The sequence below is a fragment of the Triturus cristatus genome, chromosome 2_1 (assembly GCF_964204655.1).
Source record: "Triturus cristatus chromosome 2_1, aTriCri1.1, whole genome shotgun sequence".
Taxonomy (NCBI): Eukaryota; Metazoa; Chordata; class Amphibia; order Caudata; family Salamandridae; genus Triturus; species Triturus cristatus.
This window is the reverse complement of record NC_140581.1, coordinates 1103815303-1103887391: the sequence shown is the minus strand read 5'-3', so window position 1 is coordinate 1103887391 and position 72089 is coordinate 1103815303. Positions and strand designations below refer to the sequence as shown.

At 46.3% G+C, this 72089-nt stretch overlaps 1 protein-coding gene across 1 annotated transcript; it reads right to left on the bottom strand.

Annotated features, from left to right (window-relative positions):
* Positions 1-23834: 23834 nt before the first annotated feature.
* On the bottom strand, positions 23835-63149 carry DUSP4 (dual specificity phosphatase 4). Its single transcript, XM_085636497.1, has 4 exons — positions 62638-63149; positions 33592-33728; positions 30607-30826; positions 23835-28132 (listed from the first exon to the last, which is right to left on the bottom strand). The coding sequence occupies exons 1-4, from the start codon at positions 63044-63046 to the stop codon at positions 27756-27758; spliced, it is 1143 nt and encodes a 380-aa protein (XP_085492623.1). The 5' UTR covers positions 63047-63149; the 3' UTR covers positions 23835-27755.
* Positions 63150-72089: the final 8940 nt, after the last annotated feature.

The window sequence follows — 72089 nt, the reverse complement described above, 5'->3', positions numbered from 1 at the left end:
TTTCTGATGTTTACACTGGTTTCTGGCTGTAGTCTGGCTGGGTCCCTGCTAATCAGGGCCCCAGCCTCTCTGTTCTCTCTAAACAACTTGGAGTGCATATTAGATGCACTAGTGATTGGATACTGTGGTACCTTATGAGCCCCTAGTATGTGGTACCAAGGGCATAGGTACTTCACAGGCATACCAGGGGCTGTAGCATGTATTATGCCACCCCTGGGAAGCAGACTAAATCTGACACCACAGGCCTGCTACTGCAGCCTGGGTGAGGTAGTGTTAGCACTCCTCACTGAGGTATAGGTTCCCTATATCTCACCTTACACACACATATATAAACTTATCAGTCACCCCTAAGGCAGACCCTATCAATTCTGAGGGCAGGGTGCTTGGTTTCCATGTGAGGGGGGCCTCTGCCTGAGCAGGGCCCCTCTACAGCTGGCAGAGTCTATTCTCTGTGGCTGTTTGTGGATGCGGTTAAACCATATACTCTTAAGTGCATTATAACCTAGCGGTAAATGCTAACTTTGGGATGGCTGCATCAAAACGTGTCGTGTTTGGTGTCAAACGCCTTGGAACCATACCCCCACACCAGTAATTAGTGTGGGGGTATGATCCCACCCTTCTAGAGGGATAGACATGTACCCACTGTGGAAACACGTTAGAATCCTGAAGAGCCCTGGCATCACAAAATGGATGCCACCAGCACAGACACTGTGCTGCCCTCCTGCTGCTGACTGAAATTCGCAGTGGAGGAGGCCCAACAATAGGCATCCTGTCACAGGGAGGTGTAACCACCTTCCAGACAGGATTTAGTGTATTGGGGCTGGGTGGGTGCACTCCTATAGTGCTTCGAAGTCCTGCACGGGGGGAGCAGTAGGCTCCTCTGTGCATATGCCAGCTCAAACCGGTTCAGGGGCTACCAGCCCCTACTCTGGCGCGAAACTGGACAAAGGGAAGTGGGTGTAGCCACCCACTCCCCTGACCCTCCAATAGGAGTGGCCATAGAGCTAGCCCCTCCCTTTCCTTTAGTATAAGATAGGGAACCCTTGCAATTGCAAACTAGATATCCCTGGATGACGCTCTGAAGAAGAATCCTGGCCCTTCGACGTTCCACTACCTTTGGGAGACTGAAGAATCTCCCTTGTAGTCAAGGAGTGACTCCCCTGCTTGGCAGGCACCAAAACTTTGCATCAACGGTCACAAACTTTCCCGCTCCTGCCGGAGTCCGAAGTCCCTGCAACCCCGGAAGTAGATTTCCTGACTTCGACGGCCATTGTGAGTCCCCAGCAAACCTGAGGCGAACAAGTGACAAGGAACAGCAATACCCTGGTACCGTGCACTATTGTCGAGTGCAACCCCTCCACGACATTCTACGAACTTGTGCATTGGACCACATGTGGTCCAAGCCTCCAGCAGGATTTCCCTTGAAAATCAGAGGCCTACCCCGTCCCGAGTGACCGTGGGCTCCTGTGAAGCAAATCCTCACGGGGAGTCTTCGCGATCCCTTGCTGGCTGGCTTGTGGGTCCCCTGGAGACTTTATCAAACCAAAGGGCTCCCCTGGTTGCTCCAGGCCTGCCCTGACTTACCATTGCTGGGTTAGTCCCTCAGTCCTTGCTGGTCTGCACCGCTGACTTTCTTCACTTTTCACGAGACTTGCTGGCTCCAATCCAGTTGCCGACACCTCAGTAAGCTGCAGACTTCGTGGGACACTCCGAATCCAGCTCCTGGTCATCGTCGACGCCTCCTGGACCTTGTGGCTGAAGAGTCAAAGCACCCTTGATCACCCAACATCTGTGGGCATCCAGCTTCCTGGCCCCGGGTCACTGGCAAGTGACTTTGAACACTGTCTCCTCTGCTTTCAGGTCTTCTTTCTTCTGAATCTAGCCTTGGATTCCACCGGACACTTCTCCAGTCTTCACAAGCAGCAAGTCTTCTTTGGCTCCCATTGAAAACGACGCCGCGACCAGACACCAAAAGACACCTATGCACCCGGCTTCCCTGGGCGAGGTAACTAGAGTACTCCAGTGCTCCTGTGTGTGTTGGCTCTAGAACTACTTAACCTGTAAGTGACTTGCTTGTAGACTCTCCCGAAGTATCCTAAAACTTAAAAAATCCAACCGCGACTTGCTCCATTGAAGTCTATTGGGATCCGCGGCTGCGTTCTCACACTGCATGCGTCTCCCGTGTGTCCTTTACTTACCTGCCTTGGGTGGATTAGTGAGGCCCCAGCGCTTCTGAAGACCTTAGGCCTTCCCCCCTCTCAAGTCGTTCTTCTTATACCTCTTCTTTAGTATATGGTCTGGTACGCCCCTAGGGCCCCAGCCATATAGGTGCTTAATTTGTTGTGAAACATTGATTTGTGCATATGTCCTTGACTTCTAATCTCATAAAAAGAGATTAGTAGAGTGTGTCTAGTAATAAATACATTTACATTTTATATATATACACACACCTGTGTGGTGTCCTTTCATTTAGTGATTCAAGAAATTATAAGGTATAACAAGCTGCTTTACATTCCTCTGAGACTTAGCCTGAAGGCTGCTCTCCACAGCTACCACTAGGATAGCTTTCTTTAAAAGGTAGACTTAAACCTATCTACCAGAAGAGTCGCATTGTACTGGTGCAAGGTGGCCACTTTAACTAGTGACCAGCATATACCAGGCCAGCTTCTCACATTGGTGGGCAGCGTGAGGGATTCTCTATTTGAATTACTAACTGAAAACCACTAAAGGTACTCAAGGTACATATAAAGTTGAGCTTAGTATCAACAAGTTCTACTGAACTTAGAGCTGTTTGTGAAGGGATAGCACACCCTTGCTACAGTCAAGCTAGGATCAGTAGGCCACAAACTAGTGTAGGTAGTACAATACTGCACAACACTAGAATGTCCTCAAGGGATGGAGCCAGTGGCTCCACCCTGCCTCAGTATAAGGACATGACTTTCTTTGACTTGAAAGCCATGAGTGTTGCAAGACACCTGAGGCTAGGACAGAGTCCCTCCACACTACACCTGATAGACCTGCTGACAGCAGATGATCTTGGACTAGCTCTAGCGGATTTGGATCAGGGGTGGGTCAGCCATAGTCTCTGGGTCAGATGATGAAAATCAAGATGAACTGGACTCTGTGATTGAAGGGCCAGATCCACAGGGATCTGAAAAGGACATAGGAATTCTCCCTAAGAGAGCTGACAGAGTGGAATGGAGGCGTAGGTCCCCTTCAAGGGAATCTGACCACTCATATCACTCTGGCAGAGAAGCTGTCCAGCAGAGGAACTCATACTTTAATAGAAGAGAGACCTCCTCTGACAGGATGTACAAACTGCTGCACTATGAGGAAGCCAGAGTAGCCCTCAAGGCCAAGCAGTTGGCATTAGACAAAGAAGCCTTTGAGCTCCAGAGAGCTTCTAGAAGAGAGGGGTTAGAACCCCCTGGTGGCAGCAACAGTGTCCCTAAAGGTAGAGAATATATTCCAGACCATAGGAACCTGTCCAAGGTTGTTCCTCCCTACCAGAGTGGGGATGATATCCACAAATGGATGACTGCTATGGAAAGGGCATGTAGAGTACAACAGGTCCTCCAGAAGCAGTGGGCAGCAATCTTGTGGCTCTCCTTTTCAGATAAAGGCAGAGACAAGCTCCTCACTGTTAGAGAAGAGGATGCTGATGACTATGAAGTCCTGAAGAGTGCATTAATAGATGGGTTTGGCTGAACCACTGAACAGTACAGGTTGAAGTTCGGAGACACCCAGAAAGCACAGACTCAGGACTGGACTGACTTTGTAGATTGTGCAACCAAGGCTCTGGAGGGTTGGCTGGTTGGTAGTAGAGTTACTGATTTTAAGGGATTGTATAATCTTATGATGAGAGAACAGATTCTTAATAATTGCCAAAACCAGTTGTTGCACCAGTACCTGGTGGACTCTGATCTGACCTCTCCCCAAGAATTGGGAAAGAAGGCAGACAAATGGGGCAGAACCAGGGTGAGGCAGAAAACCCAGAACCAAGGGGGTGATACTAAGAAGCAAGATCCTAAAGGCTCTGAGAAAGGTGGAGATAAGTCAAAAGACCAGAAGTCTTCACAAGGGCCCCAAAAATCTGCATCTGGTGGGGATTCACAGTCTAAAAAAGGGAATGGCCAAAATAAGCCCTGGTGCAAATTCTGTAAACAGAAGGGGCACTGGACTTCTGACTGTAACAAGTCCAAAGACCAAGCCACCACCACTCCTGCCCCTAAGGCAACTGTTCCCCCCTAGTACAGCTACTGGTGGAGGTGGTATATTAAGGGTGTAGTAGGGCTGGCCCTGGGTTCTGAAGTGGACTCTGGCCTAGTCAGAGTACCCACTCAGGCATTGCTGATTTGTGATGGAGACATTGATATGTCATTCCTAGTGAGCCCCAGTAATCTGGGCAAATACAAACAGCAGCCTGCAATAAATGGCAAACAGGCTTTGGCATTGAGGGAAACAGGTGCTAGTGTCACCATGGTGGCAGAGGATCCTGTGGACCCTGGGCAGATCATCCTGGGTGAAATGTACCAGGTTACCAATGCAAGCAATGTCAGAACCAACCATAGTCTGGCAGTTCTGAATTGCTCCTGGGGAGGGGTAACTGGCCTCAAGAAGGTAGTAGTCAGTACAGACCTCCCTGTCGAATGTCTATTGGGCAATGATCAAGAGACTTCAGCCTGGTCTGAAGTAGAGTTATGGACTCATGCTGAGATGTTGGGCATACCTGCAGAGATATTTGCTGTGACCAGGTCACAGGCCAAAATGCATAAAGCTGAAGCAGCTCTGGATCCTGAAACTATGGACCAGATGCTACCAAAGAGGAGGAGCAGTAGGGTTAAGGCAGTGCCTTCCCCTCTGTCTCAGATCACAGATTCCCCTCCTGAGGGAGGAGAAGCATATCCTGAAGAAGGAACTGCCCCAGAGGGACTTGAGCCTGATCAGGTTGAGTTCTTGGGGGCAGGGGGACATTCTAGGGAAGATCTGAGCAAAGAGCAACAGTGCTGCCCCTCTCTCGAACCCCTCAGACAGCAGGCTGCTGCTGAGGCTGCTGGGAGTGCTAGTGGGTCCCATAAAGTTAATTGGGATGAGGGACTCCTATATTCTGAGGCTAGAGATCCAACCCCTGGAGCCACCAGGAGGTTGGTAATACCTCAGACGTTTAGGGGGTTCCTCTTGACCATAGCACATGACATCCCTTTAGCAGGACACTTGGGCCAAAACAAGACCTGTGACAGGCTGGTTCCACATTTTCATTGGCCACACATGTCAGAGGACACCAAGGAGTTTTGTCGCTCCTGTGTCACTTGCCAAGCCAGTGGCAAGTCAGGTGGCACAACAAAGGTCCCCTGATACCACTACCTGTGGTGGGGGTGCCCTTTGAAAGGGTAGGGATTGACATTGTTGGTCCCCTTGACCCTCCAACAGCATCTGGGCACAGGTTTATCCTGGTGGTAGTGGATCATGCCACAGCCCCTGTGGTGGCAAGAGCCCTCATTGGAGTTTTCTCCAGAGTGGGTTTCCCAAAGGAGGTTATATCTGACAGAGGTACCAACTTCATGTCAGGATATCTTAAAGCAACGTGGAAGGAGTGTGGTATAAATTCACTACTCCCCATCACCCACAATGCAATGGGTTAGTTGAAAGGTTCAACAAAACCCTAAAGGGAATGATTAAAGGCCTCCTAGAAAAGCTATTTTTTTTTCTTTACATTTATTTATTAACTGATGAAACATGATGACATACACAGTTGTGCGCCTACAACCCTGAGGCCGGCTACATTAGCACTGAAGGTCGCGTCTCCCCTCAGCTTATCCCACATCCCGGAGGCTGGGCATCACTGTATACTGAGGTAGCAGTGCGTTTTATTTAACAGATGTTATATTAGAGTATGCCATTTCTCGTATTCACCTCCCCACTGGGGACACATAGTTGTCTTCTTAAATTAACACATTAACCCAACACCCTCCCCTCCCCCCGCCCATAACCATTGAGGCGTCCAGTCAGTGCCCATCATGAGGTTTATGCCCATACACAATGCCGTGTAGTGTCTTCTCCTCTGAGAGGGTGCTCCACTACTTAATACCCATTTCAGACTAGCGTTATTGGTGATTGACCTTCATGTCCCCCCTTACCATCCGTCCCCGACTGATCTAGTAGCACCGTTACACCTCTGCCCAGGAGGCCCCTTGATCTCTAAAGGGTCTTTCCCTAGGCTGCTCAAGCCACCGCCGTGCCAGGGTCCCTCTCGCCACCCGTCCCGGTCCCCTTCTCCTCGGCCCCTCCGCCCCTTCTGAGATAATCTGTATATAAACCCCAGAAGTTCTTTGGCCTACTTCGCGGCGGAAGCAGCTCACTAAATACCTCTGATTGCGTGCAGCAATAAAGCACGTCGCAAGCCCATTGCGCCACTGTTGGCAGGGGTCCCCGCATCCAGCACATTGCGACCCTGTGCTTTGCCATCAATAATCCCATGTCCACCATTTTGCGTACTGCCCTGGGCAATTTTTTAGAATAGCCCAGCAGAGCCACTGCCGGGTCCGGCGTGAGATCTAATTCCACCATTGCTCCTATCTTCTGAAAAATAGCGTCCCAAAATTTATAAACCCTCGGGCACTCCCATGCCAAATGAATAAAATCCGCAGTTGGGTGGCTGCATCTCTCACAAGTCGATTCCTCCCTTAGTCCATACCTATGCAATCTGTCTGGCGTATAATAGACTCTATTTATATATTTAAAGTGTAGCAATCTGTGCTTGCCATGTAATGATATTCGACGCGTACCAGCGCAGCAGTACGCCCTCATGGCATCGTCTATCACAATGTCTAGGTCCCTTTGCCAGGCCAGTCTGGCCTTAGTGTATTGCTGTGTTCTCTGCGACATTGCTATGCTGTAGAGTTTGGATATCAGCCTACGGGGACATTTATGTTTGATATGATATGTTAATTCCGGCACCTCCGGGGGTTCTGTCATGTCGTCTCCCAGATGATGCCGCCACGCCCCCCCTCACCCTGTGGAATTGGAAGCGCTGCAGCTGCGTAGGGGCCTCCGCCCTGGTAGCAACCTCGTCCCAAGTTAGTGCAGTGCTATCTATGAACAAATCTCCCATCGTGTGAATTCCCATCTCCTGCAGGGCCCGCACCACTCCGCGATCCCTGCAAGGAGGCAGCCAGACCGCCCATTCTAGTGGCATTGCCGGAGAATATAATAGTGCCCCAGCTGTGTGTTGCAATATATTATTCCATGCATGCCTGGCTGAGTTGAGTGAATCCAAAAATCCCGTTCTATGGTCAGCTGACTCAAAGATGACCGCCGGCAGCGGGAGAGGCTCAGCAAACAATCTCTCAAGTTTAAGATATGGGACTGATTCCTCACCATGGATCCAACTGTGCGCCTGAGCCCCCTGTGCCGTCCTGTAGTATAGCTCCAAATCGGGCGCCCCAAGTCCTCCCATATGGTAAGGCAGTGTTAGCACTCGCCAGCTAACTCGGGCCTGTTTGCCCACCCATGCTAGTCTCAACAAGGATTTATTAAGCCTTGCGAAAAAGATGCGCGGCAGCACAATAGGAATATTAGTAAACAAAAATAAAAATCTAGGCAGTACTACTATTTTCATGATTGATATCCTACCCACCAGCGAGAGAGGTAGCCCAATCCAGACCTCCATATCGTCTTCCAGCTTGTCAATGGCCCTGCCATAGTTTCCCTAAGTATTATTTCCGGATCTGTATGCAGCCTTATTCCCAGGTACCCGACCGAATCGTCCGACCACTGAAGTGGGTACTCCATTTCAAACGGAGTTGTGGATGGGGTCAATGGAAAGGCGATGGACTTAGTCCAATTGACCTGCAGTCCAGAGAGTGCCCCAAAATGCACCACTTCCCGCAGCACCGGTGCCAAAATATTCTCAGGGTCTCTGACATACAGCAGGGTGTCATCTGCGTAGGTGGATACCACTATCTTGTAGGTGGGGAAGTTCACCTGTGAAATTCCCGTAGAGCGCACGCCAAAGGTTCCGCAATCGGAGCATACAATATGGGCGATAGGGGGCAACCCTGACGCGTTCCCCTGGAAATATGGATAGCGTCCGTGACTAGGTCACCCAGCCGTACCTTCGCAGTGGGTGCCTTATATAGTAGCCCGATCATTTGTAAGAAGACTGGACCCAAACCCAATTTAGTCAATACCTATCGCATGAAGGGCCATTCAACCGAGTCGAATGCCTTCTCCATGTCAAGGAAGACCGCGAGTGCTTTCGAATCCTGCCTGACATGCTTCATAGTGCCAAACACCGTCCGTAAATTGTAGGTAAGGTTTCTACCGGGCACAAACCCCGCCTGCTCCGGAGCCACCAGCTCCGGTGCCAGCAAGGCAAGGCGCGTGGCCAAGACCGTCGCAAATATCTTAGTGTCTACGTTTAGCAAGGATAACGGTCCATAGGAGCTGCACTCCTCCAGAGTCTTGCCCGGCGTGGGGATAGCCACCAAGATAGCCTCACGCATAGACTGTGGCATTTGGCCCGTAACACACAGATCATCGAACAGCTGCGATATATGTGGGAGCAATAGATCCAAGGTTTTGTAGAAAGCGACCGTTAGGCCATCCGCCCCCGGCGCACTATTCGCCCTCATGCCCGCCAGAGCTTCCAGGATTTCATCCTTCTCAATGGGAAGGGCCAGGAATTCCCTATGTGAATTAGAAAGGAAGGGTAACTGTATATGATCCAGGTAATCCCGTATGTCCTCATCCATATCAGTCTGTCGTGAAGCGTAAAGTGCTGCGTAATACGACTGAAAGCAAGCTGCAATATCTGCTTCCTCAGTAAGTAGATCCCCTCTGTCCGATCTAATCTTGGTAATGTTGGCTTTACCCCTCCGGACCTTTAGTATATTAGCCAGCACTGAGCCCGGCCTGTCACCCTCTCCATACACCCGAGCCGTAGCATACTTCCCCAAGTGCTTCACCTCAGTATCTTCCGCCTCATGATATTCTTCTAACAATGCCTTCAGCTCTTCTGCAGTGCCTTCCGCCACACCCAGCTGAGGCTCTGCCTCCAACTCCCCCAATCTGCGCTCCAATGTCGACAATCTCCGTCGAATGGCGCGCAACACCCCAGAATGCTTAGTAATGGCCACCCCTCTGATATATATCTTAAACGCCTCCCAGACCGTTTGGAAACTATCCACTGAGCCAATATTGGCGTCGAAAAACGTTATTGCTTCCGCCATTTCCTCCTTAAATAGAGGATCCAATAAAGAGTATGGGGGAAATCGCGAGGGCATGGTCTTCTTAGGTGTGGAGAGAATCAGCAATACAGGGGAGTGATCGGATACGGTTCGCGGCAACACCTGGCACGATCGCACCTGCGACATAAGAGACGTCGATGCAAACCAGTAGTCAATACGTGTGTGCAGGTTATAGTAGGCCGAATAGTGCGTGTAGCCTCCCACCATAGGGTTAAGCATTCTCCATACAGCCGAAAGAGCCATACTGATCATTGCCCTGTGCAGAATTGTAACTACCGCCGCCGGAACTCTGGCCGGTCCCCCCGATCTCTCTAGGCTCGGGTTCATTACTATATTGAAATCTCCTCCCCACAAGATTTGAGGTGCTCCGCTATCCCTCACTGTCTTGGCCAGCGTATTCTAAAACTCCGGGCAGTCATAGTTTGGTCCGTAAACATTGACCAGTAGCAAATTGTGGCCCCTACCCAGACATCGGGATAGTACATACCTACCCCCGCTATCCGCTGCCACCAGCTGCGCAGTGTACCCCGAGTTAGGATTGATCCAGGTAAGAACTCCTCTGGCATGTGTTGTAAATCCAGCCGCATGCGCATTGCCCAGCAACCCTCTAGTGAGCAGCATGGGACTCTGGCTTGGGAGGTGCGTCTCCTGAAGGAAGGCCACATCAATGACATGTCTATTAAGGTACTGCAACACCTTACGCAACTTCCTGTGGTCATTCAGGCCTCTAACATTCCAGGTCACCACCCTTATGGAGTCTAGCGACCCTCGAGGAGCAGTTGTGCTAGTCATTACTATCCTGTCCGTTATGCATTACTCCTTCCTCTAAGTGTTGTATATGATCTCCGTAGTGTAACATGAGCAGCCCCATGCGCTGCAGGACTAACCTCTGAACAAATAACTGAAACCCATCCCTCTCCCCCCTCCCACAGCAGACCACCCTCAACTCGGCCATGCCGCATCCCATTTAGAGATTACCCACACCTCCCACTGCCCTCCCCCCAACAAGTTAACCCCTCAAAGTTGTGATATGCACTCGCAAGCGGGGGTCGCTCCGTACTGAATCTATAGAAAAATGTCACCTTGCACCCAGCCACGACCTCCGGACGCAGATCTTAAATCTTTGCCCCACCGCTAAGGAAGAATTGAACCATTATATGCATCCATGCGCGACACACACCCCTAAGGAGTGGGCATTGCTATCTTGTACACCACACTTTGTGTGTGGCGAGGCTTCCACCTGCGCCCAAGCCTATGTGACCGCCTCCGTGCTTTTGCCCGCCACCGCCATGTCAGTTTGCTAGCATCTTACAGTCTGTATGTCTATTTTGCAATAAATGTCTAGTGGGCAGCCGCTACATGCATTTTGTCTACGTAGTTTCCCCCCTTTGTCCTACTCCCATCCCTCCAACCCCCAGACCCATGGAAACTTCAGCCCACACTTGCCACCGGACAACACTCAGTCCTGGTGCTCCAGCACACCCTCCGCCGCTTCCTCCTGCGATTGTCTCGCTGGGCTCCGCCTCCGCTCTTTACTCCAGTCTTTCAATGCCTTCTGCAGTGCTTTAGGATCCAAGAAAATGTGGGTTCTCCCCGGTCTGTTCACACGCAGCTTGGCCGGGTACAGCATCGCATAATCCAAGCCCAGCTCCCGCAGCTGCTTTATAATCGGGATGAACTGCCGTCTGGCCTCCTGCACCCATGCTGTAAAATCCGGGTACAGCGAGATAGTCGACCCCTCATACGTCAGTGTCTTTTTCTCCCTTGCAACATGGAGGGCCGCATCTGTGTCTCGGTAGTTCAGTAGCTTCGCTATGATTGGCCATGGCGGCGCGCCTGGGGGGGGGGGGGCCTGGGTCCCAGAGATCTGTGCACCCTCTCAACCACGAACATGCTCGAAAACACCTCCGGGCCAAGCAGCTCAGTCAGTAGAGTCTCCACAAAACACTCCATCCTTCCAGTCGGCGTCGTCTCCGGCAAGCCCGTAATTCGCAAATTACAGTGTTGCGCACGTGCCTCAAGGTCTTCTGTTTCATCCTGCATTACCTGCATGATACGCCCCATTTTCTTGTGTTCAGTATCCAGCGAGGTCTGCGCCTCCTCTACTTCCGCTAGCCGCTGTTCCGACTGGTCCAGTCTCTCTGCATATTTGTCAATTCGCTCCCCCATGCGGTCCATTCTGTAGGAGAGGGCATCAATCTTTGCGCCCAAGGAGGTGATGCCAGTCTGCAGTCCCTTTTCCATGGAGAGCAACAGGCTCCGGATATCCTGTCCTTCATCCGGGGGTGAGATTGCTCTACTCTGCCCCCTCAACAGGAGCATGGGGTTTAGATCGCTTCTGCTCGAAAGTGAGTTTCGACTGGGTCCTGTCCGACTTGCCCATCGCGTAGTCTGCTGCCTCTGGGCGTCGCCACCTCTGCCACAGCTTCACACCAAGGCTCCAATTAGTGCAATTTTACCAGTGTGTGTGCTGCCCAAGCACGAACCACCGCCCACTTCAGTCATGGGACAGCGCACGATGCACGCTGGCAGCACCTACAAGTGGTCTCTTCCTTTGCCGCCGTGCCGGCCACCGCACACAATCCCCGGCTAGGCGATCTGTACTCTAGTGGGGCTCCAAGTCCCGAAGGTTTCCCCGCTCCTCACACCGCTACAGCTCAACGCAGGATGCCCTTCGCCTCCAGGCGGCTCTCAGACACTATTGCAGTGTGGCCTCTGCCCAGGGACCTACCGCCTCTCAGCCGCCACACAGGGCCTCTTCATGTTACTCTCCTCCCCCGAGAAGGGTCATCTTATTGGAGCGTGGGCTACGTCGTAAGAACTCATGTCTGCCTTGCGCCCACTGTGGCCCTGTGTCAAGCGTTTATGAGCCGCAGCTGCCGCCGCACCGCCACCTCAGGGACCGACCTCAGGATGCGCTCCGCTGCTCGCACACCCAGGCCCCAGCTCCGTTATGCAGTCGGCACTCTTACCGCCCTCTAGTCGCGGCGCCGGCAGGCCGCAAAGATGACGCCGCCTCTCTCCTTCTGTAATCGCTGCAGCTGCAATGGCTGGTCTGCCGATCCGCGCTGCCCACCTTCTGCCGACAGCACTAGGGCCTCCGTGCCGTACCGCAGCAGGGCAGTACTTGGCGACCTGGGCCAACAACCTTCCGATCGCCAGCCGCTCCAGCAGCGTCAAGCTCACTTTCACCGCTCCCTCGGGTCATCCGCGCTTTCACATCACTCACCGCAGCGGCCCTCTAAAGCACCCGTCTTTTGGCGCCTCCATGCCCTGCAGCGTCTTGTGCAACTCCGGCTGCCCCTCGCCCGTCTGGCGAATGAGGCCGAGTCGTCCTTAGTAGTCAACCTTCCCAGGCAGCAATAACGGCAGGCGCGCGAGCGCCGGAGTATTAAAGATCCGCCCCTTCCACCAATCAGCGGATCGCAGCTGCGGCCGCTCCGACACTGCAGCCCTGCCTCCTTCGCTCTGCTCTCATCTGGGCCGCAGCGGCAGGGTCGGCACGAAGGTCCTGGCTCTCCTCGATTGTTCCGCCGCACGCACGGTGACGTCTCTGCGCCGCCGCGCCCAGGGATTAGTGGCCTCCAGAACCTCACGCTTCAGCAACTCTATCTGGGCATCAGCAGTGCCCCCAGCACCCAGACTTGTCTCATCCGGACGTCCACCTGGTCCGCCACAAGTGTCGCTTCACCCGCTTCAAGTGCTAGCGGTGTAGGGCAGGATTATTGTAGGATATTCCTTTCTGCGTGCCGGAGCTCGAGGTTCAAGCCGCCATCTCCGTCTAGAGCCAAGCTCCGCCCCCGCCTCCCAGAAAAGTTTAGGCGAAAATTGGACTTTTTACTTCCCTGCCTTCTGTTTGCATACAGAGAGGTTCCACAGAAGGGGGTTGGTTACAGCCCTTTTGAGCTTCTGTTTGGGCATCCTGTAAGAGGTCCATTATGTTTGGTGAAGGAGGGCTGGGAGTTACCTTTCAAACCTCCCAAACAGGATGTGATGGACTATGTACTTGGTCTCCGCTCCAGGATGGCCGAATACATTAAGGCAACTAAAACCCTGGAGGCCAGCCAAGCACTACAAAAAACTTGGCATGACCAAAAGGCTGTGCTGACTGTGTACCAGCCAGGACAGAAAGTGTGGGTGTAGGAGCCTGTGGCCCCAGCAGCTCTCCAAGACAAGTGGAGTGGCCCCGATACAATTGTTGAGAAAAAAGGGAGAACTCACCTATCTGGTGGATCTTGGAACTCCCAGGAGCCCCCCTAGGGTGCTCCATGGCAACAGATTGAAACCATATGTTGACAGGGCGGACATGGGCTTGCTCATGGCAACTGATGAGGAACAGGAGGAGGAGAGTGACCCTCTCCCTGACCTGCTCCCACAGAACCCTGATGATGGGTCAGTAGATGGTGTTGCTTTGGCAAGCAGCCTCACTGATCATCAGCAAACTGAATGCAGACAAGTCTTGAAACAGTTTAGACATTTGCTTAGCCTGACCCCTAGTCAGACTTCCTGGTGCACCCATGAGGTGGATACTGGAGACAGTCCGCCTGTCAAGAGTAAAATCTACAGGCAACCTGACCATGTCAGGGATTGTATCAGGACTAAAGTCCCGAAAATGTTGGAACTAGGTGTAATTGAGCCTTCAGATAGCCCTTGGGCTAGTCCAGTAGTCCTTGTGCCTAAACCTCATACCCAGGGTGGTAAGAAAGAAATGAGGTTTTGTGTAGACTACAGAGGCCTCAATGCAGTCACCAGGACGGATGTCTATCCAATTCCCAGGGCAGATGAACTGATTGATACTTTGGCCTCAGCCAAGTATTTGAGTACATTTGACCTAACAGCTGGCTACTGGCAGATCAGGTTAGCTGGGGATGCCAAGGCCAAAACTGCATTTTCAACCCCTGGTGGGCACTACCACTTTGTGGTGATGCCCTTTGGTTTGAAAAATGCACCTGCCACCTTTCAGAGGTTGGTGAACAAGGTTCCGACAGGTATGGAAACTTATTGCTCAGCTTAGCTAGATGATATTGCTGTCTTTAGTTCCACCTGGCAGGATCACCTGGTCCACCTCAGAAATGTTGGAGGCAATGCAAAAAGCAGGTCTCACTATCAAGGCCACTAAGTGCCAGATAGGGCAGAGTCAGGTCGTGTACCTGGGCCACCTTGTAGGTGGAGGCCAGGTTCAACCTTTACAGAGCAAAATCCAAACCATCATGGAATGGGTTACTCCAACCACCCAGACACAGGTGAGAGCCTTTTTGGGTCTGACTAGGTACTATAGGAGGTTTGTTAAGGGATATGGATCTATAGTGACCCCCTTAAAGGATCTTACCTCAAAGAAAATGCCAAAAAAGGTTCAGTGGACAGCTAGCTGTCAAAAGGCATTTGAAGACCTAAAGCAGGCCATGTGCACTGCCCCCATCTTACAGAGACTACACCAAAAAGTTCATTGTCCAAACAGATGCTTCTGAGCTGGGTGTGGGAGCTGTACTATCAACTGAATGATGAAGTTGAAGACCAGCCAGTAGCTTTTATAAGCAGAAGGCTGACCCCTAGAGAGAAATGTTGGTCAGCTATAGAGAGGGATGCCTTTGCTGTGGTGTGGGCCCTGAAGAAGCTGAGGCCATACTTGTTTGGCACTCACTTCGTAGTTCAGACTGACCACAAGCCCCTCCTATGGCTTAAACAGATGAAAGGTGAAAAACCAAAACTTTTAAGGTGGTCCATTCCCCTACAGGGGATGGACTATACAGTGGAACATAGACCTGGGACCAAACATGCCAATGCAGACAGACTCTCAAGGTATTTCCACTTAGAACACAAAGACTCAACTGGTCAAGGTTAGTTTAGTGTCCCTGCATTTGGGAGGGGGGGGGGGTTGTGTAGGAGAGTAGGATCTGCAATTATGTTGCCCCCACTTTTTTTCTGATGTTTACACTGGTTTCTGGCTATAGTCTGGCTGGGTCCCTGCTAATCAGGGCCCCAGCCGCTCTGTTCTCTCTAAACAACTTGGAGTGCATATTAGATGCACTAGTGATTGGATACTGTGGTACCTTATGAGCCCCTAGTATATGGTACCAAGGGCATAGGTACTTCACAGGCATACCAGGGGCTGTAGCATGTATTATGCCACCCCTGGGAAGCAGACTAAATCTGACACCACAGGCCTGCTACTGCAGCCTGGGTGAGGTAGTGTTAGCACTCCTTACTGAGGTATAGATTCCCTATATCTCACCTTACACACACATATAAACCTATCAGTCACCCCTAATGCAGGCCCCATCAATCCTGAGGGCAGGGTGCTTGGTTTCCATGTGAGGGGGTGCCACTGCCTGAGCAGGGCCCCTCTACAGCTGGCAGAGTCTATCCTCTGTGGCTGTTTGTGGATGCGGTTAAACCATATACTCTTAAGTGCATTATAACCTAGCGGTAAATGCTAACTTTGGGATGGCTGCATCAAAACAGGTCGTGTTTGGTGTCAAACGCTTTTGAATCATACCCCCACACCAGTAACTGGTGTGGGAGTATGATCCCACCCTTCTAGAGGGATAGACATGTACCCACTGTGGAAACACGGTAGAATCCTGAAGAGCCCTGGCATCACAAAATGGATGCCACCAGCACAGACACTGGGCTGCCCTCCTGCTGCTGACTGAAATTCGCAGTGGAGGAGGCCCAACAATAGGCATCCTGTCACAGGGAGGTGTAACCACCTTCCAGACAGGATTTAGTGTATTGGGGCTGGGTGGGTGCACTCCTATAGTGCTTTGAAGTCCTGCACTGGGGGAGCAGTAGGCTCCTCTGGGCATAAAACAGCTCAAACCGGTTCACGGGCTACCAGCCCCTGCTCTGACGCGAAACTGGACAAAGGGAAGTGTGTGTAGCCACCCACTCCCCTGACCCTCTCATAGGAGTGGTCATAGAGCTAGTCCCTCCCTTTCCTTTTGTATAAGATAGGGAACCCTTGCAATTGCAAACTAGATATCCCTGGACGACGCTCGGAAGAAGAATCCTGGCCCTTCGACGTTCCACTACCTTTGGAAGACTGAAGAATCTCCCTTGGAGTCAAGGAGTGACTCCCCTGCTTGGCAGGCACCAAAACTTTGCATCAACAGTCGCAAACTTTCCCGCTCCTGCTGGAGTCCAAAGTCCCTGCAGCGGATTTCCTGACTTCGACGGCCATTGTGAGTCCCCAGCAAACCTGAGGCGAGTGGACCCCACGAGTGACGAGGAACAGCAATACCCGGGTACCGTGCACTATTGTCGAGTGCAACCCCTCCACGACATTCTACGAGCTTGTGCATTGGACCACGTGTGGTCCAAGCCTCCAGCCGGATTTCCCTTGAAAATCAGAGGCCTACCCCGTTCCGAGTGACCGTGGGCTCCTGTGAAGCAAATCCTCATGAGGCGTCCTCGTGATCCCTTGCCGGCTGGCTTGTGGTTCCCCTGAAGTCTTTATCGAACCAAAGAGCTCCCCTGGTTGCTCCAGGCCTGCCCTGACTTACCCTTGCTGGGTGAGTCCCTCAGACCTTGCTGGTCTGCACCGCTGACTTCACGAGACTGGCTGTTGCCAAGGCTTGTTGGCTCCAATCCAGTTGCCAACACCTCAGTAAGCTGCAGACTTCGTGGGACACTCCGAATCCAGCTCCTGGTTGTCGTCGTCGACGCCTCCTGGACCTCGTGGCTGAAGAGTCTAAACACCCTTGATCACCCGACATCTGTGGGCATCCAGCTTCCTGGCCCCGGGTCACTGGCAAGTGACTTTGAACACCGTCTCCTCTGCTTTCAGGTCTTCTTTCTTCTGGATCCAGCCTTGGATTCCACCGGACACTTCTCCCATCTTCACAAGCAGCAAGTCTTCTTTGGCTCCCATTGAAAACGACGCCGCGAACCGACACCAAAAGACACCTATGCACCCGGCTTCCCTGGGCGAGGTAACTAGAGTACTCCAGTGCTCCTGTGTGTGTTGGCTCTAGAACTACTTAACCTGTAAGTGACTTGATCCAACCGCGACTTGCTCCATTGAAGTCTATTGGGATCCGCAGCTGTGTTCTCACATTGCATGCGTCTCCCGTGGGTCCTTTACTTACCTGCCTTGGACGCATTAGTGAGGCCCCAGCACTTCTGAAGACCTTAGGCCTTCCCCCCCTCTCAAGTCGTTCTTCTTATACCTCTTTTTAGTATATGGTCTGGTACGCCCCTAGGGCCCCAGCCATATAAGTGCTTAATTTGTTGTGAAATGTTGATTTGTGCACGTCCTTGACTTCTAATCTCATAAAAAGATTAGTAGAGTGTGTCTAGTAATAGATACATATATATTTTATATATATATACACCTGTGTGGTGTCCTTTCATTTAGTGATTCAAGAAATTATAAGGTAAAACAAGCTGCTTTACATTCCTCTGAGACAGCCTGAAGGCTGCTCTCCACAGCTACCACTAGGATAGCTTTCTTTAAAAGGTTGTCTTAAACCTATCTACAATAAGAGTCGAATTGTACTGGTGCAAGGTGGCCACTTTAACTAGTGACCAGCATATACCAGGCCAACTTCACACCCTGCCCTTATTTTTAATTGGCTTGTAGGTTTGTCCTTTGTAAATGCTGTCTTATTGATTATGAGGCTTGTTAGTCCCGCCTTAGTATGGCCATGTCGTCATTTGTAACCTCCCATCGCTACTGGCCTCTGTACGTGGTTGTTACATGGTACGAACACATGAAAAAAAGTAGTGACCCGATATTTACCGAATCTCGTGTGCACTGCACAGAACCACAACATATATAAAGAAGACGATCGCAACACCTTTAAGCCAATTAAGAAACTCTCCCTCCTCCAACGACAAAACACTGAATTGTGCCACATTACCTAGAATTAATTATTCCACGCTGCTCAATGTGGTAACAATCCCTCTAGAATTACTGAGCTCTAGGGTGACCCCTTTCTTGAACTGAAGTAATCCTTTCTTACTTTTGCACTATTTAAAGCACTAGTGGGTGTGGGAGTGCAAGTGCAACCTTTGCCCTGAGGGCTCTCTGAGAGCCAACGCTTCCTTACCTGATGCAGGCGGAGGTGCGACACTAGGTGAGGAGGAAGGTGCAGGAAGCAATTTTTGTTGTTTGTGAACCTTAGACATAAGGCAGATACTCTCTCCCCCCCAAAACCCTGCCACCCAGCATCCTTCAACGGCTAACTAGAGGCAAAGGCAGGGCTTTAAGTGGGATGAAATAACTAGGGGGGGCACTCAAAGGGGCGTGGCCAAAGTAATTACAGGCATGGCCTAAAACACCAGCTAAAAATCTGTGCTTAGCCTGACTTATTTTGCTATTTATGTCATTGCACCCAGATATATGATACCAGTAACATCATACCTACAGTAAGTTAGGACTATTGGCTTTGTCAATGCCTGTTAGTTGCTTAAGATAAATAAGCAGCAAGTATGGCTTGTACAGAATATTGAAAAAGCTTCCACTTAAAGCCCTGGTCACACCACGACAATGTTGCTGCTCCGGAGTTTCAAAAAGATGGGAAATCCGGAGAGAAAATGTCTCTTTAAAGGATTTACCTTCCCCCTGCAATGCTTACCTGGCATGACGTCATGCCCATGCCATAACTTCTCCACTAGTGAGAAGTGAACAGTGTGAGCACACACACATTGATGTGCCTGCTGTCACTGCAGTCCGCCTGTGCCAGGGCACAAATCAGAACCCGACAGAGAGCAGTTTCGAGGCCTCCTTTAAAAAACTGTCGGTGCTCAGACCCGGCCCACTTTAAGCCCAGGGCGAAGGTATCCCCAATACAGAAAAGTACAGGCATTCACTGACGACTGACTCCAGCATGATTGGAATCCTGCGGGTACGCCGATGCGGAGATCCTGCTTTGGAGAGAACTTACTCCCCTGCACGCGCCTGCGCTGCCGCAGAGCTGACCAGGGCAATCGAGACACTCCGCGCCAGGGACGTCCGTGCTCTGCATTTCATCAAAAAACACAGGTGCAAGCCTATTCGTATTTTGTATGGAAATCCGAGGGTGAAGGGGTTGGCGTTGGACTCGGGAGCTGCGAGTCTGGCCATCCCGTATCTCTGGTGTGGGGGTGTTCTTCTGGGAAGTGGCGAGCTGCATTGCTGGGTAAAGGAAGTGTGGCATAGTGTTAGCTGTCATCTGCGGAGTTCTAACTTTTCCCAAGGAACATGCGTGGGGATCTTTCCCGTGTTTTCTATGCTTTCTGGGACTTGTAGTCTTGTTTTATGTCATCATAAAATCAGGACTACAAAATCCAGAATGCAAAGTTAGAAACCTGGGCTAGATGAGCTTGTCACACACAGACCGGGGAAATGTGAGAGCTCAGCATCACAATTAGGCCTGGGCGTAGTTCGCGAAGTAGCACTTCGCAAAGCTACGCAAAGTGAAGTTCGTACTACGCGTAGCACTTTGCGAACTGCGTAGTCCCTTCTTCGCACTGTGCCAGATGTCGTTTTCAATGATTGCACAGTGCGGACAAGCAACCGGCACTGTGCAATCATTGAAAATGGCATCTTGCACAGTGAGAGCTGTAGTTTTCTGCTGCTCGAGTAGATTTTTACTCGAGCTTCAGCTTTCTCAACGCGAACTGGTAGTTTCTCATCGCGAGCGGTCGCGAGCATACGCGACCACTCGCAATGAGAAACCTGACCTCCTCGCGTTGGGAATCTCGCCGGGAGGTTTATTTTCCATGCTCGCGATCGCCAACTTGAAGTTGCTGATCGCGAACAAGGAAAAAGTCTCGCCGGGATGTCATTTTGCTTGCTCGCGGTCGCCAACTTGACGTTGAGGACCGCGAGCAAGCAAAAAATGACCACTACGCTACGCCTGTTCGCACTGTGCTACGTGCAGTTCGCGTAGTGCGAAGTAGCGCGAACTTCGCAAACTACGCGAGCGTAGCGTAGTGCTTTGCCCAGGCTTAATCACAATCGTTTCCATGAGGGGAATTTTACGCCAGTCGTTGATTTCTTAAATCTACAGCTCCAAGATTGCCGCGTCTTGTAGTTGCACATCTCACTTTATATACATATTTTCTAGTTACTACCAGGCTTTAAGTGGGATATAAAAACAGGGGCAGAGGGAGAGGGGGGGTGGTTTATAGCTCATAAAGGGGCGTGGCCGATGTAATTATGGCATGGCTTTAAACACTTAAGCTAACAAGCATTTGCAATGCAATAGGTCTCGCAATTACGCGAGTTTGAGCTATTGGCATTGTAAACGACAATGCCTTTTTGTTGCTTTTAAAACAAATAAAAGGCAGTGTCATTTACAATGCCTATAGCATAAAATAGCATAAATGCGAGAACTATTGCACTGCAAATGCTTGTTTGCTCAAATGACTGCACGGAGGCCACAAGAGGTCGGCAATTTCATGGGGTAAAGGATTAGGCCGGAAGTGACTGGATCGGGGTTCATCAAATGAAGGCGTGTGGAGCAGGAGACACCAAATGTAAGTCTATGACCTAGACAGCACTCTCAAAAGCAGATTACGACTATCTAGAAGCGGAAACAAGCATTTACAATGCAATGGTCTCGGCATTGTTAACCCCTTGTGTGCCCATGACGAGCTGGACTCGTCATGGGCCGCGGTTGCGCTGTGCCCATGACGAGTCCAGCTCGTCATGAACCCCGCCCGCTAATGCAACACCCGGCACAGGGCGGGGAAAGGGCGTGGCACACAAGGGGTTAAAGTTAGAGCTATTGGCATTGCTCATGACATTTTTGTTTTTGTTTTTAAAACATTTAAAGAAACGGCATTGTTATTTACAATGTCAATAGCTTAATGTCTCTCAAATGCGAGACCTATTGCATTTGCACCCACACAGAGCCACACACACAAAGCCACCCACACACACAGAGCCACCTACACACACACACTGTTACCCACACACAAATAGAGCCACCTACACACACACTGTTACCCACACACAGACAGAGCCACCTACAAAAAAAGCCACCCACACAGAGGCACACACAGAGCCACACGCACACACAGAGCCACGCACACACAGAGCCACACACACACAGAGCCACACACACACACAGAGCCACACACACACAGAGCCACACACACACACACACACACACAGAGCCACACACACACACACAGAGCCCCACACACACACACAGAGCCCCACACACACACACAGAGCCCCAGAGCCCCACACACACACAGAGCCCCACACACACAGAGCCACACACACAGAGCCCCACACACAGAGCCCCACACACAGAGCCCCACACACAGAGCCCCACACACAGAGCCCCACACACAGAGCCCCACACACAGAGCCCCACACACAGCGCCACACACACACACAGCCACACACACAGAACCACACACATACACAGCCACACACACACAGAACCACACACATACAGAACCACACACACACACACACATACGTACATCTAGACACATACACATTGATCTTGGCAGCCAAAGCAGAAGTGGCACCGTTGTTTCTAGATCTTTGCATTTATCACTAAAAATTAAGCATTTTAAAGTCTTTGTTCAGGAGGTGATGAAGCTATGTAGTATGAAGCTATGTAGTCATAATGATTATAGACTTTAAAAGTTCACCCTCCAGAAAATTCGTGCACCGGTCTCTGCGGGCATTCGTCGGGGAACTCACCATGGTTGTTGTTTGTACTGGCCCTGCTCCTACATGGTTATTTCAGAGGAGACTGAATCGCATACGTCTTGAAAAGATCTCGCTGCAACATCACTTCATTCCAAAGGCATGGCATAGTCACACGATCTCGTGTACTCCCAAACGCAGTGAAGTGGTCACCATATGCACACACCGTGGTAACCATGGCGACCGCGTCCATTCGCGCAGGGTAACCAAGTTTTCATTGCGCACGCGGACGAGGCCATTTTAAACTCAGGCACAACAGAACCAGTTCACTGACTAACTCTGGTGTGGCGTGGCAAAAGCCATGTCTCCGTGTATTAAAACTGTGTTATTGTTACATTTGATTCGATGACATGCTCTCTTATCATTGGGCGTTATCAGTCCCACTCCCGTGTAGTACGTGGGTTGCTGCACGTAAACAGACAGGGAATGTTGAACCAACTAAGAATGAAGAGAGAGGAAAGACTATCCCCTATTTACACTCTAGGCCGACGCCATTCTAAAATGAAAGTGGACACATTAAACCCAACAAATAGAACGTTCGATTAACAAAGCTATTCACCCCAAAATGACGTAGTAATGAATTCTTCAGAATTTCGAAAAACAGGCAAAATATATAACAGAATGTGTCAAACTGTATTGCTTTCTACAATTATACATAATTTAAATGTTCTGGGAAAAAACAAGCACGTCGGTGTAAACATATCAACTTTCACCTATTTCTTAAAAGTGCGAGGTTGCTATCACTATTTATGAACGTTAGCCTATACACGCATGTATGATTATTCCTATTTAAAATGCCGATTAAAACTATCGAAACCACGCCCTGCAAACTTCCTCTTGAACGCATTGTCCTCTTTCCCTCTCTGTACTACGTGTGGGAGGCGTCACGTCTTGTACGGAAGTGGCCCTTGAACTTCTGGCGTCTGTAGAGTGCAGAGGATTAATATCTTCAGGTTTTGGGGATGGACGCTTATTGTATACATATTCCGTATAGGTAAAGGAGTATTTGAAATATACTGGGAGTTTCATAGAAGTAATTCTCGTAAACAGACACCGTTGAACAAGGCAGAGCAAAAGGCAAGCACACCACTGCCTTTCTCCGAGGCAGAGCAGAAATGCCTCGGAGAAACGCAGTGGCGTTTTCGGATTCGGGGGCGTGTTTTGCTTTTATCTCCTCTTGCCATTGGCTGGAGGAGATAATTAGATTTGTTGAAAAAAAACACGCCCCCCGATCCGAAAAGGACGGGGCCTAATCGGAATGACAGACCTCTTCTCCAATGGCTGGCCAGCATTCAAGAGGCCAGCCAATGGAGAACAGGGGAGAAGAGGGGCAGGTTCAAGCCCCTCTTCTCCAAGTCATTAAATCTCGGATCGAGACTGCGCAAGCGCAGCCTTTGAGCCGAGACCTAAAAAGGAGCTTGGAAGATAATTCTACCACACCCGACGAATATCTGATGCTGGTTCTGTTCATGTTTCCCTCCGGGACAACCCTCGTTACACCAAACACCAAGAGTGACAGTGAGTGGTAGCTGGACCGATTACCTCTTGCTTTGTGGCGTAACTTAAGCCACGTCAGATGGTCTTTGCTAGCAGGAGACTTCTGTTGGATTCATTTCCGAGGCTCGCCTGACTGCCAAAAGGATTCTTTGAGATGGCATAAAAGACAGATTTTAAAAACGTCTACTGACTGATGTAGAAGGTTGGTGTAAAGGCCTTTATTTAGGTACTGTTTAGTATTGTTATGGAATTGCTTTATTTCGAAGGTATTCTCTCCAGAAGGTTGTCAAGTTTATTTCGTTTAAATTCAGACCTTTAACGTAATTTTTTTTAAAAACCTACTTCCTGCAGAGATTGGAGAGAAAAGCTGCCAATAACCATTACAAAGCCAACCATTTTTTCATTCTCCCAACATAGCAAAAATGCTCAGCAGACAAGTTTTAAAAACGCATTTATTTTCCTTCAAATGATTTCCAGGCAATAAATAAAAACAACATTTCAGTCTAAAATGATCAGTATGTACAGGATTCAGAAACGCGCAATTTCACTTTGAAATATGGCGCTATTTACAGAGCTTAATAACCAGAAGTATTGTATTGCTCTCTGGATTTTAGCAACAACCCTGCTCTTTTCACCTCAAGAGGTTGGACTCCTCCATTCTCAAATATGGCAACCTGAGAGTCCGACGAACACTCCTAGCTACATTCAGATGGGAAATGCACATTCAAGTTTCATTTTTCAATTCAGGCTCCTTTTCAAGGGGGGAGAGAAGATAAGAGCCACAAGCTGAACCCCCAGCTATCCGATCTTGAGATGAATTACCAAGACAGACACTGATGCAAACATTTAAAAAACACAGACGGATGACCTTTAGACACATATACAACCACTATTCTCAGTAATAAATAAAGTGCTCCACTAAAAACAAACTTAAGTGACATTCGGCATGAACAAAGGACACACAAAAGATTCGGATTAAAATAAATATGCCCATTCACAACAGTAGAGCGTATGCCACATCCCCAAGACCCTGCCACCTCATGTGGTACCTCAAGGCGTCTTTAAGTGCCAACATTTCACTCTGGGGTGACTGGGAGCTAGGAGGTGGGTGCATTTGCTGCTCCGTATTAAATATTTGTGCTATTGTAGATGTTACATATTCCACTCATGCCATCCATCAAAATCATATGGACCGCAGTATGCAACCACACACTACCTTCTGTTGGTTCTGAGAGACTCTTCAGAGTGGCATGGTTCAGAGAGTGAAACAGGACTAAGATGTTATCGCGAGTGCAACTTTACATGATTATAGCATGGAAAGATCTAGTGTAGGGCTGATGTATATTTAAGACTGCAGTTTGTGTGGCTGGTGTGGTTGTGAGCAGGAATTTGGAAAGCACCCGTATGTTAGTCAGCAGTTTTCGCATACACGGCAAGCACAATCCCCGTAGATTTTCTTTACAAAGGTAGCAGAGATCTGCAGCTGTTAGAACGGACCATGTTTCGCTTAAGACGGACAAGGGGCCCAGGCGCTCGGCACTAAATGCATGGGGCGTGTTTTAATTCACAAACTAGATGTGAATGTATACCAACATCAGAACACAAAATGTGCACGAGCCACTTTCCGCCCCAATCGTCATTCTCCTCCTTGTCTTTCACCTTAAGTGGCGCTTTTCTTTGGAATTAAATCTATTGACACCCTGTACAAAACGAGATTAATAAATACCATAGAGATGAAACCGGACCCACCGCCTTCCGATGGTCTCCCCTGCCATACCGCATGATGCTCCTTTGTAGGTAGAGGTTTCAAACGGGTGTCAGAGTCCTGAAGTCCAAACAAAACGTGCTCCCGCATAACTCCGGTCCACTGACCAAGCACAGTAAATGGCCAACCCACACAGGACATCTCAAAACACCCGTGGAGTGCAAAGGCTACATAAATACAAAGATTCCTTCATTAGAAGATACGGCCGTGGCGGGCAGCAGGAAGATCAAAGAAACCTTCAAGAAAAGCAGAACGGCTGGCACCATCAGCATTATCCCTCTATAAAAACGCATTCAAGGTATTTGGCAATCCTTACAAATCTTAGCAATCTACGACGAGCTTAGAGCTTATGACTGAGGCTCTTGTAATTCAGTGCTCTGCATCTTACCAAAGACTGCTCAGAACTGTGCCAGACTACCATACAGACTTGCGCTGAAAGATGGAAGGTATTAAAACAGAACTAAGGCACAAGTTCTATTGAGAAATCAACATTTCTAATTTACATAAATTAAAAAAAAAAAAAAAACTACCTTAAAATAAAATGCCTTCTCAAAATCATTTAGGTATGCACCCAGTTAACTCACATGCTCCAACCCTACAATCAATCCTCCATTTACACACAATACACAAATGTGCCAACCAATCAAGAGGTAAGGGAGGAGTGCTTCAGACCACCCGACGAGATCTGCACCCAAGACTTGCATGGAGAACTATTGGCTGTGGATTTGAATGGCTGGAAGAGATGACAAGGGCCAAGGAAACCTAAGATTGCTCAACTGCTATGGGCCAGTTGATGGGTACCTTGAGTGCACACAGCTGTGGAGGTTGTATCCAGCAGCGGGTGAACCACTTGCCTTGTTCCTCGGTTCAGAGCAGGTCCAACATTTAGAGCCATAACTGCTTTGGGTTGAGTTATGGCCCAAATTCACTGGCCTAACCAGTAATGAATATCCTGTCAACCCAACACTACCATGAGTTTGGAGATCATTCCTGAACATCTACCCTGACCCGACGTCTTTCTAAAGAGGAGACTTGTACATCATTTCATGCCACACAAACCCGCACCTCCATTAAGGCAGCTTCCACCAAGAGCTATTGTGAGTGAAAGTTGCTGACTAGAGTTCACGCTACAAGGCCAATGTTCCGTTGCAGATTATACGCAACAGTACTCAGCAAGCCGATGTGTACAATAGAAGGATTATGAATTAAATACTGAAACTTTTTTCCACATACATAGATAACTGAAAAGACCCATTTGTTTCCCTTCTACTCACTAAACCACCAACATTCCTGATCTCTTGCTCCAGCCTCCCATACCACCACCACCTCCACTCACAAGGTTCATAGTTATCAAGCATTACAAATCAGGCCAATAGGAACATCCTTCTGAGCACAGGGTGAGCCAGCCACCGCAAAACAAGAACCTACTTCCGAAGAATCTGGGAGAGGAACTGGGATAGCTTAACTAGACTGATTTGTTTTTACATTTCAAACACACCTAAAATATTTCAAGTAATTCACTAAAGAATAAATTAACTTCATGTCGATCGTAAAACCCACAAATTCTTTAGGCGTTAAATGGTGTTTTTGCAGGATTATTGCAAATGCTAAGAACCTGGACCCAGAGATGAAAGATGTACCATGACTAAAGCGATGCATCTGCTGAACACAAAAATGCATAAAAATGGTGAACATTTGAAGTGTTCTTTTTATCCAGCAATTACTGCTGTTTAAGAGCAGAATAGTTGGTCCCAAGTGCAATGATGGAATCCTCAAAGTGCTGTGTTCGAAATACGCAAGTGCCTAATACCTGTCCAAAAACAAAATTGTTGTCAAAGCATAAGAAGTGGGCTTGTGACACGAATCCTGCATTGAAAGCAGATTTGTCTCCAACAAAATTATTACATATAAACACTTGATCGCAATGTCTCCGACCTTCGGAAAGTCATGCACCCCAGGAGAACCACCAGTTACATGTCTCTAGCGCTACGAGAACTGGGTGACGTGCAGCTGTTAACGCAGCCAAGCATGCTTGGGAATGCAGGGGCAGGCACCTAGAAAGATGCGCGTTCTCTTTCTCACCCACCCGTTATTGCTGGCACTTTTGAGACAATCCACTTTTGAGGCCTATTACAAAAAAAACATTAACCTATGCTCCACCCTACCCTGTTGCGTGTGTACTTCGGTTGAGCATGTATATTTAGTATGGCAAGCAGAGTCAATACTCGAGCACTCATGAAAAACACTCTTTTCCCAACTGTTCAAGTATGATCTACGACAAATGTCGGGAAAGAAATTCCTAAGACGGATACATGGAATGGACATCTACATCAGTCCAGACAGGTGATGGTCCCGATGGGGTGCTCAACAGGAGAAGCAAGAATAAAAAAAAGTTTTTACAGCTGCAAAGACAAAAATCCAGTCAGTCATTATTGCTTGTTTCAGGAGTGGATCTGCCTTTTCCTTCGGTTTTGGCCACCCAGCGGTGGCTACACCATTCTTTCATCTGGCAACATAGTCTTTACTACTTCCTGCCCAAGTGCCAAGCATGTCATTGTGGTGTGCACACCATCTTGAAAACGGTTGCTTGTTAACAGCTGGGAGACGTGGTGATTGGACTGTGTAGATAGTTGAGGCTGGAAGGAGTGCCCACAGACACCGGGAAGCTGAAGACAAAAGGTGAGGTTGGCGAGGAGGGCTGCTTGCCACGTTCCAGCATGGTTGCGGAGGGGCTGGCGGCCTCCACAGCACAGGAAGTAGCTAGGACCTGAGACTCAAATTGTAGCAGCTGGCCCATGAAGCTGAAGTTTGGGGAGATGATACTACGACGCTGTTTGACAAACTCAAAGGCCTCCTCCAGCTTGACGCGTTTCTTCATCATCAGATAGGCTAAGCATATGGTGGCCGAACGGGAGATGCCAGCCTGGCAGTGAACAAGCACTCGACCCTGGCAGCCCTTCACAGAATCTAGAAGAAAAAAAAAGACCAAATATGTATGGACATATCAACATTAACAGGCAACTTGAATATGTTAAATTTGCATGCTAAATGGAACAAACGTTAAAAAAAAAATATATATATGGTGGGAGGGGTGTCTTCACCGGTGTAACCAAATAGCTTTCTAATGGATATTGACTTCCGGAGCACACTTTATGAACCCTCTTTCATAGGCATCAGAGTGGATCTGGATTCCAACATTCCCCCAATGACTCATTAAATATAATGCGTATTATAGTTATGGTCCTCTTAATCAATGGAGTTCAATCGGATGGAGGGCATCAAATATATACTCCAATGCCTTTGAAAGGTGGTCCTAGGGGAACCTTAACTGAAAACTTCGTTCTGCTTTTAAGTATTTTGATACAGCAATCTGTGCCCCTTTAATAACACCCCTTGCCCCACCGGTAATTGATCAAATCCCTAAATGAAAGTTATTTTATTTATTTAAGAGGTTTTATATAGCGCTAGCCAGACCCGCAGGTATCGGAGCGCGCTTCATAGCATATAGGAGAAAAATCATACAAAAAGAGACAAAAGTAAACATAGGTATTCAAAAGTTCCAGTGTGCTGTGCGTCCGAGGGGCACATTGAGGTAGAGAGGTTCCGAGGTAGTATCGATGCGTGGACAAAGTCTTGGGCTAAGTCTTCCTCCGAGAGTTGAAGGACGAGGAGGGGGGTTAGGGGACGGGGATGAGGTAGGGAGTGATGGAGCATTTGCCTGGTGGCTGCAGAGTGCAGGCTTTTGTGTTTCGGATTCCAGTTTGGGAAGGCACGGTTTAGGTATAGGTCTTTTAGGAGTCTTTTGAATTTTATGAAGGAGGGAATAGTCCTGATATCAACAGAGATGGAATTCCAGATTTTGGGTGCGTTTCCTGCGAAGGAATGTGCCGCAGTTTTTTTGCTTGCGTTTTTTCAAAGGGATAAGGAAGAGGGTGTTGGAGCTCCTGAGGTTTCTTGACTGGACGGCTTTCTTGAGCTTGGAGGCCAGGTATTCCAGTTTCCCTGTGTGCAAGGCTTTGTGTGTAAGGCAGGCAGTTCTAAAGCTGGCACGCATTTTCAATGGGAGCCATTTTAGTTCTCAGAGTGCGGGAGATAAGTGGTCATATTTTTTTTTACTCCGGTGACCATTCTGGCAGCAGCATTGAGAGCTGTTTTAAGTGGTGCTAAGTGGGAGAGAGCTGTACCAGAGAGAACTGAGTTCCCATAGTCCAGTCTAGATAACACCAGTGATTGGGTGGCTTGTTTGAGGTCCATGGGCGGGATTAAGGGTTTAATTTTGTTGAGAAGCTTCAGATTGAGGAAGGCACTCTTCGCGGAGGTCTTAATGTGTTTGGTCATGGTTAGTTTCTGGTCAAGGGTGAGCCGACAAAGTAATTTTTATTGTTTGTAAAATGTAAAGGAAAGCATCTTAACATTTTAAATGTCTATTCAGCAGAGAAAGGTCATCGATTACCTTACAATTGACTTTATGGTCTTAATGATAATATTTTAAAAATATGTAACGTTCTGCGTCTCACATGGTTATTGGGATCACAGAAAGACAGGCATACCATTGGACAGCTAAAAAAAAAAAAACCATCAAGCTCCAGCGCCCCTTAGTTTGTAAGCAAATAGAAGAGTCCCTCCATGCTTTGCAGTCTACAGTGGCTCCTGCTGTGCCACCCGTATTAGTGTTTTATCTCATCCGGTGGTCTGCGTTCGTTATTCACTGTACAGTGCTGACTGCCTGCCAGGACAGTACTACGTGTATTTTTTTTTTTTGTCGGCCCATACTAGAGCGGTTACCAGTTTGAAAACACTACAATCTGGTGGTCATTTTATCCTACCACTTCCTAAAAATGTCAAAAGTCAATAACAAAAAAGGAAGTTATTGCAAATAGAGTACACAATTATGAAACAATTTCTCAAAAATAAATAATTCCTGTGCTTATGAGAACTGGCAGATATTAAAAAATGAAAACATAAAAAAGGTGATAAAATCTTTCATCAGTTGAGGAGTAAGGAGGAACGACATGTTTTGGGTATCCCTTCAGTCAAGAACTTTAACCACAAATGCAGAAACGCTTTGCGGTATAAACTCAGCCAGGAAAGTAATGGATTCTAACACTATTTTGGTCCACAGCAGGTATTCCAGTGCTGGCATATGCTGCAAGCTAAGCACCCACGCATGTTCGGTCTGTATTAGAGCTACGATCATCACACAAGAGGTTATGGGAACAAGGCTTACCTATGTGTGGGTTGTGCCTCTAATGGATCTGATCTTCTGGCTATGAATCCGCCTGGTGGACATCAACCGGCTTAGAGCCAATCAGATGCACTAATGGTCTTTATGTATCAGCACACACCTCCATCACAGTCTCCCGATACACCACCATCTCCCACCCTTCTCTCCAACCAACCATAAATGCAGGTAGCTACAACTTTTTATGAACAGAACTTACCAATATACTCTATGGCTTCCATGAACCAAGAGCTGATGTCAGTCTTGTGGTTGTCCTCCACTGGAATGCTTTTGTACTGAAAGTGCCCTTCAAAGTGATTTGGACAGTCCGAAGAGACATTCAACAAAGCCGTAATCCTCAAAGCGTCTAGCATATCCCTTCGAGCAGCATGATGGGCACTGCCAAGGTACAAAAAGGGAAGGATTTCAACCGGGCCGCCCTAAAACCAAAAGAAAGTAGACATGATCAGCATGAAAACAAAAGAGAAAAGCACCATCAATGCAATTTCCCCTAAACTGTGGGGAACCTTGTTCTTGAACGTTTCGATTGCAAAGTTAGTCCTGGGGGGCTTGATCCATGCCAGAATTTTAGCATATCCCCATTTAGATAAATGTAGTGGTCTTAAAAATCTGGCATGAATTTTGTCCTCCGGGATAGACTTTGGAGAACCCTGTTCAAGATGAATAGCAATTGCCATTCAGCAGAACCCGATCTACCCAGTTTGTGGCGACGCCATTCAATACCCTCCTTCCTTTTCCTCACCATGATCCTCCCTTGTACCTTTCTCTTCTTACCTCAACTTTTCCACTTTAAAACTATATTCCCCAACTGGGACTTGCTAAGGGGTCCACACTTAGTCTTCCGATAAAGAGTTTAGTATATTAATGAGTTTCTAAACTAAATTTTATTGCTATTAAGTGGACTTTCCAATAAATGGGTTCTCTATTATTTGGATTATCAGAAAGTTTCGATTGCTTAAACGTTTTATAACTTCACATCCCAACTCTGCTTATGGTCTTTTAGAAACACTATACACAATGTGCCTCAATATTTACTGCACAGCCTGGTGACTGTAGGACGGTACCCACTCAACCGAGTGCCTTACTTTCTGTGAGCTTCATGTGTCGTTCTGCATCAAAGTGAGGCCATGTAGAAGTTTAAATTACGCCAGTACAATTTGTTCTAGCCGTGGTCTCCTGCAGTGTCGTCCTGCCTTGAACATTTTTGCCAAGACGGATGTAGGCTTCCAGTTCAGCCATGGTAGCAATAGTCTTTCACAGTCTGTTGATCCTGTACAGGCAGAAGCGGTTGCTATCCCACTGCATCTGCCCGTTCTGAGAAGGCAGCAATGAGCCAACACTTCTGTCCAATAGACCTATTGCTTACAATGTATCAGAGTGGGCGTTTGGACCGACCCGTTCAACCACAGACTTTCAGACCGCCTTTTTCTGCCATTGGCTTGATACTTTGTTACTCATGTCTTGGCTCAGCCCCGCAGAGCATTCATCTTTGACCAAAAGCTATTGGCTGTTAGGGCGTATGCATCCACAGCCATTCAAGAGCTTAAAGTGAACTTTTTGAAGGGACTGCTTTACAACAGTCGCACTCCATTTGAAATGCAGACAAAAACGAAACTGTCAAAAGGAGCCTCCACTACAGTCTGCATCTAGTATAATGGGGTGACCCAGTGCCCCTCAGAATCTGGATGTACACACTCCAATACAGTCTGGCTTACAGGTCTTGTCTGGTTTTTATATTCTTATGCTGCATGCATTGGCACATTAGCCACAGATCTACTGGCGTTTTAGTCAGTGGAAAGCAAGTAGATAAGGCAAGTGGTTAGAAGACACAGATGGTGGTGTCCAACATGGGAAGGATTAGGTGCGGTGCCTGAGGGGTAAATACTTGCTCCAGTGCAAGTCATTTTTTTAATGTATTTTAAATTGATAGAGACTACAGAGCATCAAGGGCCACATAACGATTGCGGGGGACCCGGGTACGAGAGGCTCTTCAGGTTCCTAACGGGTGCCGAGCAGCGAGGGCGGTGTGCCATATTGGTCCCACCCCCCTTCCGGGATCCATGAGGCTCCACATGGATATGCCTCCGAAATAAACTCGTTCCTCTCCACCACTATTATTTTTGGCGGACTTTTCACTGTACATATATTTTTCACACAGGTAGTCCACGGTAGGGTGAGCCTTAGCGCGCTCACACCACCGGGACTCTGCACTCTGGTCCTGATGAAAGCCTGTTAACATACATTAAGGCAGAAACGTGTTGACCGCCACAGAGTGAATCTGGTCTTCTAATTTTTGACCCTCACTCTTCCCTTTTTAATATTTCCAATTAGCAAAACTAATAAAATTGTCTTTTTGACTTAAATGGAAGTTTTTTAAATTCACTGTCACCTCACACGAACCCCGCTCTGCAGTAACCTGGCGTTGTAGCACACTGGGCTGGCATTCGGCCATACCCAGTGGAGCCCGATGATGAAGCATGTCACCAACCAGGTTGGCGAGTGAGGGCTTTACACAAAACCTATACAATTTATGTAGGTTTACCTTCCTCTCAACAACATACTTGATTGTTTTGAGTCAGTAGACCCGTGCTCCTTTGACCCAAAGAGGCCCTGTTTAAATTACACAGACTTTGTTGTTTTTGAGATTAATCCCTCGAGGGGAGTAGTCGTGTTGTGTTCCCTTCCTCTCTCGTTGTTTTTGTGCATGAAGAAGTGAACACAAGGCAGGACTACATTCGAGCACAACATCTATAGATTACATAATTACAATGAAAGTATGGCGTGCACTTAGTGGAAAGTAATCAGCTGTAAGAATTGTGGAATTGAGTCGGCTTGTGTCAGACCAGTTCTCCGAGGCCCAAGAAACCCAGGAGCAATTGAGTAATCCCTGCAACCAGTGCTCCCTAATGTCCTTTGAACGTCAGGAAAATATACTCCTGCATGCTCTCGGAACTGCCAGGCACATGCATAGTAAACTTGGACTCTCAGGAGGTTAGTGATGTCAAATAGTCAAGGCTTACTCTAAGAGGGTTGAAAAAAAGCTCAAATGGTCTCCGATCACAGGGTAAGCATAATATTCATTATCTTCAATTACCTTATATAGTACTTTACTCACTTTAAAGTTTAAAAGTACACATCTATCACAATATACTTTGGGATATAGCCACAGCCTGGACAGCTCTACCTGATCATGAAGAGGTGTGCCACAGGAACTGCAGCCAATCTCCACAGGCTCGGGGATGTCTGGAGAAGGAATGCCGCTGGGGGTTTTCGTTTTTGCACAGAACTCTGGAAACTCAGAATGGAACCTCTCGTACCCACCTGAAATGCAAGCAAGATGGAAAGTGAATATATTGGGTTCGGTCAGAGGGGAGCATCCTTGCCACTACACTTTCATTGCAATTCTCGTACAACAACAATTCTCTATTCAAAGCGCATTAAACAAGGTACCCAAGTAGCTCCTCTGCAGCTGATGGTGCAGTAAAGCGGATACAGGGCATTATAGAGAGCAGGGGGCCCTCAATAAAGTCAGCGGCATCTTACGGTTAGTAGGATTTGGAGATCAATGTATATGCAAAACATGACCGACATCTATTACGGCATTTTCTACCTTACAGGCTAACATGGACATAAGGATAGTTTGAGTGCTATGGGTGTCTGCAAAAATCTGAGCCTTCACCGCCTCCAAAATAAAGCCTGAATGACCACTTCATAATAATGCTGGTCAGTGTCAACTGGATAGGTTCATTCCAGGCTACTATTGGTTCTCTGTATTCAGTCTATCAAGTTGGGGTATGGTTTATGTTACTGTAAAGATCCCAAGAGAAAACAAGAAAGGCAAACAATTAGGGAGTTGCCACTTCACTAGATTTTCACTTAAATATTTCCTTAAGAATTCTGGATTTTTTTTTTTTAAGCAAATGTAAGCATGCTGTGAAAAGATGGGATCTCCTATTTGCATGAACCGGTCTGCGATTATTATAGAATTAAAAAACATGACAAACATGCCTACATCAGTGACATTTCAGTAATATCACACAAAAGCTCAAAATAAACAGCAGTGCTATCTTATTCATGACGCTCAGCTGAAGATATGGACCTTCTATAGATGTTTGACAATTAGAAGTAGTGCGCGACAGGGCTGAAATGCGTGAAGAGGCGGAGGAATGGCAGACATCAAATAGACCAACTGATACACACCAAGAGAGCCTATGGAAGTTGGTCAGGATTTCCAATTAAAAATAAAAAAATACTCCTGAAACCAATGCCCACACCTGCTGTCCACAGCTTTGTTAGGCCCTTTAACTTTCTTTTAATGAAGGTTCATGTAGTATGTACAAGAGTTCTTACTGGAAAGCACTTCTGCTGTAATGAATTCAAGATCACTCTCCACACCGCAGGAGTTGTCGCAAAAACACCTTAAGACAATCAACCAGAGAATGTGAATTTTATATATACACACATTTACATATAGCTTCTGGCTCTATTATAAATCCCAGACAGTGCTGGCTGTGTAATGGTGCAGTGTGCTACTTGTGCGATTATGCCACATCCACAGTAATTTCACTGGGTGTAACTCCCATCTACTTTTTTTTTTGTTTGCAACATGCGGCAATTGTTTAGCCTCGCCACACAGTTCGAATGTATTCATTTTTTAACCACATCATAGTGATGAGGCCCAAATTAGCAAGAGGATGATCACTGGCTGGCCAATCAAAGGTTTAGCTCACACTACGCTGCTTTTAGATTAAAATGTTTGTTTTTTTTTAAATTAGAAGCACAGACGCTGAAAAGCGAGTGTTCTGGCAACCGCTGGTGAGGGGCAGCAGGCAGACCTGTGTGGTCTAACTGATTACGTGGAAGGCTTGAATGACTAGCCAGCAATCTTGGACAAACACGTGCCCATCACTAAGCTAACCTGGGAGATGCCTCGGAATTCCGAAAGCCAATTGAGGGGGGGCCTTTGCTACCAAAATAGAAAAAAGAATGTGCTGTTGAGACTCAGGATCTAAAACTTAAAAAGGTTAGTTTATTAAAAAACCACCACAATTTGGCTCTGTTCTACACAGGCAAGGAAGTGGCTTTAGACAGCATGATAGGTTGACGTGGCCCACAGGAGATATAACTATGCTCAAGGGTTTGCGTTGGTGTGTGTGTGGTGGTGGTGGGGTCTCAATTTTATACGCATACCACTCGTGCAATCCAATGCTACAATTATAAGGTAGTGCTGCAGAGGAGAGGAGGAGCCATCACATGACAACTTTGGCCACAACAAAGTTCATATGACACTAACAAGGTGACGAATTTGAAGGTACTCCATGTGAGATTAACTGAGCCGACCAAGATACCCGTGCCTGTCAAAGAGCCAACAGTGAACCAAATATTCCATGCATGTTATCCCAGGCATTAATTCTGAAATAACCAATTCAGCCAAAGTAATTTTGTATGCCTTCTTTTTGCATACATCAATGACCCCCAACATGAAGGTTTCTAGAGGTAAACATCTCAATACAACTCCACTTGTGCCATCCACCTAGCAACAGAAAATGTGCAGTAACGTGCAAACGTCCTATAAATGGGATCCAATCACTATCCATCTTTATTGTTCAAAGTTTGCCAAGGACCCTTATGGGACTCGATCACAGTAAATCTTTATTGGTCAAAGGGCACAACTGACTAACTACTCAAAGAATGTATGCTATTTTGGGACAAGTCATGGTAAACTGGCGTGTACCCCTGTTCTCAGTGACCCAGCTGCATGTGAACTGGCATCTTCTATTTCTGTTGCGCCCAGCTAACACTAACCTAGAGTGGGTGCAGGGGTCCAGAACCCATACTGTGACCTGGGGAAGCACACCAAGAGTGCCCTCCATCCTTACAACACTAATGTTCATGTCCTGGGTTGTGACAAAGCGGTGGCGAAATCATATTTTTTTTTTTTTAACGATTTTGTATTGAACAGAAAGTCTACCTGGCTCAAGTGGAGAGGAGTGCCTCCCAGGCCTACTTGTGTTAAGTTCATATTATAGGAGACCTCCTGCACTGTTTCCCCCTCCCCCGTGCATGTTGATCGAGGGTGTATGTGAGGTATGGTTAGTAGTAAGACTCGGTTCTGTGGTGAGTATGTGGTGGGACTGGAGGGATCCATTTGGGATCGCCTCTGGTTTGATATGGCACAAGAGGGAGGTTGGTGTACGGATTCCCCCTGACAGTGCACATCTGTTGCTTGCATTCATGGAGTTGAATAAAGGAGCTCGGGTACCGAAGTGTGGGAGGCTGGAACAGGGCAACCCTTGGAAATTATAGGACGACGTTTTAGGACCAGATTACGAAGCGGTTAGGAATTCATTCAGACCAAATCGGTTTGGGAAATAGTTTCCGACTGACTCGGATCGGGAGAGTCTGACCGACCGAGCAGGATATATCTGGGTGATTCCAGATAGGATTTGGTTGGACTCCCATTGACTTCAATGGGAGCCTATGTTCCGACCAAATGCATAGGCTACCACTGAAGAAAGGGGTGGCTGAGGGAAAACAAAAAACAAAAACACACACTGTGCATGGTGAAGGGGGACCCATGGGCCCGAATTGGAAGGCTCTAGGTGCAGGGGAGAGAGCTACGGGCCCCTAAAGTCTGATGCCGACTGCAGACTCGAACAGCACGATTCAGAAAGGCTGTGAATCCAGCATTGTGGTTGGTTGGTTGTTAACGCGGCTCGTAGAGACGTACGATTCTGCTCCGTACGGCTTGGTCATTCCAAATGCCGTCGGGTTCGGAATGAGATATTCCTAACACCTAAATCGCATCGTACTCTGTCCTCGGAATTCGGTCGGAGAGACACGTTCCCGATCAGATTCGGATGGAGTAAATGCAGTTAGGCCTTTCTAACCGCATTGGAATAGAGACGTTAGGAGGAGATTGCTGCTTAGTCCTTCCTAACCATTGCCATTTGATTGACGATAGTGGAACTGGGCCAAACCTGCAGATTCTGTTGTTAAAGGAAGGGGTGTTTCTAGGCAGGGTCTACCCTCCTGTTCTTCCCTCTGTGCTACTGCAGGAAGGCTGATGACAGCCAGGTGCAGTATCTTACCACTCCATTGGGCTCATATTTTGGAAATACCCGATTGCAGTCAGCACTGTCACTACCTGCTGAGAGCCTTCCTCTTGCTCAAAATCTATGCCTGCACTGCAGCTCGAAATTGGAATTTGAAAAAAAACCACCCCAGACTCCTACACGTTTGACAGTGGCTCAACATCCCAGAACCCCCCCAAATTTTTTTTAATATACATCCCAGAACCCCCCCCAATTTTTTTTTTATATATATATTGGTGTGATCAAGGGCACGGCTGTGCTCGAAACGCGTCACTAAGCAGAGGAGCAGAAATAAAATCTTCCTGCCAGCAATTGGGGTCAGTTTACTCTGTTCGCCGCTGCTGCTGCGTGTTTGTAGCGGAGGTTCGAGGAGTTGTGTATATATATATATAACAAAAAACAAAAACAAAAAAAAAATAGAAGGAAGCCAAGCCAAGGTCCGGGAGTGTGAAGCACCCAGTAGAGTAGATTTGTCACCAGGAGTAAACTGGCATAGACTAGCTGCGAAGGTCAACCAGCCTCACTCTGCGCTTCATGTGCCAAACTGCATAAAGTGCTAAACCTCGCCCCACTCACCTCCCCTTAACAGCAGCATGCCATCCAACATCGCTACAACATGACCAGAAAGACATTCTCTGCAGCTGCCCCATCATATTGCAAGTCACGCGGCCCCACAACACAGCTGGAGCAGAGGACTCCCACTAGAGGCCACAAATGCTGAAGCGACATGAAGCGGTCAAGGAGTGTCACACTGTTCTTACTCAGCTGCAAGATCGAAGTTGCAGTGCCGCTGCCTGCAATCATGCACACACTGGCTGATGCCCTGTCTATGCAACTATGAAGCACGCACTACTCATTTCTGCGCCAACTCGCATCTCACCAAACAGGTAAAAGGAGGCCTGACGTGAGAGACTGTGTGGGACTCCGAAAGATAATCATCCAGCTTAGAGAGTAACTCTGGTCAGTGTGAATGAACCCTCTTGCTTAAGATACATAAACTGACCAAGCAGAATGGCTGCTTGCTCAAGCCTAATTGTGGGCTCTTCCCAGTGCCCAAATCATGCCTCTACCTTTTTACTGCTACTAGATCTCTGTAGTGGGTGCGAGAACTGTTGAGACAGGCTAGGACCCCATACGTGTAGACTGTAGGATCCTATGGGTGAACGGCCATTACAGTTTGCCATTTTTCATTATGCAAGATTTAAGCACTTCTCTTTTTACTAAAGACAAGTGCTGGGCTAGAACGTGAATGAAAGCCTGTTTGACTGTTAATTGCGTCTCTAAACCCTACGCAACCTCTCTCAGAAGCCATAGCAGGAAAGACCCCAGGATGCGACCCCAATCACCACGGCTGTAGCCCCTGCCTACTCTGTTCAATCCCCCACTCCCAAATGGGGTCCCAAAAAAACCTTAAGAACTGCTTGTTTTGGAAGGGAAAGCAGCCTCTGCTGATCGTGTTGCTTTTCAAATAGATTATATATTGTACCAGGCGGTCAATGGTCAGGAGCTCCACTGTCCATACCAGAACACCTGTGACTTCCCGTTCACCAGTACAGATTAGAAATGTTCTTTCTGCTTGAAATATCCTCTCCGCTCGCTGCGCTCCTCCACTAATCCAACTCCAGTTGTAGACCATATATGGTTGAATACAACCAATGCCCTTTTACCTGCCCCACAGTCCAGACCACCATGTGCAAGAGCCCCATGAGCGCCTCCTGCTGGAGTTGGTGGTTAATGTGCCAGTGAGCAGAATTCAGATATTCTATTTCAGCTGCTAAGCAAGCCCCGCCCACCCATGAGCCTCCGCTGCTAGCGGAAAGTGCTTAGAAGCTAGAGAAGCTGTAATAACGACAAAAGTATTCCATTCCCATTAACAGTTGTCAGTTGACCTAGACTGCTATCGCGAATTATCAACAATCTTTGGTGACTGGTATTAGTGGCATTCCTTGCGATCAAAACTCGGGAAAAAAACAATTAAAAAAAAAATCTGAGACAACAGGGAGTGTTTGTAGAGTGATGGGGAGCCCAGAGCTGCTTGCCACGGACTACCAGCGATTTCCCCCTTAACCAGCGGGAGTTGGAGGGCATAAAGTGTTTTGATGGATGGTTGTAAGGGTGCAGAGCAGGAGGAAACTCGGATGAAAGCAGAACATCGATTCGATTCACAAAACATAAGGCATGATTCTCACCCATGTTTGGAAATTTTTTAAATACATCCTCAAAAGTGTTTTTCGTAACTGAAAAGAAAACGGAATGTGTTTGTGCTCCTTGCATTAACGCTGAAAGCTTTCAAGCCAAATGCTTAAGGAGCTCTGTGCAACTGCTCAAGTACAAAGGCTAAAAGAGCGCTGAACAGTTAAATCATTCAAGTGCCCATGTTCTTCACTTTCCCCCGAACCTCAGCTTTCCCAGCGTGAGACGTACACAGCAAAGTAGACTAAGAAAAAAAAAAATGCTCACCTGCATTTTACTTTGCACCGTCAGTGATGGTTTGAGGCATCAAGCCAATGGCCCAAAGACTAGGGACGGTCACCAAATGTAGCAGAAGAGGGGTTTCAAAGCCTAAACTATTCCTAAGACGTTAAGGCCATTGGCTTCTCACAGGACCCCATTCAGAGTCCCTTTACAGGAACCCAGGTCTCCCACAGCTCCCGTTTATTTTCATTCCCGCCAACTATACTGTTCAAAATATGCCCCAAATTCCAACACACCAATGGCAATAAACTCCCTAACTGCAGTTTGACTATTTTCTGTAGCAGCGATGGGCTTACTCGTAGCACCAGGAAGTATTGCACATGCATGGATCCAGATCAGTCGTCTCATGAGGCCAGAAACCCCAAGAGGGTTCGTAATAGGGGAGCTGGTAAAGATTTGCAAGTGCAGATGCTACTTTTGGCTCTGCTCTGGAGAAAATGCTAATCATCTTGCAAGTGTAAACCTTAATTAGAACACTAGAATGTTGAGAGCTACATTGAAGACAACAGAGTAGCCCAGGGGCCATAATGGCTGGCACAAGCTTTCTGCTCCAGCCTTTTTTTGGTTTCTCCATTTTTAATGTGTAACATTCTACCCTACGTTAGTGGAATTATCGAATAGTCTTAGTTTTCCTGCTCAGGTTGAAGGCCTTAAACAACCGGTATAGCCATCAGCAATGAGCTAGAAGGCTATAACAGTATAGCACAGGTACACCACTAGACCCAGTGACAACCAGTCTAAAAAAAACAGGCAGATTTAAAGTGCATTTTTCTGATAGACAGGCACTTTATCCCGGTTCCAAAGCCCTTCCTCATCACAACTGTATATTTGTGGATCAGACAGGATGCCACTCCCATGTTTCCGACTAAGAGGAATGCTTAGCCCATCACATGGTGAAGCCACAGAGTTGCACACCAAGGCCAAGCTGACACTTTAAGACCGGTTTAGATAGGACTTCAAGACAGTGCACACGGCTTGATTTTATCATTATCTATATAATATGTACCCAATCCCAGCATCGCGCTATTTAAGCCATCTCTAACAAACGTCTTTAATTCAGACACATAAATCTGCCTTTAGGAGACTTTCTCGCTGACACGTGTCCTCCAACTAAATGCCTGGCCTTTGAACCTGGAGCCCTAGGATTTACCCCTTGACTGAACTAGATGCCAGTAAAGGCAATACATTACTTTGTTTCAATCGGTCTATAAATGTAAACGTGAAAAGTAAAAACAAACATTTAAGCTAAACACAGTAAATAGTCTTAAATAGGGGGTTGTACACAACACGCCAAACAAGGAAATGACCACTCCACCTGATGAACAGCTAGTAGCAAAGACCTGGGAACCCCACGAAGCAGAGAGGTTCTCCTTGAAGAATAGGTCAAGATCCGTTTCCATGCGTTAAGAATAAATTTGTGGGTCAGATTAGGACCCTGGGGACCGTGAGCTAGGGTACAACTGGACAATCCTTGTAACAGCTACACAGGAACCACGGCACATGGACTACACATAGGAGATATTGGACCATTTCGGCAGTGCCTTTCACAGAGTACCAAGGTTCAACAATCTTGATATTCTCTTGGAGGTCGGAGTGGGATAGACAGTCAGATACATTCAGTTGTGGTAATCCACGATGACCATTGTTTAATTCGCGTTCACTGTAGAAAGGAGGCAAGACTTACTCCTGCCAAGTTGGATTGTGTACTAATAATATTCTACCTAACCGTAAAGCTGCAATGTTACATTTCAATACTGAGAAAAGCATGGGAAACAGTGAATACTTGAAGTACGTCACATCACATGACATTGCAAAAGCTTTAACTACTTTAAACAGGTTAGGCACAATCGGGGCTTAGTATTCAGTCTGTGTTTGACACAGCTTGTTCTCGGGCACAGCTCACGGGTGTAATACCCAACGGCAGCATGAGCACGTAGGCCTATATTCCTGTAATTACATGTGGAATTTTACAGCATGCCTGCTGATCCACCTCCTAGGTCTTAGCAATAGCATATAGGTCTTAATTCCTGAATTATGCTTTTTACCCCTCTGTGCAGTTACCTCGAAGTAAAAAAGGTGACATCAAGACACCCGGGTCAGGTTTTATGCAGAAATAGGGATAGTCGTGGATTAACCAACTAACCACTCCAATTTAAAGTTGTGCTAAAACATTTGAGGATATCCAACCAGCACCCTTCACACTCAGTGAAAATGAAGGGATACAGACTACACCCACTTTACCTTGTAGAACCAGTCGGCCTTCTCCCAGCTTTGTAAAGGTGTGTTTTTATACATAAGCTGCTCCCATTAATCGATCATGTGCCAATAATGCAGATGGTGAATTTAGCACGTTAAAAGGATTAGCACAATGGATTACTAGCAAGCAGAATCTAAACCTCTCCTAGGGGTGGAGCAACAAAAAAAAAAAAAAAAAAAAAAAATACATGCAGAGCACCTGTCATAGACTAATGTCACAGGTCACCTCTCCATAAACACTGTTCTGCAAGAATGATGAAATAAGGTGGACAGCACTTGTCTATTGCGCCGCTCACCTCTATGTGTTATAAAGTACGTTGTCAACATAGGGTTAAAAAAAATATATATATTACCTACTGGCGGTCGCCAGTAGGTAGTTATAGTTAGGACCCTCTTACCATAGGAAATCCGCAACATTCTATTTGGAATAACTTTGGCGCCGGTCGACGAATCCTCGCGAAATTTTCAAAACTAATGGGGCGCTACGCTCCGCTCCTACCCTGAAAGTCTCGGGGGGATTCGTCAAGCGGGGGCTGAGAAAAAAAGGGGGGTCCCAAAACGCGTTTTTCCCATGCATTTTTCCATAGGACCTTTAGACACAGCTACAGCCCGAACGGCTGAACAGAATTACTTGTAATTTGGCAGAGAGGTAGTCTACAGGTCAAGGAAGTGCCTTTTGTAGGTCTGGTGTAAATCTGTTCAGTAGATCCTGAGAAAATAGCCTTTAAATCAATATATATATCTGTGGCAGCTTACGGTGCGCTTACCGTGCGCTTACGGTAAGCTTACCGTACACGTACGGTGCCGTGCGCGATTCTGATTGGCTGTTAGATCTTAGTAAACATTCGAATCGGTCGAAACCAGGAAGCGGCGGCCGCCATTTTCTCTCTCGCACTCTGAGGGGGCAGGAAAAACAAAGGCAAAAAACATGTAAAGGGGCTGTTTTTACAGCTCCTAACCACCTAGCCTTGATTATGGTATCCCAAAAGAACCCCCAATGCAAAAAATTAAATTGAATTTTTTTTCGAAAAAACGCCGATTTCGCTTACCATACGCGTACGGTTAAAATTATTCAAAAAAAAAAAAAAAAAGAAAAAAAGTATCCACACTTTCCCCACCCCGTGTGCAAATGGTGCCCGAAGGGCACCCTTTGCGCATTGCATAATTGTTAAAGAAACATTTAAAATATTACCTTTCACAACGAAGCGCATAATATGTCCTCCATGTGCGGACGGTGCGCGAAGCGCATCGTGCGTACATGTCCCATCCAGCGTAACGTGGGCACGCGGTGCGCGTAGCGCACCGCGTGCCCACCGTGCGTGCACGGCACTAACTGCGTAAAGTGGGCGCGCGGTGCGCGAAGCGCACCGCGCGCACGGAACGAACTGCGTTAAGTGGGCGCGCACGCCACGAACGGCGTAAAGTAACTTAGCATTTAAAAAACCGTACAAATTCACTGAAAAAACCATAGGTTTCACACACGTTATAGTTAGGAATTAGCATTTAAAAAACCTTGCAAATTCAGTGAAAAAACCATAGGTTTCACACATGCTATAGTTAGCTGGAGATTTTACTCATAAAAAACCAATGAAATTCCCCTGTTATAGTTAGTGCAGGCAACTATAACTCACGCGACCGCAATCCTCTGCTGATGACATATGTGTCTTTATGAAAAAAAAATATTTGTAATATATGTATAGCTAAAATTTAATGGAAGAAGACATGGGCAAATAAGTGTCTAAATACAGTATTAGCATCAGCAGAGGATTGCGGTCGCGTGAGTTATAGTTGCCTGCACTAACTATAACGGGGGAATTTCATTGGTTTTTTTATGAGTAAAATCTCCAGCTAACTATAGCATGTGTGAAACCTATGGTTTTTTCACTGAATTTGCAAGGTTTTTTAAATGCTAATTCCCAACTATAACGTGTGTGAAACCTATGGTTTTTTCAGTGAATATATTAAAACACACGTGTATATATATATATATATATATATATATATATATATATACACATACATTCTTCAACAACGACCACCCGTATTGGATAGTCCCGCCACACCAACTCCGATAGACAAAGAAACGCCAGCGAGTCAGTTCTCGTCAATTATATGAATAATGTATTACAATTTTAACCTTCTGTGCTGCAACACCGGACACAGGATGCCAACGTGTTTCGGTTTCCGCCTTCAAATTGGCTATATATGGCATTACTTACTCCCTTTGCTACGATAGCAGGAGAGTGAGAGTGTGTGTGTGTGTCAGGAACTGTGCAACTCGACTCATCTGCCCATCAGTCTACAGGAAAGGGCAACTAGCAACAGCAATTATCTCGAGGCTGCATCCTTCTTGAGGAACCCTATGGCAGCAGAAACACATTAACATTTCAGCTACATTTTTTAAGGGGGCTTTCCTTACTTCAAATTCCCCCAGACAACCTGGCCAATACCTCCCCCAGAGGAGTTGCTATCAACGCCAGCTCAAGGTGCGTTGACCAGATAATTTCTTCTGCCTACTACGGCCATTTGCCCAAAAAAAGAAGACTCCCAAGATCTACAATTCTCGCTGAGACTTGAAAGTCTGAGTGGCCATCTTGAAGGCCTAGGCTATTACAGCCATGCCCCGTCAGGTTCTCAAAGCTTTGCATTGATAAGCTGAGGGAGAGCGGTTTTCCGTCTACCTCACTGCAACCCAGGAAGCTAAAGAAGCTTCTAGACTATGCGTACCTGATCAAAAGATAAGTACTGAGAGCTTGTTTCATCTGGTGTGACGCACTACGGGAATAAAGAGTCCATAACCGCATATTTGGGGGCCTATATCGTATTCTGAAATATGAAAGCTACTCTGTTTCTAAGTGAGGCTACCCTGAAGCGCCCCCTTCTCAAGAACTAATTGGTTTCATTGTAGCATCATTACTGGAAAAGATTTATTGTAAAATGCCTGCGTGCGTGTCAGTGCAATTGGTTTCTAATTGATGCTGTGTGCAATTTTAATATAGGAGATAGTGCTTCAGTGCCATTGGATGCATTAAGTATAAAAGACGCACAACAGGTTTACATATGCAACTGCTGTATGGGAATGTTACCAAGATTACTAGCAGTGATTGTCCGACTCATACCCACATATCGCAACCCCTCACCCCAAGAAATACAAAATTAACCACTAAGAGAAAGGTCAATGGCAAGGTCAAACATTCACCATCTACGGCTGCCTAAGACAGCAGACTAGAGACTTGTGAGTAAAGACCAGGCCAGCCCAGAGCGCCCTTCTGATCTGGAGTGGGCTCATGGTGCGGCTGTACAGTCTGCATGGAAAGCTGGCAGAAAAGAGAACTGACGTGGGGAGCAACAGTGTAATTCCAGCACACAACAGTGTGTGACTGGCAAGTACAACCCATATGCTAACCCAGATTCAAAGGCAGAACTACAAACGCCATCAGCGATAAACCTCTGCACGTCAGCTACGAATGATCAGCTCAGCCTTAAAGGCTTTAGAATTTACACCTTTTTTCCTGACAAAAAAATGGAAATCTAGGAATTTTAATCATAGCCGCTGTTTTGTACTCGGATAATGAATTAGATTATGTGTTCGCCAATACAGAAATTTGATTACAAACAGGTCAGAATCTTATGCAATTAGCGTCTGTATTCGGATGTTTACCGTTACCAAACAAGCTCTTTTACATGACGGGGAGAGTGAAAGAGCCAACACCTCAGTGACCGACAACCCAGACTGCCAATAATTCATTCTAAATGTGAACGTCGGCTGCCTTACGGTACAAATGTTCTGCAAGGGCTGGTTGGGATTATCAATTGGTAGAAGGGGGGGGGGGGGTGCTGACGAGAGCGTTACAATACCTACTCCCAATAGGTGGCATTGCTTAATACATTTCGCGGGGGGAAGAAATATGAAATAAAAAAACACAACTGCTTGTATTTGATCGGTCAGTGCACGTTGGAAGTTTTGCTCTGCTACTTGAAGGGCTCCGGTGTCCGTAGGTGGTGATGGCTAGAAGGAGGACCCCGACAGAAGGGTTTTAACCTTTCAGGCTTGCTTTGTTAATATATTCAGTCAAAACAGACAGGTGTCGTCGAGCAGACCGGCTGCCCAGCCTCCCAAGTCCTCGCCGCACACCCCCCCTTCAGCGACAGGCCCAGCACTGACAGCAGCTGCCGCACCGCTGAGCGTGCGCCGGAAATGCAATTTCCGCCAGCCCACTAATTAAGGCACGGAAGCCCCACGGACTCGGGCGCGTGCTGCTAAAAAGGACTGCGCCACATCTGCACCGCCGGCCCGGGGGCATTGGAGCTGCACGTACAGGGCAGGGACAGGCCCGGTGGCCGCCCTGTCATTGCTGGGCTCATTGGGGGCACTATAAGCAATGGGCACACCGCTGCCTAGGACACAGGCTCGTGCTCACAGGTGCATTGTAACGAGGAGACATGAAGGAGATGTAACCAAATCACACGGGGAATTCAGATCAAAGGAAGGGGGAGACGAGGAAAAGGGGCTGGAAAGAGGGACTCAGTCAAAGTCTTAATGCAGCAATCAACAAATGCCTCACATAGACACCCTTCATCGTTGTCTGACTTTATGCCCCGGTAATATGGGCCAACGAGTGAGACAACAGAACACTAAGAGAAGGTATCTGTAATGGGTAGCGTTCACTTGTCCGAGGTTCTCAGCTATTCCGACACTAACACCCAGCTCGATAGTACTCATTAATATATCCATCTAAGGATGAAATACTGCGTGGCCATGAGGGTGTGTGTGTCTGACAGTGGGGAAGTCAAACATGTCCCCGCCGAGGATGCTTCAGTCCACAGCCACCAGGCAGGAGAAGCATGTCGCTTTCAGCCTGTTCTGACCGGGTGTGCTAGTTTCACCAATCCCAAAGAAAACCACCATATTACAACTTATTGTGTTCGTGTCCGTAGACGCCCGATGTATTGCCCCGTGCTTACCGTCCAAATGGTTCCTAGGTGTTTGCAACAGTCAACTGTAAATCAAACCTTCAGGGCGTTTGCATTTAAAACTCACCAGGAAACTCGCATTTTGCAAAAACGTTTTCTATTAGCGGCCGTAATTAAATCTTTGCTCAGGACTAAACTCTGATCTGCGGTGTAAAGAGTAATCGTGAACTTTCTCTGAAACCCGAAGGGGTTTTCTAGATTTCCATCAACAGGGAAACGTTTAGATATTGAAAACTGAAACACTGTAGTAAACCTTGTGGTTCTGTTGTAGATGTCCACTCAATCTATCAGATCTTGCACCCAACCACCACAGTATAGCAAAGGAGCCCTGGGGCTAAATAATTAATGGTTGCTACGCAAGTCGTCCCAACTCCATATTCCATCATGGTACTTTTTTTTTTTTTTTTTAGTAATACAAGAAAAGCGTCAATTCACATAAATGGCCGCTTCATGGCTGCAGTCTTAACACCAACGACAGCTGCAACTAAAAAGAAAACTGGAAAGGAGAGCAGTTTGGCACCAACCACGAGCAACTGCTTTCATAAAAGCTACATTGAGGTAAAATAGTGCTAGGACCTGGTAAAATTAGAAATTATGCAATTTTTCTGTAAGCATCCCATGTGCAAAAAAAAAAAAAAAAAAAACAGAAACACGTGCAAAGTCTGCTGCCAACATATGTTTGCACCAAGAAAGACGGTAACTGGAAACGCGATTCTTTAAAGCCTACAACGCCAAAGTTCAGCAGTGGTCTAAAAACAAACTCCACGGCAAACATGAACAGAGTTTAAATCCCCGCTAATTTCTGCAAGGGTGTGCGTGAAGCACGGGTTCTATGCTCAGCCCTGCTACACAAAGGGCTGTTATGTGATGACAGAAAAACATCCATAAAACGCAAGTTCTGAAAAACATATGCATGTTCTGGATAAACAGATTCACGCCCGTCTCGGAGAGGAGTACTCCACCCGGGTCATAGTTGGAAGGGGCCAGGGTGTTGATGAGGCAGTCTCCCGTGTAGCCCTGACCCATAATGGAAGAATGTAAACATGATCCGTTTAACTTCATCCTGGACTTCCGAGATGCTTTCTTGTGACTGTGCCCCAAGCAAATATTGTCTGGGAATCTCACACCATATTTCTGTGGCACTAAGTCCTCTGAACGGTTATTCTTCAAAATACTCTTGGAGGGTTAGCCTAGGGATCAAACGAGTAGCTCAGAAGCTGTGGGTAGCTCATCAGAAACTTTAAGTAGGTCTCTGAAGTTAAGCACAGCCTAGTACACCACTAACAGTATGCGCACACTAAGGAAATGTTAGGAGTCCTTAGAGGGATAGCCAGCCAGACAAGTGTCAGTGCCCTACACCAACACTAAAACAGTCTGAGCACACAGGACCTGCAACACCACGACCATGCGTCTTCACACTGTCTAGCAAGCTCACAAGGAGACTAGTCAGGTTTCAGGCCTTACTCCATCAGCCACGCTGCATGTGTGGACAGTGGATTAGAAGTGGGGCAGCAGTAATCAGCCCAAAGTCACCAAACCGTGTGATATCAGAAGCTAGATTGAAAGGTGTGTAATTTGGGTGCATGACTACACCAGGAACTGAGCACACAAAGAAAGGCCTGTACCCAGAGTGGAGACAGTTAGGAGCTTCATTTCTTGTGTCTGGGTGTCTTGCATTGTGCTCCTCCTTCATAGAGCACGTTACTACATGGAAGCTATGGCTTGTGCCAGCTATCACCAGAAGTTCCGGGCTTCCCTTGGTCATAAAGGGTGACATAGTAACAGTCGCCCTGGGCAGTCTTTGGGCATTCTTGGTCTAGTTGTGGAATGCTGGCAGCCATCTCCAATATACGGTGTGGTTGACTGACCGAACTGTTTTGCTATCCCTGGCATACTGGTTGCAACATCAAGCATAATAATTGCCTTGACTGAGATACTGCGGGCATTAAGGTATCCAGCTTTGGCACATTGGTATCTGGCATGACAGTGGGCATTACTGTCATTGTAGGCATGTTTATAATGACAGCGGTCATTCAGGTCATGTTATCATAATACATGGAATGGAAGCTCTCCATGTGAGGCATTTGACTAGTTGATAAAAACAAGTTTCTTTCCAAGAAAGACAAGTGTGTCCTTTGAGAAATAGTGTTTAACCCAAAATGAGAAGTAGCATTTGAGAATAAAAAAAAATAAAACATTGAGTTTTGAAAACAAAGCAGGCATTTGAATGATAATTTAAACGAGTTGAGGAGGTGTATTGCTGAGTTTATGTCCTTCATGCTAGAGGACACATTCAGTGCTGGGTTAATTTATTGGTTACTCTGAGGTATTTAATATAGATAATGTTTTGCCTGACATTTCTGCTAGCTAACAAACCAGACAGTCACTACTAATACTGCACGAGGTGCTCACTATTGTCATGGTGAGCTCTTTTTAAAGAAATGGATGAGACCACCGCGTTAGCCCCTCTACTCCTCACCATTTGCTTTACCCAAGGTTTTCTGGGATTAGGAGACAATATCCACTATACTAACCCCAACGGCAGAAATTGAATGGATATCATAAGTATATTTTGCAATTTATAAAAAAAAAAAAATCCATATATTAGTAAAGTCAGGTTTCTTGAGTAAACAATCACAGTAACAAATCAGTCTTATACAGCATTATCTGCAGTGTTCAAGTTAACAAATTCTATCCCAATGTTTTACTTTGTAGTCCCATAGTAGTGTGCTCAATTCAAAGTGATGTTGAAAAACATCATGTGTTCGATTCCCTCTATGTAATTACAGCATAATAGATACAGCCTTTGATTAACACCCACTCCTGACCAAGCACCCATCACAGTAAATAATAGTAAACGCATCACCTTGGTCTGCATCAAATTTTGAATCTGAATCTGTCATAGCATATTTACATACTGTTAACAAGCGGTGTGCTGCGGTACTGGTTATTCTAGTGATCAGACCTTCCCCAGTGAGATTTATCCATATTTAAAGACAAGACTTGCTATGGAGATTTATTTGGGACTGGTTACCCCAAGGGAACTTAAACACTATAGCAATTGTAATAGTAGCGGTGTGGTATTCATGATCACTCGCCCATGTGCGCTACCGCATACAGGCATGACCATGAGCAACATCACGACCAGGATCTCGGAACCACGTAGTACAGTCGGTGTAAACGCAATAACACCCAGACTACTCAGCATTCCCTTGAACAAGATCACAGTGGTAGCGATTTCTTTTGGACTGTAATTGATAAACAAAGTCACATATCAACTGGACCCGACACATAGTTTTCTCTATCAGATGGAACAGCATTGGGTCTATAGGCGAAGGACCCATATCAGGGTTTTGAAAGACGACATTCCTTGGAAATCCACAACTCATAGGATGTCTCCCCCTTTTAAGTTTAGGAGTCTTTTTAGAACTGGATTGGTATGTCAGATAAAATATTCCGAGTTACCCTGGTGGCATCTCCTAGTTCTGTGTCTGCAAAGCCCCCGTATGCTGCCTACTTTGGTTTACATTTTCCAACCCACTTTCCCAGCGGTTGCAGAGATACTCGTATGGAACCATGACATGGTGCTTACACTGGAGACAATGTTTATTTTGGGTTAATGGAATATTCTTTGAATTTCCTTAATTACACTCTGGGTTTGAATGCACATCAAGAGTAAAATAGATAAACATGACTTTTTAGATGTCTATTTGCTGCTCTTTGTGTTAAGGGCATGCGAGTCATTAGAAGAGAGTATATAAAGAACAGAGTATATAAAGAACAGAGTATATAAATTATGAGTATATACCACATCAAGGCTTTATTCTGCATTTTTTCCCGGTCTTATAAATGGATACAACTTAGTGAGTTATGAGAACAGCATTCTCCTTGTTGTAGCAATGTCATCCATGCGTCATACCATAACTGAAGACGATGCACGGAAAAAGCACTGATTTGAGCTTCAATATCCATGATCCTGACGGTGAAGCCAGGGTTTGGACACCACCATTCATCTTGTAAACGAATTCCCCAATACCGTCCGGTTTATGAGGAAGGTTTCTCCTCGCTACAGACATGATTAGATGAGGCAGCGACTGCTACAAGTACGTTACACCCCTGGGGTGGTCAACATGCTCTCTTTTAAGACATCTTTTTATGAGAAATCCCGGAGAACTCGGGCACTTTATTAGGAACATTTGCTCATTTAGCATGATGGAGCCATGGGTTCCAATATGGTCTGGGAGCATTCTTGGCATCAGTACACAGTATTAAGTCTCCTAGATTGTTAGCGGCCCTATTTGGACTATCAATTTTTAACATATCCGCACTTAGGCTGGTATTCTTTTCCTTCTTTCAACATAGCCCTGCTTTCAGTCTGCCTGAGATTTTGCGAGTTGAGGCCCTACACCCGACGTTTGGGGGCAAGTATTTTGACAGCGATACTACTATTAGCATTGGGGTTATTTGTTTCACGTTATGGAATTTTAGGCGGCACAGTGGATATGTTGATATAACCTGTGGATAAGTATGCAATCAAGCTCGACTGAAATGATAAATGGCAACACAGTAATGCTCGCCATTTGTCTCTTGAATGTTTCCCCCCACAGGTGCTGACTACATGGTTAAGCCATATTGAATGTGGGCTACCGGCGCTGTACTTTGATTTTTTTTTTTTTTATACACACTGTAGTCACGTCTGCTTTTTCCACTAACACACTTCAAGCTGTCGAATGACAGAATTGAATATTAGGTCCTGATGAATAGCACACACCTCTTATACGGTGGGTATGCTCCATGTTAAGGCTGGATCGATTTTATAACTATAGGTATCAACCAGTGGCTGTAGGCTAGCACCCTCCGATGTATGCCTCTTGATCAACGTCCACAGAAAGACAGCTGTAACTGACTTTTCCCCCAAAGTGATTCAATTGATTTGCCTACGCCTGTTAAATGCCGAGGTACCATGATCTTACTATTTTCACAGTTCATATTTAGAGCAACAAGATGCGCATGCCGAGGAATGGTGTTTACAAATCACTGTAGACAACAGATCATTTGAAGAGGACTCTCAAAAGCCACCACCTTAAGAGGAACTAGAAGGCAGCCTGCAAGCACGAGGTTTATAAAAAAATAAGGGAGTAGAAGTATGCTACCTTTTCAGACCCTCAAACGTGTTGGGATCATAGGAAGGACTGCATCAGAGTCACTTTTCGGATCTGCAACCATATGTTCAGTTGTAAATTGGTTAATATATGGATTAAGCCTCACAAGAAACCAATCACTGAGTTCCTACCATAATACGCCTTAGACAAGGGTAGAGTGTCTTAGAAATATCATTAAGGGTGCATGTGAAGTGCTGTGGTCTCTAAAGCGAAGGCACAATTAGCGAGAAGCAGTGCCACACAACCATGTACTGACAATATGTCAGTGAGAAAGATTGGAGTAAATCAGTTTATGGATCCAGTTGCTTTAAGCATTGCTTGCCAATATTTGATGGGTTTGATTAGGAGAGTGGCTTTCTCCAACACAGTCCACTCTTCAACTGCTTATGTTGAAGACAAAAATCATATGCAAAAGCGCAAATTCGTTGCATGAACGAGTGATGCAAACTCAGCTCTGGCTGACATAAAAACAGAAGCGCCATCTCATTCTTTAGAAATGAAATCCACTATATGTCCGAAGACACCACTACTTGAAGATAGGAGTACAGTATGTAAAATCCTAAAGACCTTAGGTCACCATGATAGCTATTCTGCTGGACGATTGGTAAAAGGTACAAGATGCTTGTATTATTGGAAACCAGGGCCCCAGCTGGTATAAACAGCATTAGTGGCGGTCAGTCAGCACTTGTATCAGCCTTTTTCCTAACAGATTTAATCGGGTTCACAGACTTGAGAACGGTGTGCGCCATACTAGTGACAAAGTGCCAGTTTCCAAGTGCACTGTGCAATAATATTGTATCCCGTTCCTTGATCTGAGCGTTGGGTCTCGCATTACTTCCAATATCTAACAATGGTTCATTAAATTTTACAATCTTGAGTTGCAGCGAGTTATCTGATGTCCGCTTACTTACATAAAACATTGCCACACTTCAAATGCCCTAATCGTGTTGGCCTCTCGTTGTGAAAACAGTTTTTGGTACAGTACTGTTAGAGCAAAGTAACTGATGAAATGCATACGGATTGGGAACTTTAAAAAAAAAAAAAAAAAATCCTTATGTATCCGAGACGTATTCTGTTGTAGGCTCGTAACAGTTTTTGAAGTTAGAGCAACAGCAGTGTGCTAGGATCAACATGAGAATTGTGTCGCCTCAGACTGCATGGCGGAGGCACAGTGCACACCGACAGTATTTACTTGCTTACCAGAACCAGTCAAGACGGTAATTGTGGGACTTGTTGGTTATGAAACAGGACTGAATTTGTTGCATTATTCCACGAGGGCATTCCAAGTGACTCGGCAGTAAAGACATTAGAGTGGTTTTCAGAGTACATTTGTACCGTTGGTCAATCACCAACTACGTTGTGCATCAATGGACATGAATAGTTTAGCGGCGATTCTAACGGGTCACTCATATGCCTTGATCAGAGAATTATGGGTGAAGTATAAGGCCTCCAACCTAAACCAGGGCCAGCGCTATACTACTGCCAGTAAGACCACCACTAGCAGACCTCTCACTATGGAATAACGTACAACTGCAGACAAGCATTGTATCACAACCCTCTCAATGCCTCTGGAGGCACTTCATTGAGGAAGATCCGCATGGCCTGCACCAATCAAGTTACAACCAGTATTCAGCAGTGTTAGTTTTGTAACACTGTGGTTCCTATCAGTGGACAGCACTTCAGTAGGCGCTTGGGCAGTAGTACTACAGGTATGTGGCACAATGAGGTATGTTCAGGAGCCTCGTTGTGGTAAGCAATGATCCAGATAGCTTACTGGAGAAACATTTACTGTTAGTGTAAATCCTGAGTCAGAATGTTTGAGTAGCAGGTAGTCTGAAAGCACTGGCAAAGCAACAGGATTGACTTCCACTTTAATTACAAAAATAAAAACAAAAAAAACATGCTACAGTGAAAGAAAGGTGTTTCTGTAGATGATGCATCTTTAGATGAACAATTGAATGAGTTTTTTCTGTGTAGTTTTGAGATGTAAAATAGTCCCTTACAAGCAGTAATGCAAACACTACAACTAGAATGATACATCCAACAACCACTAGTATCAGGTGATGAAGTACTTCCCGACGGCGGAGCCAAAGCCCACAATATTTTTAAAGAACTGATAACAAAAATATCACACAGTTGTGCTGACAAGCCAGGCCTAAAAATGCCCAATGCCACAGATAATTTGTAGGCGTTGAATTGTGTACATCTTTAGGCTTGGATATTGAGTTTTGGTGTCCGAGGCAAAGGAGACAGGCGCCTCAGTCACAGCTGATTTTGTTAAGTTAGCTTCTGTGTCCTTCCTTACCTGCACTTGTCACACAAGAGGCATCCGCTAGATGGGAGGAATCATTGCGATAGTGGATCTGGCAAAATGCCATCACCCTCATCTCCGTCCTGAAGGTATAACTGTGTTTTGCTTGGTATACTTTGTGCACACCACCACAGCAGCTTATCAGTGTGGTGCTGAATTTTTAGGTAGGGATGGTAATTGCCAAACAATGGTCTGGCCCAATGATCCTAAATTAAGAGAATATGTAGGGCATCAAGAAAATTGGAAAGGAATACACTACAGGTCTTGCTTCTTAAGTAAGGAGTGGCAGCCCCCAGCTGTTGGCGCTAGTATGAAAAGCAGATGCAATGTTATTGATAGCACAGCGCTGAATTCGAAGGGAGAGAAGTTAACTATCAGGATGTGGATTGGCTCACTAATCCTCCACCACTAGCTTATATTCTACGTTTATTTTTGCTCACTGGATCTGTGAACTGGTCATATTTGGTAACTGGGCAAGGATTACAATTCTCAGGGTCTCAAATAAGGCCCGATAAAGATTAACAGAAAACCCACAGAAGTGTTGGACACTACTGTCAACAACACACAGGTTGATGGCAAATGTACAGACACAAAGTTAAGGTTAAGCCATATAATAAAAGCATGTTTGGTTTGAGAAGGCAATTTTGAGAGAGAGTGAGAATTTTCGGCAAAATATGCAAGTACAATTAGAAGGAAGGATGCCAATACAAAAAGTTGTCACCATTCAGAAATGACAAGATGCCTCCAGGCTTCAACATGGCAAACAACCTCAACTATAATTACAACCATTGAAATAAAACTCTTGATCTGATATAGCAGTTATAAGGATAGAGACCAAACATCCCAACACTAATCGGAAGGCACCACACCGCACATTTTTGAAGCACCCAGAACTGCGGACCGCCTTTTTTACCTTTCCCCCAACCCAAAATGATTGCCAAGAGTATAATGGAGATGTGGTTGAGGGCAGTGCATGCACACATTTGAAGCAACCCTTTTTGTACATTTTGACTTTTGGGTGCCTTTTAACAGCTCATGTGGCACAGCTTCTTTGCCCTTATCGTCACAATTCTTAAATATGCATCAAGCTGGGTTGCACCTCACTCCACTGAGTCAATTATACTGTCAGTAATCAATGAGATTCTAAAGGAGTGTGATGCGGTCTTGCCTTCTACTTTAGTCTGGATAGACCTCAGCAGTTTTGGACAGAGTGGACAATTTGTAGGTGGACTGTGTGGAGGCTGCTGGGCTTCAAAGTTCAGCTCTTGGTTGGCTGAAATCTTTTTAGGGGAACTGTACCCAGGTGGGTTGCCTGGGGCCATTCGGCTCAACTGGACTGTGGTGTTCCAAAAGATTCCTCTCCATCAGTTTCATATAAATATCAGCACCCTTATCAGTTTCCTAGGTAACATGAATTGCAAAATACATAATTATGCGGATCGGTTCTCAGTTACTTTTTAGATTAGATGGTTCTCATCTCTCAGAGAAACTTTCAATATACTAGGTTTCCTCTGGGATTGAACGAGTAGAAATCTTCCAAAACTCAATGCAGAAAAACAGATTGTCATTCTGAATAATAAAATTGATATTTGGAACTACTCTATCTAGCTTATTGAAATGAGGAATCCACCACTCCCAAAACTTCTGCTTTAAAAAGTCTGGGCATAATTATGGACGAGCTACCTTTAAAATGTCAGACTGAATCTGCGATTTCGTCTTGTTTCCTGAATCTCAGGAGAATCAAGGTTCTCTAGGTTTCTTTCAAATGACGCCCTAATGCTTGCGGTTATGGCCTTATAACCTCCCACCTCGATTATGCCAATTCTTTATTTATTAGTCTTTCTATAAAACTCAATTACGCAGATTACAGACTGTTCAAAACCAAGCAGCTAGATTCATCTTCATACAACCCAGGACTTGTTGCACTACTCCATATTGGAAGCTCTTCGTTGACTTTCTTTTGAACACAGGATCATTTAAAAAATATGCTGCATTACCTTTAAAGCCCTATCGAATGCGGGATCTCAATTCGTAAAAACCAGAATTATATACATATTTGAGAAATGTACTCCTCTTCGAAACTACTGTCCATCCCTAAATCGAACAAGAAAATGAGGGGTGGTATTGGGTCTTGTGCGCAAGCCCCTATGATTTTGAATTAGCTCCCCTCTAAAATAAGTTCAGGCAATAACTTAAGACTTGGCTGTTTAGGCAAGCTGATCAGTAAATAAATCCTTTATACTAGCTCTTCGTGTTAGCCGTGTGACTTCTGTTCCCTAGCGCCAAGACACCTTCTGGTGTACATGCACTCTACAAGTTACATTTAACCTCTCAACGACATTCTACCCTGCTGAGTGAGAATAAACACTGGGTGGTAGAGTGACCTCTGTGTTCTTTTGAGGTCCTCTCTACGCTAATTTCCGAGGGTAAGTGTCCTTTATTTTTTTTTAATAGGATAATGGCTAGCCCACACCAGACACAGGAGTTTGTTTAGTGGTCAGCTACAGCTTCTTTCCATTATACCAGTGGCTTATCTATCCCCCCTCCCCCCAGGCCAAGGCTGTCAGTAAAGTCATCTGAGACTGGATTTCACTAATAGCTTGTGCTTATCCTTACTAAAGGTGGAGATAGAAACCACAATGTGGCCAAAGGTACCTGCTGTCGATTACTACAAAGCTATGTGGCTTGCAGTGGTTTCCATATCCATCAGGATTAATTGTAAAATAATTTGCTACTCACTGAGCTTTCAGGATTGAAGTAGAAAAAAAAAAATACATTCCTGAACCAAAGGTTTGCACAATAAGGGGTCGATTATGATGTAGGGCGGATTGCCACCGCCCGCATGGCGGTGGCGATCCGCCCTACATCATACCGCGCTTGCCACCCATTTCCCCCCACTAGATTAGTAAGGCGGGGGGGGGGGGGGGGGGGGGGGGGGGGGAGACATGGACCCCAGCAGACGGAAAGACCGTCCGCCGGTCGACTGGGCGGAAAAGGGGCTGGATATATTAGAATGGGCAGCAGTGCAGGGCTTCTATGGCGGAGACCCCGCCATGGAAAGCCAGGCGGATTTTGCCTGCAGGGGCTGTTGCGTGCCCCCAGGATATTGGGGGTGCACATGGGCCCCCTACATTGTCATGGACAAGGTGGCAGGCACCGCGCTGTGCCTGTCACCTTGTGCATGACAATGCACAACGTGCATTCCCAGCATTGTGGCGACAATGCTGGGAATAGAGGATGTCACGGTGGGATCCTAATTGCCGGTGCGGGACCGCCGCACCACTGGCAGCCAGTCCCAACACCGCTAGGGCCGCCATCCTAATCGGCTTCCCAAATCTTAAAATTCTGTCCGTCCAGAAATATACCGGGGACGATTTCTAGAAGGATGAACAATTCTCATTGGAGAGATACTAAGAAACGGGAAAGCCAAATGAGGCACCAGAAGGTATATTTAGCACTCTGCTTTAATCGTCTGCCAGGACTGGTTTTGCTGCCTACTCCTTCACTGTCCCAATATATCAATGCGAATGTTGTGCAGGGGCCACTTAAAGAACTAGCATTCAGACTTTGGTTGCTAATAAAAAAAATATATTTTCATATTGTTATATACAATTGTCTATGTAAGGAACAGAAGTACTTTTACTTTGTTCCTCATCCCATATTGGTATCCTTGGTACTGTGTTTATATGACGATATATGAATGTTTATCATTGCTATATATTTTTTGAAACATTTTAATAAAGAATTGAGATACAGAGTAACTAAATACACCCTCCCCCCCAACAACAAACATACAGTACCATTAAAACCCAGGACCCAATTGGGAAACAGACAAGCATTTCTGCTCCAGACGACTAAAAAAGGATCACAGGCAGCCAAACGATAAAAGCAGAACTGATGAGAGGCTGAATTTCCACTTGAATATTCTGCCCGTGTTGCCTTTGCTTGCACCCGCGATTACAAGCTCCACAAATTCGGAATGGAAATCTATTATGAATGGGAAAAGACTGTTTAAACAGTGAGTAATTAACTAGGCACGGTGTTCTTTTGAAAAGGATTTACCAAAATGGGTGAACAAGCGCCGAGATACTGCGTTGCACTTCCCAGCATTTTCGTGGACCTCAGTCACGTATTCTGCAGTTGCGTACTGAAAATGACCGCCTGTGCATCCCAACGTGGAAAAGAATATTGAACATGGGGACTGAAAGAACACCACAACGGAAACGACCATCTGTCAGCACAACCCGAACTGTTTGCTGCAAATGGCGGCATGTGCGCTGCAAAACAGGGGGTACTGCGGCGCACAGCCCACCCCTCCAACACCATCGACAGAAGCATGGCGTCCTTTTCTGACCAAGGTGCACGCGAGAAAAGGGCGCGCGTACAAAACGAAAGCAGACGCCGTTGACGATGTTGATAAACACCATTGATTTTTGCCATGCATGAAAAACCATGAATGGAGCGAGGGAGCCAGGGAGCAGCCAGGCAGGCGGAAGGAGCGGGCCGAGCACTGGCTCTAGTGAAACCGCTGCATGAAGAGATAGCATTGCACATCAGGGCGTGAGGAAGGTGGTGATGGCAGATACCCAAAAACGGAACATGTATCCACCGGGATTTAGCCCCCGGTGGAAAAAATAAATGTTGTTTTATTTATTCTGCGAACAGCAAAAATCCCCCACGAAAAGCTGTTTGTCAAAATTGTAGAGTGTGAAATTTGACAGACACTGCATAGCAAGGGAGTAGGTATTGTAGTTGCATAAATATGGCGATTAATACACGTGACGTGGAGCCATGGCCGGCCTGAAGCATAGGAGAGAGCTGGGCCCGGGGGGGGAGGGGGCCAATATTCGGAGGGGGCCAATATTCTGAAGGGGCCATGGAGCTGTGTGCGTTAACTTAATGACAATAGCAGCACCCCTGTCGCCTTGCTCCTGCGAGCTCGTTTCTGTCCGATTTGCCGGCAAGTGGTTTTAATCCTTTATTACCATTCCGCGGGTAATGTTTTTGACGACCATTTCTTGCCCTCCCTTCACCGTCTCACCCCTGCTGACACCAATAAAACCATCATCGCGGCGAGGCAGCCAAGATATCGGTGATTTAGGTGTGCTGGGGGAGGTCTGGAGACGTGTGTGTTTAACTGCTCAGCCAGGGTCAGACTAGCGAACCTGCCACCTTTGGTTATACAGGATACTGATGCTCCTCGGGGTTATGTTCGCACTAAACAAGACTGCAAAACGTGTCTTTAGAGCTCATTTTTTCCTCATATGGCAAACTGTACTAGAAGGTGAACACACTTGCAGGTACAGCATAACGGCACCCGACAGAGTAAGTTTGCCACTTAATTAAATCCAGAAATAAACATGCATATCTGGGGTGGGGTATTCAGCTGTGATGCCACCTTGCTCTATTGGGTGACACCACGTTTGTTCTAGTGGGATTTCAACCGATATCGACTGCATTTTCTTCAGTTCTAGAAGCTTTGAATAGGATGCTGTGGTGGTGGCAATAAAGGAATATTGCATAATATTAGCCTCTGGTCTTGCCACAAAAACTCAGGCTTGGAAACAGTTCTCGCAACGCACAGTAAGGTGGAAGACTTATTACATACGTTGTGTATACATCTATATTTAAATGCCCGTCGCCATGCTCCTCCTCTTTTGTAAAATCGTCTTTTTTCATATGAACACCAACTAACGCATGGGCTATTTATAGACAAAACATTAAGGCGCTCTGTCAATCATTCAGGATATGTATAAAAAAAATATAGATGGGGCACGTGACCGACTCAATACGTACTAATCCATATTAAAAACAACTCAGTGGGGTAGAATGTGTGGCCAAAGATTTGAATCCGATATACCCCAAAAACAGAGAGAGACTATGCAAAATACTTAATGCGGAGACTGCTCTTTGTTAGTGGTGGATAATACGCGAGCTTGTGACACGTACTCGACTGGTATTTGCACCAGACGTCTAAAACAGCATCATAAAACGGAACATAATAGTAACGAAAAAGCAGCGCTCTCGGTAGGCCCTAGATTTTTTAGTCTTCAGATCAGGGGAATTGGCTGCAGGTGTACCTGCGCGGCCGCAGAATGGTGATCGCTTTCTATATATTAACAGTATTTAATGCCTGCTTCTCAAACACCACAGCCAACCCAGTCTTCGGCTGCTGTTGTTACAAAATCACAAACGGTTTGATTTTTAACTCCGATGTCTGCCACTCCTAATAAAAATCTTGGTCACACGACCGAAAAAAAGGCTACACGAACCAGACCATTGACAAAAACAAAGCATAAAACGTTAAAATTCAATGAAAGAACCAACCGAAAGGAATATGGCCACTGGCGCCCTCAGTGGTAGCGTGCCCATTAATAACAGTGGCTGCAGACGGGGAAGGGGCGGGGTGCGCGCGTGTGAATGGTAGGCTCTGCATTTGAGTATTTCTCAATGGCCGTCCTCTCTCCAGGAAAGGGAGCCCGTCGCCTTGACTGCAGACCCAGCACATCTCGCATCTCCCTCCCGCTTTGTTGGTTCTCCTGAAAACACTGCATACAGCAGGCTGGTAGAAGAAATAAACGCCTGGCTCCAATTTTAGTGATCTTTTTATCAGGCGTGGGCATATGTTCCCACCCACGCAGCACCCAATGCAGAACGTAAGTGAATTCAGAAACTATCACAACAAGCACCACGCATGGGGAAGGAGGAGTGTTCAGGCACTATGTCATCAGTCTCAAAAACAAGCTCTTACATTGCAGCAGTAAGTCACACGCTATGCGGGGATGCACTTCCCCGCTTAACATCCTTATTTTTGCAACTCAAACATAATTTGGACTCTTGCCTATTCCGGCAGTTTTGCTATATGTTGGCCGTTTAAATATAAACTATAACGGTCTATTCAGTAACGGCACAATATAAAATTATATAACGAGCAATTAACGGAGCTTAATCTGCAAATATTCTACTAGGCATGCACATTTTTGCTTAAGTGCACAATTCATATAACGTGTGCCAATTCTGTATGACTGCACATCAGATAATGAATGCATCCTAATTTATCATCCGGAGCTCTCAAAATGCGGACACGTGCCATTCAGGGAGGTCAGAGGACCTTGCACTACAAGAACGGCGCTATATAAACTACTGATAACATAACCTGCATATCGACTAAAATGGCCCAGTAAGATGCAGTATGCTATTATTGTTACAAATTCCCAGATAACCAAGTACTAAGCCCTCTTAGTATTTTAAAAGGTATGAATGATGCACATACTGTTCGCCGTAACATGTCGAGGAGTTAAATTAAAGACGGGAGCTGGATTGCCTTTAACGACGGATTCTCCAACAAGTATGTGCTTGAATTGAATTACTGACTTTAAAAAAAAAGCCACACAAAAAAGCCACAGGGGGTCTGGTCTGTTCCACAACTAAGCATTGCAGAAACCTAGCTCCTGGCAGCTTAGTCTCGATCCTTCAAAAGCAGTAAGCAACCGAGACTAGAACACCTCTTGGAGCATCGGTGGGCGGTAAACTATTCTATTCACCCGATCACCACAACCATGAATCAGTCCTTTGAAAGGATAGGTGCTGAATACGTGCATTACACTTAATGGAAGAATACTGACACTTGTATGTAGCGATCAGGTACAGTGGCCAGTGAGAAGTTGAACCTGTACCCCTATATTCCCACTCGCAGTACTATAAATGGGCAGGTACTGTCCGGAGCGAGCACCAGTTCCTTAATTTGTGCGATAGAGTACCTGCACTTTTCAACCCTGCTGCAATACATTAAAGAGTAACGATATTTAACAGGGCCAAACAGGTACTCCAAATAGAGCACCACCACTTCTTAATTATTTTCATTTAGAGCACTGTCCACCATAGACACAATACATGGGCCCCCATGGAGAGTGGACGGGTGGCGTTCGCAGCTGTAGACCCCGCAGACAGCGGCTCACCTCGCAGCAGGCGGACGTCGGTGCCCTCGCCGTGCTCCCCGCGCAGGGCACGCAGAACCAGGCTGACGGTGCTGTCCTCGCGCAGGGCCTCGGAGCGCGCGCTGCGCTCGTCGTACAGCACCACAGCAGAGTAGAGACCAGCGCGTAGCCGCGCGCGCACCCCGGGTTCACCAGCGGTGAGCGGCTCGGCAGGCAGGATCTGCTGCAGGCTCGGTCGGCCCCGCGCCCTCCTCCTCACGATGCTGTTGCAGCGTACGTTCAGAGCGCCGCGGATGCAGCCGGCGCTATGCGCCAGGAAGGGGCGGCAATCGAGCAGCAACAGTGCCGGGCAAGAGCGAGGATCCTCCCGCTGCAGTAGACGCCCAAGCGCCGAGCACTCCATGTCGCGCAACTCTTCCAGAGCCACCATGTTTATCTTGAGCAACCTTAACACAGCGCTGTTAACCGCTCCATGATCAGGCGGGTTTTGTGTTTAGAGGGCTGACGCTTTCCTATAGCAGACGAGCAAACTCAAGTCACGTGGATACCGCCGTCACGGCTCGAGGACAGCGCAGGCGCACTGTGTCCGCCCACTTCAGGAACCTGCTCTGGCTCTGCTTAAAGGGTGCGCATGCGCACACTATTTCCTGCCTTTTAATCCTCTTCTGTCACTTTGGGCCTTGCTTGTGCGAGCGAGCACGCGGTGGGGGCTTGGCTTCATGTGTTCGCCTCTTGGTTGACAGTGGTTAGTAACAAGTGGGCGTAGCAGGGAGAGCGGAAACAACAGAGGAAGCGGGAAGATATTGCAGAAATGAACAGCTGCTGCCTGTCACCGCCAGTGCGCGCCGAGGCTGTAGTGCTTCGATTGTGTTGTGCGTGTATGCTCAACGCTACACAACCAACGATTTATGCAAACTGTGGGTGAAGGGACCTGGGCGGACTCCAATGTGTCGGGGTGTAGATGTCAAAAGTGCACCAGGTGCGGTGATGCTAGGGTCTAGAGGTGTAAATGGAATTCTTCGTCACAATAATGCATCTCTTTTTAGTTTGGAAAGTGGGCAATGGCGTTTTACTTTCCTGTGTTAGGAATGGGAAACGCTACCATTCTGGAGTAGAAGGAGAAACAGTTGAGAAGTTGCGAAGAATTTATCCAAAATTGCCAGTGCCTTCATAGGGAGAACTGTGAGATCCAACTAACACGTTTAAGCATGAAAATTCAGGTTTATAGTAAAAAACCGAGAATGGAAAATGAACAATAATTGGTAAAGCTAGCAGTTCTCCCCTGCCAATGGCATTCGCTGACCTTTTGACGCTGACAATGCCTTTTTGCTCATGCTGTTGTGCACCAGGAAAAAGTTCATTTGTGTGTGTAAAAGCATTGATAAAAACCGCAACGATTACTGCGTTTGTATGCATCATCATGCTTTTTCACGATGTCATGTTCATTCGTCCTGATGCAGCAGCCATTTTATTTTTGTTTTAATTTACATTTTTAAGATGAAAGAAGCCCATTGTGGAGCAGTAAATGAAATATAGAGGGTGCACCAGAGCGTATATTTTTTTGGGGGGGAAAAGAGCAACATAAGAGGTAATTGCAGCTGTTGTGCCTTCAGAAAAAAAGAATAAAGATTTAAAGAAAGAAGAATACATGACGAAATGGGGAACAACGATGGAGAGGCAGTTATGTTATTTTATGTTGCACTCCAATTTAACACCATGTCACGCTCAAAGAATAATTTGTAAAATGAATGCTTAAGACTGGAACATAGCATCCCCGATAAACCTTAGTTTATATAAGTGAAAGGCAGTAGCCTTTTCACATTGTAAGCCATGTTCACGAATTAGACAATTTGAGTGCAATATTGACCACTTTGAGGGATACAGGAATTCTCTCATCATCAACATTTTTTTGTTTAGTTAATTAAAACCATAACAATCATTCATCACAATAAAACATAAAACACGATAAAACAAAATTCATTGTCTAGAGAAGGTTAACAATATTAAAACCATGTGCGGGAGTAGTCCAGTTACTATGTAGGTGGCTTGAAGCTGATCGTGGTTAAAGCCGCCGGCTTCATTATCAACAATGAGTAAAACTTTAAACAGGAAAGTTAAGAGTGTCATCTCAGATTGGTTCCTTTTTTTTTTTTGTGTCTCTTTATCAGATCCTTGTAACAAGAAGAATGATGTGTTTATTTGATTAGCCAGCCTAGTTGTTCTGTCCCTCCGAATAGCTTGTGTAAACAAAAATCATAGGCTTAACTGTAACGAAGTGTAATCCGTTTAAAATCTGGTCAAAATCTGTGCAATTTCGCCTGTGTTTGAAGAGGGATGGAACCTGAGTCTTTTAATGGTTGGCAATCGACATGTGCAAGCTCGTTCAAACAGGCAGGTTTATAAAAATGTCAGTCTCTCAAGGAGTTGGAAACTCAGATGCCTTAAGATGTACCATGCATGTTGCAGATATGCATGTTGGCGGTATCGCTAGTTCATTCCTGGTTTTGCCCTTGCATTCTGGCAGTGGCGGCTCCTCTGCTAAGGTGAAGGAGCTGTGACCCACTGCTTTATGCAATGTAAAAAAAAGGAAAAATAAAATGATAATAACTCATGGGTATCATTTAATTTTTCCCCGTTACGGCATCCTTGTGGGGCGGGGCTGCTCTCAGAACAGGAGGAGGAGTTGTTTGCACTCCAAATGTGAGCATGAGTGATTGGCCGGCCCGAAACAGTCATGCGCACATAGCATGTCCTCCATGCAGCCTGGGTGGAGAACATGCCCATCCTTCGAGCCCCTAACTGAGCGCCGTGTCACGGCACTCAGACCAATCACAACGCTGAATTGAAGCGTTGTGATTAGCTGTAGGGAGCGTGGGATCCCTGGTGCTTCCTGTTTCCCCCAAGAAGCCAGGAAGAGGACACAGGAGAGGCGGCCAGCCAGCCGGCCGGTAGGTAAGTGATTTTTTTTTCCAACCCAATCCCTTCCTCCCCTCCCCACCTCACTGCTGCTTCCAGGTAGCAGCCGCCACTGCATTATGGTGCCTGTAGTTCTGCACTTATGAATGAACGAACACCAAACAACAAGTACCAGAATGCAAAGAAAGTAAAAATGGGTTCTATAAACTAGTCAAGACTGAAATGGGACAGCCCTCTGGGAAAGCTCCGAACTCACTCAATGCAAATACTTTCATTTTCTTATATAGGGCACACTGCAGACTGAAATGTTTATAAACACCCTAAAACGAGTGTCAGATTACAGAACAGATACATATACTGAAATGAAATCCACCTATCTTGCAAAATCGCACCAAAGGGGAAAGCCAGGATTTTAGCTTCCACTTCTGAGGTTTTCCACTTATTTTCTGGATGCCATCTCCTGCAATGGATGTGCTAGTGGCAACCCATTACCTTCCATGCTCAGTGCACAAGTTGGGAACATTTTGGAACTTCACAAAGATATGGCTTCTTTAAGTGAAACATGTTTCATTTGTCTTCCTCTCTTCTATAATGAAGTACTGTGAAACAGAAACATTTTTCAATAATGAAACGTGTTTTTCTATTTTTTAAAACATACGTTTCTTTTTTAGATCTCGTTTGCCGACAGCACATATGCATTCCACTGAGAGAAGTATTGTTTACTGTAAAGGGCTTGGAGCCCACCCATTGCTTACCATTCGTTGGCATCACAGTCATTCTTCTTTGTTGCCTCTTAATTGCCCAGCTTGTGCCGGTGTTATCACTGAGGCAGGACCAGCTCGGGCACCCGCCGAGTATGGCGGTCGCGCCGGTCGCCCGCAGCAGGCAAGGGGCAAAGCTGCGCCGCGCACAATAGTGACGCGGCGCCCTCTGACCTTGCCTGCAGCTGATTGGCTGTTTGGGCGTTGACCCCGAAGCAGAAGAAGCGCTTCCGGGTCCCTCATCAGGGAAACGTCAGGAAAGCTGGTCTCCCGGCCAGGAACAGGTTTAAAAGGCTGTGGAGCGGCAGGATCGGTCTCTGTCTCCACCACCCCACAGCCTTAGAAGGACACAAGGGCCTGCAAAGGCGCAAGTAAGCTGGGTATAACTGTACGGGCCCTTATAGAGATAATGTTGAGGGCGTATGGGTTCCCGGGGTGAGGTAACCTTCCGGTGAACTGGGCCCCCTGCGCAAGGTCACTCCGGTAGGAGGGTGGGACCTAGCTTGATATGGATCTCTGGCCAGTCATTGACCATACCGTAGGCTCAAACAGGGATACGCAGAAAGAAAATGTTGTTGATCACTTAGCTTATGATAGGAATGGCTATGCATTAGAAATATGTTAAGGATAGCCAAAATGACACACTGTACCTATCAATGTAATGGACCGTACTTTCTGTGTATTGTATAAATGATGTAAATAATGTATGATTATTGTTATGAAATAAAATACGACCCTTAATCCAAACTGGTGTGTTGTTTAAGTTGTTGCCCTGGGGGAAGAGGGGCGGTGGACCGCGCTGGGTCTAGGGGGGCCCCCACCCTCAGGGTTTGGAAGTAGAGGAGGAGGGGGACTCGTCAGTACCTGACCATATTCATTTTTGTGTGGAGCATGGACAAAGCACAGATTGATTCATCCTAATTGGTGTGAGCCGCTGCTTGTGCTGTGATTCAGGTACTATAACTTTAACTACTGCACTTTTCTATACATCTTTTTATTGTTGTTTTGCTTGTCACCATACACATACTTTTTTCAGGACACTTCCTCTCTTTGCAGTTCTTGTACTGCTTTCTCCATTTGTTCTCTTTTCAAACACATTTGTTGGATATTGTTTATCTACGCCTGCATCTTCTGACTTACTAGTACAACTAAAATGAAATAAAATGTTACATGTGCTGGATTAAGCTGTTATAATGTATAAATGCCACACATTTACACCTTCATGATGCTTGCCGCAACACAACAATATTTGTTGCCTTTCATTCCCTTTATACAGCATACTTATGTGTTGATTTTAAGTTCAGTTCCTTGTTTAAGTTACTTACATCGCAACTGTACTACTCTAAGCCACTCCACTTTATGCTACCCCACTCTACGCCACACCACTCCACTCCACTCTGCCCCATTCCACTCTATACCACTTTATGCCACTCCACTCTATGCCACGCCACTTTACTTCACTCTAAGTGACTCCACTTTATGCCACTCCACTCTATGCTACTCCTCTCTACGCCACTTCACTCCATGTCGCTTTACGCCACTCCATTTTACTCTGTGCTACTCCACTGTATTCTGAATCACTCCATTCTATTCTACTCAATCTACTTTCTGCAACTCTTCTCTATATCAGTCCACCCAACGCCACTCCACTGCTCTCTAAGCCACTCTACTCCATGCCACTTTCCTCCACACCACTCTCCAATTTGCAACTCTGTGCCACTCTACTCTATGCTACTCTACTTTCTATGCCACTCCACTCTATGCATGCACGCACGCACACCACACCGTTCTATTCTATGCCACTCTTTTCTACTCTTCTCTATGCTACTCCACTCTACGCCACTCCAGTCTATGCTACTCCCCTCCTTATTACGCCACTCCACTCTATGAACCACCACTCCATTCTATGCCACTCCACTCTACGCCACTCCACTCTTACTCTACAACACTCTACTCTGCACCACTCCATTCTACTATATGCTACTCTGCGCCACTCCACTCTATGCTACTCTACGGTACTCCACGCCACTCCAGTCTATATCACTCTTCTCCACTCTCCTCTGCACCATGCCACCAATGTTTAGCCATGCTGAATAGCTGCCACGCTGCTGAAGAGCATGGCTCAAAGACATTGGCAAAGCCTATAGATCTCGCATAGGCGAGGGCTATTGGCTTTGCCAATGCTTGTTATTTTTCTGTGTTGTAAGTGTTTCCTTGTGGACAGAGTGTATTAAGTGAGGTGCAGAAACGCAAAAGTGCACGTGATTTTTCAAATAGAGTTCGTTTTTAGGTCTCGCCTGACCCAGCGCATGCGCTGGTCTGGCGAGACTTAGTGAGAGGGCTCCAAAAAGTGCTACCAGGCCAGCCTAGAGCTACAGTGCAAGTGCGCTTTTACCGCGCGCGCCGTTTTTACCACGATTACTTTCACTTTTGCGGCTGCACGGCCGCTTTGATGCTTGATCGCGATCACTTTCGCGGCCGCACGGCCGCTTGGCATAGCCAATAGGTCTCGCTTTTGGGACCTTATAAGTATTTAGTTATGCAACTGTTGCATGGCTAAACACTTATAAGGTCTCAAAGGCGAGACCTATTGGCTATGCCAATGCTTGTTAAACTTTTCGTGCAGGATGTAATCTCCTGTCTATTCTACATCTTTATGTTCGGGTGTTTTCTGCAGTTCATCGAGAATAAAATCAAGTTTTCCTACTCAGGTTAATGGAACTGTAGGAAGATTGCAGAAACATTACTTGTGTAAAAAACTCTTTTGAGTCCACAAATGTTTTGTTTATAAAATAGTAAAAAGCAATATTATTATTAAGTACTAATGATTTCCAAAATATACTCTCGTCCTCCTTCACTCGTCTGATAATTGTTGGGCATACAGATGAGACCACGACCCCTCTCAGTGCCCCCACGTTTTTTCGAACATAGCAGGGCGTTTCCCAGGTAGGAACCTGGATTTTCTTTCTTTTATAGTGCATCTTAAAATAACCCATCGAGGCATGTCTGGCAACTCAAACCCCTGTGCCTGGACTCACCTTCTCACCACCCCACTGAAACATCTTGGAGGGGTGCGGGAATAACTCCACCCAAACATCCAGGGCCCATAGCAACTTGTTATGCTGTTGGCCTTGGGGTATTGGTAACATATAAGGACTCTGGGGAAAATGTGTGGTAATTTGATTAGAGATGTATGTGCAATTGCAGTGAACATTCAGATTAATCTAAAGCATGTAAAACCCAATTATTTCATACTGCTTATCATCTACTTGCCAATAATGTTGGGGTAAAATTGTATATTTTGAGTTTATATTGAGATATTTTAAATCGAGTAACATTATAAATCTGCCATTAAAACTTTATAAATGTATTAGCCGATACGCCATAAGATTTGTAAGCTGCTCTAGAGAGATACGTTTTTAAATAATTCTTGTATGTAGTCAAGGAGAATTGCTAGATAGAGATGGCGTGCACTACAGACACATGTTTGTGCCACATTTAAGTAGTGTGATACAAAATGCCACCTCTAGCCCACCAGAAAAACGTTCACGTATATTCATTTAGTTGTTGCCAGGATGCCCGCATTTAGAGCACCAATCATTCAAAAAAAATAAAAATAGGTAAAGAGATAGGTACCATTATTTACTAGTCTAGGTCTGTTCGTTTAGAAAACAGAAAACATAAATATATAAATAAATTCATAGACGTAAAAGCTTCGCGACAGGGGATGCTGAGTTAGCAGCAGCACCTCAGCCATCCAGCACTCCATGTCTTTGTTTGATGGTTAAGTGATGTAGCTGTTCTCAAAGCCTGAGAAAAATCCCAAATGGCAAAGCCTCCTTAATTAGCCTGTTGCTTACTTCTCCGAAGTAAATACACTAATCAATGTTTAAACCAGAATTAGTTTTAATGAAAAAAGTCTTTCAAAGAATCAAATGTTGATAACCTCAACATCTTCCACAACAGAAGAAACATCTCCATGTTTTTTTTAATGTTTCAACATGTTTTTCACACAATGTGTTATTTTCCATAGACATGCTGTAAAATATTCATCCGTGGAATAACCGTCCCCAACGAATTTCAGGCCTTGCAGGTTCTTTATCAGCAGGAATATACTGTGAATGAATGAGCAGACAATGTCCACAAATCAGTCATGAATATGAACAGGGAACTGGCACAGTTGGTGAAATACTAAGGGCCCAATTACGATCCTGGTTGGAAAGCCTCTGACCTTAGGTCGGAGGCTTTCTTTTTTTTAAATAATCTTTTTTATTGGTTACACAACTTATGATGCCATCACAGAAGACAGTACAATATACATACATAAAGTGTTCCAGTTTCACACCATATCTGAGTTCTCTAGTGTTCATGTCCAACTCCCTCGTAATCGCCACTAATAATTTCCCCGGTTTCCATCGATGTCCCAGTGGCGGCGTGCAAATGTTTCCCCTAAATTTGTTCCACCCACCCACACCCGCTCCCATTTTTTTGGACACCCCCTATTTACATAAACTGCTTTTTCGGCCATCATTATCCAATCCATGTCCGTGCACCATTCTGCATATGTTGGTGTTGTCCGTGCCCCCCAGTATTTGGTTATATTGCACTTCGCTATCATCATGCCCAGTGTGTCCCAGTCTTGGGTCATGCGATTGAGATCTGTGGCTTCCCATATATTTAGGAGACAACGCTTGGGCTCTGACGGTACCGGAGCTCCACCCACCTGCGCAATTGTGGTCATAACAGTTTCCCGGTACACTTGGATCCTCGGGCATTCCCATATTGTATGACAGAAGGTACCCACGTCTCCACAGTAACACAGACAGAGCTGGGTATCTGCTCTTCCCATTTTGGCTAGTACTACCCTAGACAAATAAGTTCTATGAAGCACCTTAAGCTATACCAAACGTAGTCTGGAGGAGACTGCCACTTCTCGTGGTGATTCAAGCGCCTCTTGCCAATCAGTGTCATCTAATTCTCTAAGATCAGCATGCCACTCTTCACGAAGAGTGTGTGTGGGGTCTGGCTGATTGTTAATTATTTTTTGGTAGGTTAATGATATGGCTCGTCTGTCAATTTGATCTGTTAACAGCCTATCCTCCAGTGGGGAGGCTTCCGGGAGGGTCGTGCCCCGTTTAATGTTGGTCTCAAGTGCGTGTTTAATTTGAAGATATCAAAACTGTTCTGTGTATACCATATCATATTTGTTTTGCCCCCCTGTGAATGTGATGACTTTTCCCTTGAGCCAGAGCTCGCCTACATTCGATATTCCTATCAGATCCCACTGTCGGAAACCTTTATATCTGCTCAGTCTCCTCAACATTCCAGTCTCCCAGAGTGAAGTAAGTTGAGTCATAGTTCCTTTCCAGCCCAATTTCTTAAGAACTGTATACCAGACATGTACCGTATGTGCAGTGGGTCCAGTGAGGTCCGCCTTGCGAGCTTTATTATAAAGGGCCCTCATGACCCCTCCCTCTTCCAGGACACGCCTATCCATTTGAAATACGGGTTCTGTCTGGGGGGCATGCAGCCATTGATTAATTACGATAATTGGGTGGCCCAGTAGTATGCTTGTATATTCAGGAGTGCTATGCCCCCGTCATACCAGCCTCTAATCAACTTATTCATTGCTATAAGAGGAGACTGCGTAGTTCTGTTTCTATTGCTTTAAAATAGGATATCGGGACTGGGAACCGAGTGTTTTGTAGCACATAAAGAAATCTGGGTAGTATCATTATCTTGACAAGTGCAGCCTTTCCTAACAGGTTCAACGGTAGGGATTGCCAATGTTTTGTG

Bases quoted from the DNA above. Each gene is read 5' to 3' on its own strand.
- DUSP4 (XM_085636497.1), bottom strand. From the start codon at position 63,046: ATGGTGGCTCTGGAAGAGTTGCGCGACATGGAGTGCTCGGCGCTTGGG. The intron at 33,729-62,637 runs GTGAGCCGCTGT...CTTGCATTTCAG, and splicing joins CGACGTCCGCCTGCTGCGAG to GTGGGTACGAGAGGTTCCAT. The intron at 28,133-30,606 runs GTAAGTTCTGTT...TTTTTCTTCTAG, and splicing joins GGAAGCCATAGAGTATATTG to ATTCTGTGAAGGGCTGCCAG.